The following is a 72,089-nucleotide window of genomic DNA, read 5'->3' as shown; positions in this document are numbered from 1 at the left end:
TAGGCTTCACGAGCTCATATTCTTGGTCCTCATCTTCACCATCCAGCATATTGTTACAAGCTCTACAGTTATTAATTAATGTGGTCTGAGCGGTTGTGTTAGACTCATTGGAAAGAATGCCTCGACCCATGGGATAAGTCTTCCATGTTTTTAAGTTTATTTACCCTTACATATGTATACATGATAAGTTTTCCAATGGGGAACCAACCTTATGTCTCTCATGTAAGGCCTTCCGAGGATCATGGTATATGACTCTCTTCTCTGAAAATCCATCACCATGAATGTGTGGTGGAATCTTAGTCTGAAGGTCATAACTTTTTCATCGTGAAGGATGCACAAAGGTTTAACCTCGTTCCCATCGGCAAGCTTGACCACATGAGGCTTATGCCTACAAGTGATGGGCTTTCCTAGGTCTCCCAACAATCCTTGGTGATTGTGATAACACTAACACCACCATCCAAGATTATGGAGACCATCATGCCTTTATAAACGTGAGTTAACATGATGTTCATTTCATCACATTCGAAGTAGTGTCCCGGCTTGTTCATGAGAACTTTTGGCTATCCTTTTGCCTTGGTATGGGGAGAGCTCTCAATGTGGCACGACTCATCCTCCTCCTCTTCAGGTTCAAGAGTGGGGGCTCTTAAGTTCCTAATCATCCAATTGGAGAGGTCTCTCCAAAGTTGAGAATATCCTTGTAAAAGAGAACTTATTGAGACTCAGACTTCAGAGGATAAGAAGGATGGGCCCATTGTCCCTTGTGCGATATCACACACACTTGGGCTCGTACTCACTCGAAGGGCTTGGACCTACCAATGTGTAGGGTATGTGCATTGATTCTTTCCTAGGAGGCAATTCCTCTGATGAAGGCAAAATGAAGTCATCACCTATCACATTAAAGAAAATATTGTGGTGACTATGATGACCCATGGAAGGCCAGCTTTCACCCCTCACCACCATCCACTATCCTCGTTCACTGCATCTAGCAAGGTTGAATCTGGTTGGATTAGTTCCAAAGGCAAAGGCTCTAGAATGACCTGGATCTTTTTGCGGCTTCTCAAGAATGGTCATGGGTTCGGCTATGGCCTTTGGCACGCTCTGAGGTTCCCTTATTGTTTCTATGATTGACACTGGAATAGAGTCTAGGATACTTTTAGGTGGGGTCAGTGGTTCATACTCAAGGTAAGTGGTTTATACTAGACCACCTACTCAAGTACCTTCTCTAGTTTGAGAAGAATGCGGGGGAGATAATGACCTTGAGCTCCTTGCAAGCAAACACCTTAAGAATGTTCATGGGTTCAGGTATGGCCTTTGGCATGCTCTGAGTTTCCCTTACTGGTTCTATGAGATTGACACTAGAATAGAGTCTGGGATACTTTTAGGTAAGGTTAATGGTTTGTACTCAGGGTCAATGGTTTGTAATGGACTACCTGCTCAAAAGTACCTGCTCTAGTTTGAGAAGAATGTGGGGGAGAAGATGACCTTGAGCTCTTTGCAAGAAAACAAACACACATAAGAGAGATGGATGAATGAATTTTCTTCTATTCTCTTTTCTCTTCTCTTCTCTATCACCATAAACTAAAGAGATAAGAGTAGATACTATAAGGGAAGGTACTCTCCTACTATAACATACAATGGTTGGTCCATAGTGTGAACCCAACTACATGAGTTGGCGCTATAACTATGCCATAACTCTAATACACCAAAGTGGCTGTAAACCAGTGGTGGCATATTCCCATAATATCACCAGCCATGAGGTGGCATAAAACTTGAAAGCTATCACACAACTTGTAAAGCACTGTAGCATATTGCCCATAATCTCACCAACCATGCTATAAACCACTAGTAGCATATTGCTATCGTTAATCTCACCAAAATGCACATGGTTTTGGACCTTTATGTGATAGTTTTTGTTTTTGATTTGGTTTTGAAGCTTCTTATAAAACCATGACATCATTGGTCTTTTGCATGAGTTTGAAGCCCACAAGGCTTTAATCTTGTTGCATCATGAAGCCAAGGAATAGCCTAGCAACCATGACTAGGAGTGGAAATCCACCTCAAGAACATAAGAATTGGGTGTGGATTAGAGTAGAAGAGTTAACTTTTGTTCATGCATTTCATATTTTTTCATGTATTGTTGGAATTGGTAGCTTAGAAGCATGTAAATCAGCCAAAAATATCTAAAAATACATAATCACTTATATAATAACTATTAATTAGGAGTAAGAATGCCAAATCATCTCTCGAGTTGGGAGACGTAAGCCCACAATCCCGTGAAAAAAAGATGTGTCTAGCCATACGTGACCATGGAGATGTGAGTCGTGAGCCTGGACACGTGAGTCGTGAGGTTAGAGGCATGAGTTAATAGATGTGGGTCTAGAGGTAAGTATACTTAATATTGTACCAACCAATAAAAAGTGTCCTAAAGACTTGTAAGAACATATCTATTCATGGCCTTTAAGGATTCTCATGTCATACATGTTAATTCCCAAAGCAATTTTCTTGTCCTTTTTAATTATTGGGTCATAAAGTAATAAAAGGACATAGAGTGTAATTATTTATTTTTCCTTTAGGACATAAATTACAATTATTGTTTAATAATTATACACATGCGTATTTCTTAAAAACCCATAGCCAAGTAGGCGTATTTTATAAAAAACAAATCTATGAGCCTAGTTTATTTTAGTAAAATACCTAATAGGCAGGTCATCAATGTCCACATGAATAGTTGAGCTTGATATCTCAACACTCCCCCTCGAGCTGAACTCCAGACAACACTGAACTCTAAGTAAGCTTCCAAAATTGTAGAGCTTTTCTTTGCCCACCATCACCTTCATGAAGATGTCAAACACTTGATCCTCTGTGTTAACATATACTAGATCCACATCACTTGTTAGAAATCTATCCACATCACTTGTTAGAACTTTATCCCCTCATGTAAAGTGATAATACATCTCAATGTGCTTTGTATTAGCATGATATATTATGTAGCTCATGTTGTCACAATAAATGATAACGATCATATCCATGGGCTCACCCATGCTGCTCAAGTTGTCACAATAAATGATAACGACCCTATCCATGGACTCACCCATTCTACTCAAGTTGTCACAATAAATGATAACAACCCTATCCATGGGCTCACCCATATAGTAGCTTCTAAAAACTGGTACTCTTCCTCTATACTTGATAAGGTAATTGTTTCTTGTTGTTCCAACTCACAATAGCACTCCCAAAAGAAAACGTAAAACCACTAGTAGATCTCCTATCTACTAAGGAGACACTACTAACCCAATTAGTATCTCTCTACCCAGCCTCATAGATCTTCTTATACACCCGCTTACATCCAATTGCCTTATTTTCCTTGGGCAAAGGCACCAATCCCCATGGTTGCATTTGCATTCAATGCTGCTATCTTCTCCATGGCATCTTCCTATTTTTTAATTTCCAAGTGTTTGCTCAAAATAAGTGCGGTCTATCTCCTATATTGCTTTAACCATGTAAGCATAATGATGAGTTGTATATCCATCATATCTCAACATGTTAACTGAGTTGTCTATATCAACCTGTCAATTGGGTATCTAACCCAAGTAGACTTCCATACACCTAGGTCACTACCGTGTATCCTCTCAACAACTTTGGTTCTCCGTGCACAAGGAGTAACCATTGATAGAATGCCAAGCCCCTCATCAAGACTCTGCTTGAAGCCAATAGTGTCAGCATCCACATAAGAGTATCCTGCTGATAGATCAAGCCTATGTTTTCCTGATACATGTGTACCAGTATTGTAGTACCACGAGATGATGGATCTACGTTCCTTCTTGCATTTATCCTCAACTTGCATGACCACTAGATCCACTACTAGAGGACTCTCCAAGTCCACTAAGCACCTCTGTGAGATTACTACTCTATGTGTGGGACAATATCATTGCTTCTTACCTGTGTATCTTTAATTTCCTTCACTGGTGCATACCAACTACTCATCTCATCCAAAGAGAATATCTTTGCGTTACTGGGATCTCATAAGTGGTAGGGTTATAGTATTTATAACTCCAAAGCATAACTAATGAAGATGTATTTCTCTACCTTTGGATCCAACTTGGTTCTCACTTCAACAGAACATGAACATATGCAATACATCCAAACACTTTCAAATGAGAGACATTTATTTCTCTACCTTTGGATCCAACTTGGTTTTCACTTCATCAAGAACATGAACATATTTAATACATCCAAACACTTTCAAATGAGAGACATTTGGTTTTATGCTTGTAAATTTTTATTCACGCAACATGCCATGAAAAGCTGCAAAGTAGGGATCCTAAACCACTCACCATGTCTAGTCATGTGGTTAGAAGTGCTGGAATCCACAAACTAAAATATCTCGTGATCTTGATACATCTCCTATCATGGAATTGAGCATGTGTTATATCACAAATAGCTAATCACTTCTATCACATCACCATCTTTCTTTGATGTTGCATAGTTTTCTTACTGTCTTATCATTTTTTATATCATTTTGTTTTTTATAGTAGTCTTTTGCAATGTGCCCTATTTCACCATAGTAATAGCACTCTATGCTATTTACACTCTGATTTCTTTACCAATCACCTTGACCTATGTGGCTCCCCCTACCTCTAGAGTGAAAATAACAATCTACACTATTCTCGATCTAATTTCTTTACCAACCGCCTCGGCCTCTCTAGCTCCCCCTACCTCTACAGTGGCCTCTTCCACTTGTATGAGATTGATTTTCATGTTGATGCTTGCCTGCTGGTTTTAATTTTCAAACCAACCACCACCTCTTCCTCTAGATTATAAAATACCTCTAACTCTACTTGTGTATCTGAGTGGAAGGCCTATTCATTTGCATTTTTAGAGGATGAACCTCTCCTTATATTTATCTCCTCATACATGAGGAGAGAAATCAGCTCCAAAAATTTAGGAAAGTTCTCTCGAACTCCATTGGAGGTCTAAAGCTTATTATATTTCTTGCCACTTGAAAACCATTCAAGGTAATCATTGTGTCATATCATCGTCATTTACTTGTGAACTAATAGATAACAGGGCATCTGCAACAAAGAGCCCTTTAACCTTCACCGTGTGAGAACTATCAAACATGATTATTTGCAGCAACTTACCAAATAATGCTTACAACTTCTACACTTATAGCAAACTTACAATCACCAATAGAGCGATATACTGCATCAATCACTAACTCTTTATGCTATCAAAACAAGATGCTAAAATGAGATGGACCAAACAATGGAAAGTTTAAGCATGCATAAGAGTCCTTACTTTGTTCACCTCTATGAATTCTACTAGGGTGAACCTCCTTTTGATCGACATGAAGAGAGGATCCACCCTTTGCATTGGTAAAACCCATATGTAATTTTGCTCATTTTTTTGAATGGTAAGAAACTCTTTTCTCCACTCGGACTAGATATGCCAATTTCTTCAATCTTGTGGTTCACATCCTTTGTCTCTATCTTCAAGTAACCTCCCCCATGTATGCACGGATGTTCTTTCTTCCATCTTCTATAGCTATAAGTGATCATGAAGGTGAACCACTCGGATCTTAAACAAATCCTATAACTATGGATTTGCAAGCTCTATACTTAATACTGCTACATTTTTCCACAGAGTGCCTTCCCTTGCCCATTAGCATGAGCTCATCCTATTTTCGCATTGGTGCCCTTATTAGATATGGCATGTATTGGAGTTCAAGGGGAAGATGTACTATAAGCCTCTGGAAACAACCTAGTTGTTAGGTTGAATGATGTAACCTACATCATCACCTTGAAAAAGAGTTTGGATTGTAATATCAGATTTCCCATCTTGATTAAGTCTTCATACTCTTATGGATAGTTGCTCCAAAACATCTTAATTAGATATTCCTATGGTAGATTCCTCTCTAGTAAAGAAGCAAGTGGTGGTGTTACCTCAATGATGCTACTCATGGGTAGGCCTCGGTGTGACAGTAGGGAAATTAGAATGAAGAGAAGAAGATGCTACAGTAGTTATGTCAAGGACAGGTTAATGAGATGGGAGGAGTTTAGTAATGAGAGGTTGAATAATAGGATAAGTATAATGATATAAATTCTCTCCCTCCCCATACTCCTCAGATGTTAGGAGTGGTGGGAACTTAATGCTTTAACTGAACATATCTAGATCAGATTGATCTTCTTAGGTTATTAATGGGGGTACTCAATATGTTCAATAGAAAAATATTATAAAATGGATACTAATATTTATATTTTGTGATAAAGCTTAAGTATTCCATAGGGGTGATAAAGGTTTAATTCCTCTAGACATAAATACTTATGTGTATCATAAGATTAAGTATCCCATAGGGGTGATAAAGTGTGCTTTCCTTTATACATAAATACTTATGTGCATCATAAGCTTCTAACCACCCTTAGGTCTGAAACCATGCACAAGAGTTCATGCAAAAGAGTTAGAAAGGGTTAAAAATTGGCAGGGGTGGAAGGAAGATTAGGGGGCATAAACAATTTAACATCTCTTCTCATTAATCCAAAATGGTGGAGTGCATAAGGACTCTACACCATGATCTAGAAGCAGAGCAGTATGAGATGCAATGCATAAGTCTCCATGGTCGTATAGTCAATAAGATAGATATCATTATGAAAAATTCTCATGACTATATTTGGGTTTGTATCCCTATCTAAATTTTGTTGGATGAGTGCTACGTCCCCCTAGTTAGGTCCTCGGTAACATCTATGCCATATTGTAAAAATCAGAGAGTTAGTGATGAAAAAAATAGAATAAGAGTTTGTGGAGGGGCCCTTGGAGAGTCATCATCAAATCAAGCCAATTATGAGGCATGCTCCACTAACAACTACTTCACATTGGGCTCCTCTATTTGTGGCTTTTGCTGTTAACTCAACAGCAGAAAAATCACAGTTTTAATTTTGTAATCGCATCTTTCTCAGTGATGAGAGTAGAGCTATGATGGTTACTTCTTGGGTCTCACTTGGCATACTGTTAGATATTTACGGTATTACTATAGTGAGTCCATGGGTAGTTTTGTCCCATATTGGGTTTTTCCCCATGGCATGTGAACGGAAAACACCTTAGGGTTAGCTAGTATATCAGCGACCTCATCCATTACTTAGTGTTGCAGCTCATTTATACTTTGTACTTGCAAAGAATTTGAGCTAGCCATTCTCTCTCATACTCTACACCTTTGTGTTCTTGTCATTAAGCAGTATGTGCGGGTGAGTTTAGTTCCATTCTCTCTCATTTGAGCTAACCAGTCTCTCTCACACTCTATACTTTTATGTTCTTATCATTGAGCATTGTGTGTGTGTGAGTTCATCTCCATTGTGAGCTAACAATGGTATCAGCAAACTAGCATCAAGTCTTTGATGTTTTGTAAGATTCCATTAAAGCTTGTATTACGATCTTGAAGCTCTCAACAAGCTCTTGTTGGTGGTTCATTGTTTCCAACAGTAAAGGAGGTGGATTCTGGATTTTCTTCCAACATTGAAGCAATAAGCAGCTTCTTCAATTTCTTCAACAACTTTAAGTTCTAGTCACGTGGCATCTCTTGATGAGCTTGTCTAACTTGTTGCAATCGATGATGTCTCTAATAGTGGGCTTCTTGTAAGCAGGCTGGTGCATTTCCAAAAATATTTTCTAACAATGACTTGCAGTTGGCTCCATCAACAAGGGCTAACAATGACTTATAGTAGGGTTTGCTAACCGACAATCAACTCTATCTCAATGTCTAGCTCCGTCAATCCACACCATCAACCATAGTTTTACATGTAACTTTTGTAGTCACTCACTGACAAGGTTTGGTTCAATCGCCTCTGATCCAACTTTTATAATCACAACTAGGTCTAGTTTGATTAACGATCTAACATTTACAATCGGCTTATTCAATTGCATAAATTATGAAATTTAGCAGATTCAATCGTGTAATTTAGGTTCATGGGGGGTCTATATCCCAACTCACTCTAGGAGATGGGCTAGACCTGCTAGAAATTACATAAGGAAATGTCATAGATCTCTAATTTCTTGGATGGTTTCTCAATATGTGGATCTTCGAGTTCACTAAAGAAATTGTCTCCTATTACTCGTGAAAAGAGTGTCTTGTCCCATAGGCAGTTGTCTAAGCCTTGTTATGTATACTCAACCCTTGTATCTAGAAGAGCTTTGGGTGGGTTCAAGGGGTCCTCAATTGGTAAATCAAGGGCCTCTTATCCAATAATTCATTCTGATGTTAAAAGGTGGATCATGGATCTCCTCAATCTCTTGGGGTATAAGTGGCTCATACCGAGTCACTTGTTCAAGTAAGGGTTCAATTTCTTATTGCAATTGTTTGACCAAATGTTGTGCCTGTTTGATCTGCTCCTTTTCAACAATTGCATTGGGGTATTCCAAGAGTTTTCTTGAAAGGTTGTGTGTCTTTTTTATAGCTACAACTACAAGGTTTTAAATCTTTTGGAATTATTAGCTCATTAATTTCCTCTTGAGAGACAAATAAAGTCATATCTAATCCTCAAACCCACTTTGTATCGAAACAACCTCTTTTTCCTTGCCTATCATTCTAGTAATGTGTTGGCTTTAGTGTTCTTCATGCTAAATGGGAAAGTAGTCTTGTGTGTGTGTGTGTGTGTGTGTGTGTTAGAGAGAGAGAGAGAGAGAGAGAGAGAGAGAGAGAGAGGAGAGAGAGAGAGAGAGAGAGAGAGAGAGAGAGAGAGAGAGAGAGGATTTTTTTTACTTTTTTACTTTTATTGTTATTAAATTTTTTTATTTTAATTATATATATATATATATATATATATATATATATATATATATATATATATATATATAGAGAGAGAGAGAGAGAGAGAGAGAGAGAGAGAGAGGATTTTTTTTACTTTTATTGTTATTAAATTTTTTTTTTATTTTAATTAAGAGAGAGAGAGAGAGAGAGAGAGAGAGAGAGAGAGAGAGAGAGAGAGAGAGAGAGAGAGAGAGAGAGAGAGAGATGCAATGATACCTCGTATCACTTGCTTTGACCATAAATTAATCAAACAACATGTAATGCACCCAATTAACCCATAAAAAACTTAATTTATGTTTCTTTTTTTGTCACTTTCTTCTCACTAGTCACTTTCTAACATTAAAAACATGTTTGCTTAGTGAATTTAGTGAGAATTAAGTGGATTTTATTAGTCTTTTGTGTTTGAATCAAGGTGCCTAAATCTATTCCTACTAACACTCAAAAGCAAGAAAAAACCATTTAAAAGCAAACAAATAAATCAAGGTAACTAAATCTATTCCTAACACTCAAAAACAAAAACAAAAAATCATTTAAAAGAGAACAAATTAAGCAATTTTACCCTGTTTTTATACATTCAAAGAAAGCTAAAGAATCACTTCTTTGCTTTTTAATGCACAAATTCATGAAATTTCTTTAGAATTCCTACATGGATACTAAATGCACACTTATAGACAATCAATTAACTATAAGAATACACAACAACAAAAACTAGATCAACACAATACAAAGCATTGAATGGCAGAAAGAAGTGGAGAGTAAACAATATTACTGCTTGCAAAAAACTTAATTACAAACTGATCGCATCTCCCTGCTTATGTGCTCCGAGAAGTAAGGAGCTTTGATGGTGATCTAGACAGACTGTGGATAGATGATGGCTTGCTTACAAGAGTGCTTAAACATAATTAACTCTATGATTATGGAGTTCCACAAATCCCCCCATATAAAGTACCCCATATGGGGTAGGTTGGTCGTCGAACCCTACCTACAACCACATGTATCTACCGCCAATGTACTATGAACTATGAACTCCGCATAGCCTGAGAATAGTGTGTCCTTGCTTTGATATCTAGTGTCCATATAATGCAATCACTTTGTCTGCACAAGCATGCACCCTACTTATAAAAGTGCTAAGTCTACATAAGCCATCTCCTCACCTAGCCACACTTGGCCACCATACAGTGTCTATTCTAGGAACTACCAAATGCCCGGGTAATGGCAAATAGATCACATTCGTCACACTTATAGAAACATCATGAGGGTGGAGCATTGAGAAAATGCTTTTCTAACACCCCCCCCCAGTGAACTACCTCTTTGGTCACAATGCCAAGTTGATGAAGATGGCACTCCAGTAAATCTCTCCCAAGAGCCTTTGTGAAGATATCCGCATCGTCGGATAGTAGACCAGCTCCACCTCTCCATCCATGATAAGCTCACGTATATAATGATACTGAATCTCAGTGTGCTTCATGCAAGCATGAAATATCGGGTTCTTGGCGATAGCCATACAACTCTGATTGTCGTATAGCAACATTGTTGCTCCTTTCTAAGCAACACATGTCTCCTATTATCCTCCTCAACCAAACTAGTTCACATGAAGCAAAGCATACTACTAGTTCACATAAAGTGATGTTATAGTCTAGTTCTTGCTAATCTAGGATGTAATTCTAGACCCAATAGGAAATAGTGTGCCGATGTAGGCTACTTCTTTTTGCTGATCCAAGATATAATTCTAGACCATCTCCACCTCTCCATCCATGATAAGCTCACATATGTAATGAGACTAAATCTTAATGTGCTTCATGCAAGCATGAAACATCACGTTCTTGGTGATAGCCTTGCAACTCCAATTGTTGCATAGCAACATTGTCGCTCCCTTTCTCAACAACATCCATGTCTCCTAAGATCCTCCTCAACTAGACTACTTCACATGAAGTAAAGCATGCTACTTATACTCAACCTGTGTAGAAGAAAGTGCCACTACTCACTTTCACAATCTCCTACCCAATCTAAGTCATAAAATCTAGTCAAAGAATTGCCCGATTTGTAAGTGATGCCATACCCAATGGTATCTTTGTGTCAACACCCGCATCCTTGCTTCTAATGGTTCTCTCAGGGGCTGATTTGAGAACCTACTTAGGGACACCAACTATAAAGTTGATGTCAATCTATGTATTACATAGGAAGATCAAACTCCCCACCAAATTCCTATGCACCTTTATATCCACCATTGGTGGGGAAAAGCATCCTCAATAAAAAGCTTTGCACCAACCTCCATACACTGACTTGCACTCAACCATGCCAGATGTCTTCAGAATTTCTCCTGCATACTTTTGCTAAGAAATGAAGACTCCATCTAACTCTTGCCATACCTCTATCCCCAAACAAAAATGGAGCCCAAGGTTTATCATATCAAACTCTGAACTCAACATCTATTGTGTCTATCAAATCTTCTCTTCATGGTTTCCCATCATAAAGGAGGTCATCCAGATAGAAGACAATGATCTTGTACCTACCCTGCTTAGAGAAACTATACAAATTTTCATCTACCTGCTGATGTTGCCTCTATTGATGGGCATTTAGAAAGACCGATGATTATGTACCTACCCTGATCAGAGAAAATATACAAATTTGCATATGTTGCTATAGTTGTGTGTTGATGGACATTTAGAAAGACCAATTCTTACAAAGAAAGCATCTATCCACATATAAGATAATGATCATGTACCTACCTTGCTCAGAGAAAAGTCAAACCCTTTGACCTGTGTAAAACCCTTTGCCCATGAGCCTTGCCTTGTACTTATTCAATATACCATCAGACTTGTACTTGGCCTTTCAAACCCACTTGGTACCAATAACCTTTTGTTTTGCAAGATGATCCTCCAGAAGATCCCGAGTGTGGTTTCTTAAAATTGAGGCCAACTCCGAGTCCATGACCCCCCTCCAGCTTAGATTTACTAATCTTTCCTCCAAGATGGCTAGCTCCTATATTTTCTTCAATCATACCATCCATGCAATATTGACAATGTGAATGGAGATCCTTTTCTGCTCCTCTATTTTTTGGATATGGCCCCTTATGAGGTGTTGTAGGCTTCTCTTCTTCATCATCTAAAGAATCCACCTTTTATGGAGTTGGTAGTGTCACTGGTGGTTGTGTTTGCTAGGCTACTTCCTGTCATTGATTCAAGATCATATAATCGATAACCCTTTGACTCCATACAAGAAGATACACTTTCTCCTCTTGGAATCCCACTTGGTTTTGGATGAGTCAAGAACATGCATAAAATAGTCACATCCAAATGTCCTGAAATATGCAAATGAAGGTTTCTTACCTGAATAAGCTTCTTGAGGTGACATGCCCTTCATTGTCTTTGTGTAACTCCTATTAAGGATATGCAACATTGCAGTCTTAACTACCTTGGCACAAAAAGAGTTATGTAATCCTTTGCCTTTGAATATACTATGTGCCATCTCCACCACTATGACTCTAGTATGAGCAACTATCAAATCTCTCTTGATCTTGTGCTCTTTGCAAAAGACATTGAACTCACATTATGTGAATTATTCTCCTTGATTTGTACAAAACTTCTTCTTTCTCTTTTCGATCCTCGTCTCTACCAAGTTATGCCATACTTGAACTTTCCAAAAACTTCAACCTTATCCCAAAAAAAATACACCCATATCTTTCTTGTCTCATTCTCTACCAAGTTATGCCATATTTTGAACTTTCCAAAAGCTTCAACCTTATTTTTAAAAAAATACACCCTCATCTTCCTATTAAAGTCATCAATCTTAGATAGTTAACATTTTACCACAAAGATCTACATGTACAAACTCTAGAGGAGCCTTTGCACGATTCTTACTTTCTTGTGGAAATACATGTCGATATTACTTGCCCATCGTACAAACTTGACACATTTGATATCTCAAAAAATATTGGTAGATGTGCCACAATCCCAAACCTTTGCATCTCTTTCAAGACTACAAAGCTCAAGTGCCCAAACCTCTTATGCCTTAGCTTACTTGTCCCCATATCAACTCAGGCTATAAAAGCTGATAGCTCATATAAGTTATCATGGATTCCTTTCCCAACAACATTACCGATGACATCTTTGATGATTGCACTAGCCTTATTGAAGAGAGAACCTTCAAGTCATGGTTAACTAATTCCTCTTGATGTCTAAAACATAAAGAATATCAGACAAGTTCTTAGTATCACTATTGTAATGAAGTAGATTTCATTACACATGCACAAGGGGAATAGGACCTAGATACTTGGACTTAGGGACATTTACATGTGTACTTTTGAAGGAGCTCAAACTATATTAGGTATAGGGCTCATAGACATTGTACTTTTTTTTATCATTATACTTTCATGACTACTCTTACTCTTTCAAGCTCTAAGCTATAGCAACAAGTTAGGCAACACAAGGAAGTCTTCTAACCTAAATCCTATCTACATGAACAACAGCAGCTAAGGTGCCACTTGCAACCAAACCATGCACTACCTCCACAGTGCATGGTTTTTTGCAAAATTTGCTTGAAAAAGTGTGTTAAGATTAATGCGTGAGAACAAGATCAATTGAATCTTGTTGAAAAAGGTTCAAAACTCTTCAAGGTCAGGCAAATCTTATGGATCTTGATGCCAAAATTGTAAAATCTTGGTAAAATGGTGCAAGACAGCTATTGGATGTATGCTTAATCCTCAGTGGATCCTATTGTGCGTAGGCATCTTACTATACTTGATCCTTGGTGGATCTGTTGGGACAAAGGCAATAAAGTTCTCATCCTTGCTCTATGGCAAGCATAAAGAGGCAGATTGTTCTCGACAAGGGCTAGACAGCAAATATTAATGCTCAACATTAGCGCTGGTTACACAGTCCATAGCAAGAGGTTTAGCGAAAGTTTCCTTAAGAGCCTTTGCATGCATTACATCTAAGGTATGTGTATCTCAAAGCTATGAGGAACCATGTCAGGGTTTATTGGCAGGAAGGGGTGGATGCTTTTGATAGCATTTGGAACAAGGTGTATGATACAGAGAATACAAATCAAACGAAGAAATTTGGTGAAGCAGAGGAGGGGCTTTTCCATTCCGAAAACCGGCACCTTAGGCTGCAGAGGCTTTGGCATCAACTGCTGAGAAGTTGCCATAGCTGCCGCCCCGCAGGCAAAGCTTCATAGCTCAGTGTAAGGCCCTTCTGTTCGAGCTCATCGCCTTTCTCTTGGCTCAGCCAACATCATAGCTTCCGCAAGCTTCAACCAGCACAGTCCGATGAGGCATCGGAGAACAAGATGCTCAGCCTTCGTTGCAGAATCAGAAGAAGAAGAAAAAACGGCACGGCACCGGGGCGGGGGGGACTGCGGGGCGTCACAGCACCGCGTGGGGGGGGGGGGCTGCGGGGCATCACGGCACCGCCCCGAGGGGGGCTACGGGGGCATCACGGCACGGCGCCGGGGGGGGGGGGGCTGCGGGGGCGCCACGGCGCCGTGCCGGGGGGCGGGGGGGCTGCGGGGGCATCACGGCACCGCACGGGGGGGCTGCGAGGCGTCACGGCACGGGGCTGCGGGGGCGTCACGGCACGGCGCCGGGGCGGGGGGGGGGGGGCTGCGAGACGTCACGGCACGGCCTCGGAGGGGGAGGGCTACGGGGGCGTCACGGCACCAGCCCCACAGGCTCAGCATCAGTAGCCGACGTTGAAGGAGGGGCAAGCAGAAAAAAGAAAAAATCTACCTTGTTCACATGCTTTGGCGCCATAAGTACATTTGTGTGACGTTTGCGCACGCATCGAGTTTTCATTGGGTATTGTTCACACGCTTTGAGTTTGTGTAGGTCGTTCGTGTGCCGTGTGGCCAATTTGGTGCATTTTGGGTGTTCACACGCACACTTTTTGCCATTTGGTGTATTTTTTTGGCATTCACACGCGCGTTTTGACCACTTTGATGGTGTTCACTCATGAGCCCTACCTTGTGGATTGATTTTTGCACTATTTTGAATAATTAGTGGTGATTTGCATTCAGTTTTGGCCCTTGTTCACGCGTGAGCGGTCATTTTGAGCATTTTGGTCATTTTTTAACCTGTGTTCATGTGTAGGTGGCCATTTGAGCATATTGGTGCTTTTCCACACGCGGTGTGGCATTCTTGAGCACATTGGACATAGGGATCCATTACTACCTCTACCCCACCTACGATCGTCATGCTACCCACCATCATCGTCATGCTACCCACCATCATCGTCATCGACATCACTACGATTCCATCCCAAACGCCGATTGTGCAGCATCCGCTCGTATCCTATCACTCTGGCTCCATGCCCGTCATCTTGATTTACCATTTCAGGTGTGGAGATGCATACCATTTGCATACCATTTGCCGAGTTCATACATACATTTGGCACATCGCGTCTTTGACCTCTAGATCCTTCTTCACCAACATCATGCTATGATGACACATCATATTCATGTCACATATGGTGTGGAGATGCATACCATTTGCCGAGTTCATACATACATTTGGCACATCGCGTCTTTGACCTCTAGATCCTTCTTCACCAACATCATGCTATGATGACACATCATATTCATGTCACATATGGATGTTTGAGCTTCAAATGTTGTTGCCTAGCCAATTTAGACACTTATTTGATGAGGAGGATGCCTGTGCCCGCCAGATGGTCTAGACGTTCTACACATGGTGATTTTGTTGAGCATCTATGTGGTTATCTTTACATGGATGGTTCGGCATTGCTTGCATGGGATGATGTATGTGGGGATTTGATTGAGTACCCTACACTCATTAAGCAGAGATGACTATATACCTGAGGATGGGTATCATGATGACATGCATTCGTGATGATGTGGATAGTGATTGACGATCATCATGCTGATGATGATATTCATGTTAACACATGTACACATGGTGATGATCATACACACACATGTGATGACATTGATGTATCTCACCCACATACCCGTGATGATGTATTGTGCACGCGTACACATGATGATATTCATGTTAACACATGTACACATGGTGATGATCATACACACATGTGATGACATTGATGTATCTCACACACATACCCATGATGATGTATTGTGCACGCGTACACATGATGATATTGATGTATCGCACATACATACACATGATGATAGTGATACACGTGCACATGATGCCACTGACACATATGCACATGATGATGATGTATGTGATAGTGATAGCGAGGGTGATGTGTGTAAGTTAGATCATGTGGGCATGATCTCGAGGGGCAGAGATGGTAGTGAGCATACCGAACATCGACACGTCTATGCTTATCATCTTTCCTACGGATCATGAGGATAGTATGCATTTGATTAGTGATGTATCCATTAGCACACTTGTTGATAGTGATACTCCGCATACGAGTCATGGAGACACCTATGAGCATAGGCCTGAGTTACTAGTGTTAGATGCATCAGGCTATTCTTTTAGGATTTCTATTTGTAGAGATATCGTTGATAGGACTACTACTCCTAGTATTCATAGCATTCCTGGCACTTTTTGTGTGGATAGAGTTCATATATTTGAGCAGTCAAGGATAGTGCATGAGAGTAGTCCATCGTCAGTGGTTCCTTATCCTCTCCACTTGCACCAGATTATCGTGTAACCATTGCCTTGGATTTTGCATGCCTCAGATTTCCTTTCGATCTAGGAAATTGCATACATACGCTCATCATCGAGACGAGAGGTCACCAAACTATCATATTTAAATCTGGTGTAAACAAGAGGTGGGTTATGCACCTACATGTTTAGTGAGGTCACCAAACTATCATACTTCAAGGGCAACACTTATGCACTTGCATGCCAGCTCCTCGTCTCACTGGTCTTAGTGACCCCCTCACTACCACCATCTGATCTTACAGATTCTTTATCCACCCATGATATGAACTACTCTATAGCTTCTCCATCAAAATTCCTTTCCACTACTATACAAGATTCTCAAGATTTTGAATCGTTGTCTGATTCCTTGTCATGCTTTAGAGACTATGGTAGTATGCCAAATCAGGGTCATCTCACCAAATCAAGGATGTTGGTGATGATGGCACATAGTGTATCTACATTATTCACCTCCATGCCAAAGTGAAAATAGGATCTGGTGGTATGGTCTATAGTGGATCTACTAGATCTAAAGTAGGACGACTCAACTTTGCATCAACACCTGTTGTAGTTCTCCACAACTCATATGAATCAAGAATAGACCTAATCTACTTCTAAAGAGTGTAATATATCCCATCTAACTCCCCATCCCCAACAGGTGGAGGGTAGGCACAAGCACATGGCTACATTATTTGTAGATTGGGCCATCTCTCCAAATCTACCTTCAAATAGCAAACTCCTAAAAACAAGCTTTGCCTAGGGCCTATGCTCTAATACCATGTAAGAATACATATAAGAGTGGAAGCTAGATCAACACAATACAAAGCCATGAATTATAGAAAGAAATGGAGAGTAAACAATATTACTACTTGTTAAAAACTTGATTACAAACTGATGGCATTGTCCACCCACCTATGTGCTCCAGGTAAGGAGCTTTTAGACAAACTTTGGACGTAGGATGTCTTGGTTACAAGAGTGATTGAACACAATGAACTCGATGATTATGGAGTTTCACAAATCCCCCCATATATAGTACCCCATAAGGTAGGAGGTCGGTCATCAAACCCTACCCATGACCACATGTATCTGCCCCACCATCGATGGGATTCACATGTATCACGAAAGGGTAGAACAACCTTTCATAATGCATGATGTTTAAATAGGTCATTCATTTATTAGGGATAGTGGCTCAGAACAAATTTGTTTTACAGGCTACATAAAGCCTTGTATGTCTTAAAACATGCACCTCTAGAGCACGACTAGACAAGATAAGAGAGTATCCTATTGGATTTCATATATCCGCAAGATTTTTTGCTTTATGTGAAAAACACTAATAGTGGCATTGTTCTAATAGTCATTGATGTTGATAACTTGATTATCATAGGGGACGTTGACATTCATAAGGTGAAGATGCTCCTTAAAAGGAAGTTTGAAATGAAGGATTTAGGTGAGCTACGATATTTCATGGGTATAGAGGTGATTAGATCATATGATGGGATTTGGCTTTTATAGAGACAGTGTGCTTTGGACATGCTGTCCAAGTATGGGATTATAGGTTATAAGCCAATATTAGTGCCATTCGAGAAGAACACAAAATTAGCTACAAACAGAGGGGATATTTTGGAGGACCCTACCATGTGTGCAGGTGCATTATCATACTAGAGGGAGTTTAATTTACATGACTATCAACCACTAGGCTAGACTTGAGCTATGTTGCTAAGTTGGTGAGTCAATTTATGTAGGCCGCCCAAGGAAGCCACACTTGGATATGGCTAGGAGGATACTCAGGTATACAATACACTATGGGATTTTCTATAAGGCTGGAGTATAGGTATTGATACATGGATATACATATGTAGATTTGACTGGCAGTGTCTCACACAGGAGATCTACTAGCTTTATGTTTTCTTTTGGAAGAGTTACTGTTAGTTGGAGCAGCAAGAAGCAACCACCAATGTTTACTTTATTGAGTACAAAGGATGAGTACAGGGGTGATGTTGTGGCAGCATGTGAGGTAGCTTGGTTATAGAAGCTATTGGTAGATATGGGCCCATGAATAGGTTGTTGTCATTTACTATGATAACATGAGAAGCATTCACGACGAGTAACCCAATGTATTATACTAGAACAAAGCACATTTAGGTGTGTTATCACTTTGTGAGAGAGAAGGTTAAAGCAGGTGATGTGGATTTTGTATATGTCAACACAGAGGTTTAAGCAACTAATATCTTCACAAAGGAATTGGGTACAAAGAAGCTCCGCATGTTTAATAGGGCTCTGGTTGGCATAATCAAACCTTCCGGGAGGGTAATGTTCGCCGACTCCACCCCTGGTTATGTTGCCCCTTTATGTTCCCCTGGTCAGTTTGGGAGCATTTGTGATCCTAACATAGGGTTGGTCCACGTGGGGGAGCTGCAAGGCATCTCAAATAAGCTCCACGCCGAGCTGCACGCTTAAGGAATGGCCTTCATTGTCCAGTACTTCCCTAGTGTGCATGTTGGCATCATAAGTGACAGATTTGGGCTGATGGAAAAACAAGAACATTAGAAAATCCCACAGCTTGGGATGTCCCAATCGAAAAATCTTTGGTTTGCAATGGGCCAAACAGTAGGCAGCACATAATGCCCGGCTTACACAGCCAAGGGCTTACGGTGTAATAATACATTCTTTGTGTAGGACCAAGAATTTTGATTTGTTAGAGAAGTTAATTGGAAGAAATGAAAGTTGCATCCTTCAAGTACCATTGTGTTTTAGCACTCTTGTTAAGTCTGGCTATCTGGATGAAGAGAGTATACATGGAAATGAGAGATGCTGATGTGTACCCAGATAGCCTCACAATTGGGGCCTTTGCAAAGGAGGTAAGAGGAAAGCCTGGAAGTGTTGATGCTTGGATACTTAATGGTCTAGTAGGGTGCCTATGCAAAGCAAAGAGACCCTATGATGCTTCTAGATTTGTAGAGAATATGAAGGCCTTCAAAATTGCTCTACTGATGTTGTCACATATACTAAGATAATATCTGGCTTTTGCAAGCAGGGAGGGCAATGTGGATGAAGCTGTGGGGCTTATGGACAAGATGTCAAAGGAATCTATAACACCTTCTCTGTGGTGACTTTTAATACATTTCTTGATGGCATGTGCAAGCAGGTGAGGATTGATGAAGCTTGGCTTCTTTTTTAAAGAATCAAGCAGACTTACTATACAAAGAAATGCAAACCAAGGGTTGCCGAACCAGATGCTGTTACATACAATGTTTTGCTTGATGGTGTGTAACAATGTTTTGCTTGATGGTGGGTTTTCTTGTGATGGTAGATTGAAGAAAATCTTTGGGCTTTTGAATGACATGAGAGTTTGAGGGTTTCCTCTTAATGATGTGGCATGGAAGCTTCTCTTCCGGAGCCTCAGCCCCCCCCACCAAGGACACCAAGAGAGTCAACAAGGATATAAAGGAATTATTTGGAATATTCTACACTCCTGAAGCTTCGAAAAGTGAGAAGTCCGTCAAAGTTAAGAGCCTGGTCGCATGGGATTGCGAACCAGTTACGCAGTCGGGTAGGGTGGGCAGGGCAAAAGGTAAGGCTTTCGAAAGTGCTGAAACACAACCTGCAACCTGTTTCTCGAGAAAGCCTGCAACCCATTAAATTTGTAACGTTTTGATTGGCTCTTTCCTTAAAGCAGGGTTCCTGCTCTCTTCACAAGCACCCATTTCACCTTCATCTTAAAGGCAGGAGCCTACCTCGAAAAGCAGGATGGCGGTACAGCATGCGACCTACTGCCTACCTGCCTTTTAACGCCGCTCTCTCCTCTCAAGGTGGTTCGTTGTTCCCATGCGACCAGGCTCGAAGAGGCCTGGTTCTTCTATCGGAAAGGGCTTTTTCAAGCTTTCAAAAGAAAGCAAAACCCAGCGCGAGATGAAGACACCTGGTTTGTCTAGCAAAAAATGCTCGTCCCTCGGATGTCCAAAAAAAAAAAAGTAAGCAGGGCTTAAAAGGAAAGATTTTTTTAAAGACAAGGTAGTGCCCCCTTTTCGGTCATTTCATCAGGATGCAAACCGCCATTTACTTTGTGCACTTTTTATCATGTTCATAGATGATGTTACCATTTTTTAATGAGATATAAACAGATGAGTCACTGATTTGCCGATCCTTGGGATCCATGATGAATCCGGTCACATACTGTGCATACTCATAGCTCTCCATGCACTCGCATGGGAGCCACTACTATCTGAGGACTATTATTGTTAATCTGTTATCCTTGTGAGATTAGGATTTTTGTATACTACCATCTTTTGGTATTAATAAGAAACTTATTCATGAAGGATTGTTTTTTACCTCCTCAAAGATTCGGCTTGTCAAAAGGTTTTGACAAAGAAACAGCACCAGTTGAGTATGTCTCCTTAAAGGACTAATGTTTTTTTCCCAAGGAACCCTGTCACTATGTGCTCTACCTCTTGGCAATTGTTTCTTTCCCAGATGTTAGGAAAGAGGATCTACAGGAAGGAGTATATTGAGGTAACATGACTCCTCAGTGAAAGGAAAGAGGTTACCTTATTCCTTCCCCTCATCATCGAGCGATGTTGTCCTCGTTGTCGCTATTGTTGTCATCATTGTTGTTCACGGTTATTATTGTCATCTTCATCACTAGAATGAGCAGACTTGTGAATCATGATGCCGAGTACTACTCATCAGGAGATTCTTGTATCATGTCATACATATCCACCTTGTATACACCATTGCACAATGTACCAGACATGACAATAGAAGCTACTGGGCATGAACTAGGCAACAATGATTTAAAAAATTAAACTTTAAACCCAGTGTTAGTAAGAGAAGATATAGAAATGAGATTCTTGTGAATTCTAGGAACAGACAATGTGTCATGTAAAGTGAAAATAGTGTCATATATGGGGAGAAATCAATCTCCAAAGTATTATACAAGGAGGTGAACTTTTTGTATTAACTTGATAAGGGCTCATTTAGGGTTGAGGATTACATGGTATATGGTTCAAGCTTCTGAATTCTTTCTTCAAACTTTTGGAGATGAAATAACTCAAAGTTAGTAATGCATGCATGAAGCTCTAAGTTTTTAAAAAAGCCTTTATCACAATTAATTCAATACCTTGACTACTAGAGACAGAAGTTTGACTATAGCCCACTACACATCTAGATTACTTGGAAAGTGATATGATTTAAATTCATAAATTACAAGACTAATCATGCCTTGAGAAACTAAGTTTATAGCATACTAGTTTAATTAATCAATGGGGAAACCCTTGAGGGTATTGCCAATTTTTAGTATATGCTAGCCTAGAAAATATGCACATCCTATACTTTGTGAAACTCCATAAATAACTCAGGTATCTTAAATGTATACGTTTGAAACCCTAAGAGTTCTTGTTTCAAGGGAGAAAAAAATTCATGAAGCTGCATGTTTGTTATGTTTGTAAAGAAGAAGGACACTGCCTACATTGATCTATAAATTACCTAGAAACCTAGTAGAGCTAATTTGAAGAGATTCAGCTCATTTTCTTAATTTGATTGGTGGCCTAAGATGCATTACTTTGAATGACTATTGCTCTTGAAGTTGCACAGTTCAACTACTTAAACTATTGAGTGACCTTGATATTACATGCTCTATATTTTTTATGTTTCTTGAAAGCTCTAAGTTCCTAAAAATGGCGAGATAGAGTTGTCAACGGGCCCAAGTGGCTCAACTCATCCATGACCCACCCTAACCAATAGGTCATGGGTTCAAGCCCTAACACCATAGGGTTGTGTGTGTGAGTGGTGTAGCTTCTAGCTTGGCTACATCCCCTCGAAAGGGAGCTTTCAGGAGAAAAAAAGGCAATTGAGCTACTTAGGAAGTTGTACAAAGCACTGTAAGTTATGCTACTTAATAGTTGATAAGATATATTTGTTCCTTTTGTAGGCTCAATAATTATGTCTCACAACACTCTTAAAATTGGGTGATTAGGGAAAACCAAATGGATAAATAAATTAGATCTATTTTAAAAAAACATATATTGATGCTCATCACAAAAATCTATATATTAATCTCTTAAAAAATAGATACATTGATGCTCATCACAAAAATCTATATATTAATCTCTTTTGTAGTCTTGCTCTAGTGCATCCTTAAAGCCCCCTTCTAGCCAACCTGTAGTTGTGGTTAGCAAGCTTCTTCCTTTTGAAGTGTCACTTCAAATCTTTTTCCTTGCCCAAATAAAAAAGAAACAAGCCCAATTAGAACCTCGTGACAAAAAAGACATACTTATACTTCCAAGATTTACATCAATACAAAAACGCAAGCTCGTGGACATATTGTCTTTTAAGATTTTCATCAATATTCACATTCAAATGTCATGGATCTATTTCTAGGATTCAATGGTGATAATTCACATTACAAATTGAATTCTTGTTTCTTATTTCAGTTGCAAAAGCACTACTTGTATATTTAATACCCTCGGCCCCCCCCAATTTTCACAATAAATCATAGTTAGGTTAGTGTTCTTATTGTGGAAATTTTAATTAACATTAGTGCATCTTCTTGACTTGTCAATTTTATGTCAATACGATGATGACTACTCAAGTTTTTGTCAACTTAGGTTATGATTTTAGACATCTTTGGCAAAGTTTTCTTTGCTTAATTTGCTTTATAGTTCCTACTTCTTGGCTTCATTACATCTTCTCTATGTTTACTTATCCATATCGAGCACTCCCATAGTATTGAACATTAGCATTGTGTTTGTATTTGAAAATTTCTTATATGCTAAGAATCTTTTGAATTAATTATCATACAATCTTGGAGATTGAGAGGCAATCATGAGCCTCTCAAAAAACTCTAACAAAGACTTAACACTTTACATTTCTAATGGTCATGTATTAAAGAAATATTGGTTTCTCATTGAATGAAATGAAATTTGGAAATGTTTTTACGTAGGTAAAGAAATGAGCTCTTTTATCAAACACAATGAGCTCTTTTATCAAACACACATTGTCTCTGTCTCAACACAACCTACATGATATATGCTTGGCTTACAACATTTGCTAAGATGAAAAACTCAACTTGTCACTCTAAAGAATGCTCTAAACTTGCCAACAAACTCTAAGACCTATTGTTTGCAAATAACAATAGGTGTTTGCAAAGCTTTGTGCAAGCTTGCCATGTAAACAAACTTTAAAATCCCAAAAAAATCATTTTCAATTGTAGCATAATCAAGCCACATCCAGTATGGCCGAAAGTGAGGGAACAAAAGGTGTCATATATGGGGAGAAATCAATCTCCAAAGTACTATACAAGGAGCTGAACTTTTGTATTTTGTGTGTGTGTGTGTTTGTGTGTGTGTGTGAGAGAGAGAGAGAGAGAGAGACAAAGGCTCTGTGGCACTCAAAAATATCATTCAACTACCACCATGAAAGTTCAACTATGCATTATATGAGAAATTATATGAAAATCACAATCGTTGCACTCAAGCCTCTAGAATAAATAAATTTCAAGGCAAAATAATCAACCTCAACAATTTATATGAAGGAATCTATGAAAACATTATGCTAGCCAAACATTACTGCATACTAGTTTGATTAATCAATGGGGAAACCCTTGAGGGTATTGCCAATTTTTAGTATATGCGCCCTAGAAACTATGCATATCCTATACTTCCTGAAACTCCATAACTACTACAGCACATAGAGGTTACAAGGAATAAGTATCAAGGGGTACCACTTGGTAAACATGGATGGAGAAAGAGATCATGTAACTCTCAAGAAAGTGCCCATCATTGTTACCTTATATGTTCTTTTCTAACTTACATCTACACGCTTCCTCTCGATGAGTTATGCAATCTAGGAGCATATGATAAATCATGGAATATATAATTTTGGTCACGTGTAAATTCATTTATCATATGTTATGGGTGATGCAAGTACTCCTCTGTTTTGTGCCAATTGTGCACAAATGGAATGAGGAGGTAGGTGATCAAGACTTTGTTCAAGCAACACTACACACACTGATACATACTGGCCCAGAAGACTTGACATTTAGTAAGCATGATTAAGCTTGCAAACATCGTGACATCGAGGGCGCTGGCCTCTTAAAACGCTCTGGTAAGAAACAAATACAGCAATGATGCATATTGTTTGTCAAACTTATATCTCATTATGGTTTTCATTTTTTTTGCAGAGATTATATTTAGTATTGAGTGAAAGACACATGTCCAACAAAATGAGCTACTAGCAAGGTTCAAGTCCCCATCCCAAGAGAGACGGTGACGGTTCTCTCTAATACAAAAGCCATTAAGTTCTCCATGGACATCAAAGTTCATACAGCCACAAAAAATGCTCGGGGTTTAAGTTACAAAAATCAAGGCTAAGGGAAAGTTGTAATAACACTCCTCGTTTCCCAATTACAATGCAAGGACTTGACTCTTGAGAAATACAAGGTAAAGTACAAAAGGCAAGAGCTTTGATAAAAGTCTTCTTTGCCTAAAAGTTCAAAAGATCCCCATTCAAGTTTGAGCCACATGTAACACTCAAGAATAAGATCTTTATAGATTAAAAAACAACGGGCAGAAATGAAATCAGATGGACAAGGAGACTACCCTGCTGACGCCATTGAATAATGTCAAGTAATGTCAGCTCTTTGATGGGTGGGGGTTCTCTATAAAAGCCCTAAGGGAAAAGAGCACTTATTTACTTCTTCAAGAGCCAAGTCTCTCAATGTATGGAGATAAGCTATCGATTGCTACAGGTTCAAGGTTTTTGCAGTGCTTTCTAAGCTGGTCATTTCGAGGTCTGCATTGAGTTAAACTTATATTAAGGCAAAGTCAAAACAGCTAATTTTAGAGTGGTTTCATGGAAAAAAACTCAAGTGATAAGGCAAACTTTGCATGACCAGAATTACCTGCCCTGGCGGATTTCGTCCAACGGACACCTCTCGGGCTCTGTATCCTTTCAGGTTTGACTTTATTTAATTTCTCCTGCAGCAGGCTCGCAACTCTCACAAGCTCTACAAAACATTCAAATTGACAGCATCCAAAAGCTTCTATGAGGCGTCTTCCATCATATCTATAAATGCAATATCATCAAAATGGGGCAGCATATAGGATGAATAGTTTGTACTAGGGTTCTAGTTGTTATGTCACAAAACATGACTATGGACTTGAGGATTGCAATCTCATTGCATACCTTACGATTGCAAGATAGAGAAGCTAAAACAGCATGTACTCTGGAATGGGGCATTTAAAATTTCACGTGCTTAATTGCCATCTTCTTTCAGAGAGTTTTGTGGTGTACAACTGATGGACCCATCATGCTTGAGTTGGAGTGGCCCATCAGTCTAGGTGGAGATGTAGCTGCTTTTCCATTATCCAGAGTTTGGCTACAATGATAAGGTAAAACCCAAGGAGAACCTTCATGACCTCCAAAGCAAGCAGAGGAATTAGCTTTCCCTTTGCAGACTCAAAGGAAAACAGAAACCGGTTCTCATGATGAGGTGGAGTGTGTACCTTTGGTTTATTCAAGGGGCCAGAAGGGGCTACTCATTAAAAATCAATCAAGTGGTGTAAATCAGGCGTTTTGAAGGCATTTGGTCCCAAAAAGCTGACTGAACTTCTGTCAAGAACAAGCTGCCCAGGGATAAAGCGGAGTATTTGCATTATTGAATGAGTAGAATGACAGAATGCTGGCTGTAAAGAGCCAGGACTGAATTGACTTCAACAGCTTCCCTTGGTTGATGTAACTTTCAGACTGAAGATTGCCCCTTGATCTACACTTTCCACCTTGCTTGGCCCCTTCTCGGCTTGTCTTGAGCCCTTGGACTTCGGCACTTGCAGAGATATGAGATGATTTATGCTCTAGGCAGCCCATCACTTATATTCCATATGCTCGTCGGTCTGCCCATAGATCTGTCGGCCTGCTCATGACTGGTCAAATCAGTATTAATTGCATCTCTTTTCCACATGTGTGAGCTTTGGCAGCCTTGCTGCTCGCCGACTGGATCCATGCTGGCCAACAAGGCTTCTTGGAGCCTCATAAGGCTGTCTCAAGTGCTATGGCTGGGCCTAAGGCCTCGGTATGGCCTTGGTGGCCCTTGGACAGCCAATCCATGGCTGTCCATGAGTCAAACTCTTACAGAGTCCATCTCCTGACCTAACCTCATGCCCGTGCATCCGGATCATAAATGCCACGTCTACATCATTCCAAAGGGTGGCAGACGTGCAGGACATGCACTAGCTTCATGTGCGGGACATGCACACCTGACCAGGACCCTCTACAGTGGATGCCTGGCTGACTTGTCCTGGACAAGGGCTCACAAAGGGCCAGTAACCAGTTACCACAACAATACTTGCATGCGCTGTACCAATATGGCCACGTGGCATCCAACTGTGGGATGCACGTGACAGCTTGGAAGCTTGCCGACAAGAGATCCAAGGAAGAACGATGGCACATACAGTGGTAAGTTCTTCCATAGATGAAGCTCAACAAGAGGGAGTGTCCGAGGATGCCAGAAAGGTTTTAAGAGAGGAAGTGGTATCGGTGACAGAACTCCCAAGTAAGGGAAGATTCTGGAGGATGAGCCGAAGGAGCAGACACACTACGAAGCTTGGAAGTGATCCAAACAGATGGAGGGCAACCCATCCAAGATCCGAACGGCTTGTTTGAAGTGGAGACCATGTCACCAGTTGGTCCTGACACCCTAATTCTAACCATTGTCCAAAGAGGCTGGACAACCAAGTGGATAAGTACAAGCTAAGTGACAGGGAGATTGTCCAATTCATTTCATTGTGTGGCATACCTACATGCTTGGAACTCTTTTTACGTGAACAATTCCAAGCATACTTGCTTGCTTGGAACTGTTTTTGCGTGAACAATTTTACTACCTGCAAGATCTGTATGTATTGTTTACGCGTGAATCATGCGTGTGAATCTATATTCTGACCTTACTTGTATAAGTGGTAAGTATGAATGTAAGCTCTTTGTTTATTTATATAAGTGTTGTGGCTTATTTTTTTGTTTTGTAGGTTCACACTTCATTAAAAAGTGGGCGGACAAGTTAGAAGTGAGTTTAAACCGGCCAGGCAATTTAACAAGCGCCCCTTTTTATTGAAGTGTGGGAGAGGGGTTGTCACCATTTGGCCGCCCAAGTGGATTTTCCTTGTTTCGTTAGCTGACAACCTGTACCTTGCTGCCATGCATATGGTGCTGTACCCGACCAGCAGTACCCGACTGCACCTGCAGTGTACCTGCTATACCCCGTACTGTTTCTGATGTGTACTCTGATGTACCCGACTGTACCTGCTGTGTACTCTGTTGTACCCAACTGTACCTACTGTGTTTGCCATGTACTCTACTGTACCTGCTGTGTACTCTGTTGTGCCCGTACTGTACCTGCTGTGTGCTCTGCTGTACCTGACCTGTACCTGCTGTATGTACATAGTACATGCTGCATCTACAGCAACTTGAATACTTGCTTGAGTATTCCTGTGTACCTGTTTAAGTACCCGCTGTCTGTACATAGTACATAATGCATCTACACCTACTTGAATACCTGCTACAACTCCCATGTACCTGTTTGAGTACCTGCATCGACACCTGTGTGCCTGTTGAGTAACAGTTCTTTTCCGAGTGCCTGTTCGTGTTCTTGGTGTTGTATGAGTACATGTTTATGTACCCATACCTCGAAGAATTGTACCACGGTCTCCACAAGTTGAGTCTAGTACGAGCGCCTATTCGTACGTGATCTCAAAACGACAATTACACTTCACTCAGCTCCAGGTGTATGAGGTTGGTGGTCAGATCACCACTTTGACTCTTTTCGACGAGTCCGGCATCGACATTCTACTCCGACACATACTTGTTTGGGTGACATGTACTCATTATTTGCATTGGATGGAATATAGGCTGGAAAGCCGTTGGAACTTTGTAAACAAAATAATACTCCAATAATATACAACAGTATTGAGGGGGGGTTGGCCCGTTCACGGCCTCAATGGTGGTGTACCGTGCAGTCTCTAGCTTTGTAGTGTTATCTTGTGCAGTGTTGTGTACTTTAAGTTATCTATTGCATTGTTCTTGGTTCATATTTAAGTGTTGACAAACTTGTTCATGACACCGTGCCCAGGAACGTTCACAACTAACTGATGTTATTACAGCCTCTACCATCTCTCCCATCCTCTTACAATTAGAGGCAATATCTGTCACTCAACATGGACCACATTCTCAACACCAACATTCACAATGGCTCCGTGAATATGGCTGAAAATGAATTCAGATGCAATGCCCTCACCAACCTTGCCAGCATCAACTGCACGTAAGAAGTAGGTGCCGAGGTAAGAGGATACCAAGATGTTAATGATGTCTCCTCCTCGAGTTACTCCAACCATCTGAACTTATGGTGCAACCGAATTTCTTCCACCCATTCTTGATTGGTTGAAGAGCTACCTCGACCCTCTCCTTTGCCTCCTCTAGCATGGTGGTCTTCATCCTATTGTAATCAAGACTTGTCCACCCTTCTGAAGGTCCCACAACTGCAATCATCATCTTCCATTGATCGGTCCTAGACACACTGAATGAGATATTTCACTCTATGAGTGCGCTCTATCTCAATCTCTGCCATGCGTTGCCTCTCCTTGATCCCTGACTGCAAGTGCAACATGGAGTCTATGGCGCGTTGCTTAGGAGCCTACGAAGTAGGTGCTAGAGAATCTTGTAAACCTACTCCTCATCAATCCTTGCTCTCTTTCTACTAGGTGTTGCATCTGTGGACAAAGGATCGAATAGCACATCATCCTTAGGAGTTTGTTCTTCATGCTCACGTCCTTTGTAAATTCATCGGTATTCTCCTTAATGATAGCATCTGCTATCTCTTGTGATATGCCTAACATCCCCCAATGCCCTTACTCCTACACCTCGACATGTGACGATCACCCGGGTAAAAGAGCTAATGTGCCGTAATGAACAATAGCAACATTATCGTGCCAAATCCAACCAAAGCAACATCATTGAGGATAATGGCATGGGCTGCCCAACAAGGATTTGTGGACTTCGACGTGATGAAAAAACTGAAAATCGATAAAACATGCATTGTGAGGAAAATTGAGAAATTTTGAAAAGCTAAAAAACAATAAAACGGGCTTTGTGAGGAAAATTTTGAAAATATTGTAGAAATTGTAAAAATTGGGAAAATTTTTAAAATAAAAAATTTGAGAAAATGGAAAAAATAAGGCAATCGGGAAACATGGCTAGGGATGGGAACAATTAGGAGAAATTGGAAAAATCAAGGGAAATGGGGCAATTGGGGAAAATTAGGCAATTGGGAAAATTTGGGAGAAGGGGGATTCAAGAGAAATGGGAGAATTGAAAAAAATGGGAAAAGAAATAACTTAGGTAAAATTTGGACAAATTGAAAATTGGAGAAAATTGGGAGAGATGGTGGCATTAATCAATTGGGCAATTAGGGTGGAAATTCACTGGAAATTTTGGGAAATTAGAAAAAAAATTATTAAATTCACTATCTGGAAATTGAGAGAGAGAGCTCAGTGATTGGGGAGGGGGAGAGAGAGAGAGGGAGAGAGAGAGTATTCAACACCTATTGCAGGGGAGGAGGAGAGAGAGAGCTCAGTGATTGGGGAGGGAGAGAGAGAGAGAGTATTCAACACCTATTGCAGGGGAGGAGGAGAGAGAGTGTGTGTTGGCTACTTCACGACTTCTGAAGTAGCCTGACAAACTTGTTGAGTGGCCAAAATTCAATAGAATGGCTCAATTGAAACTAGTGAGAATTATGAATGCTTTGTTGCCAAGTAGAGGCCGCTTATTGTCTTTTCCAAAAATCCGTCAATATTTTCAAGTTCCACGTAGATATGTACAGTTATGGGAGAAGGTGAGGACAAGACTTACACCGTTTGGTGATATTCCTCAATTGGAGGATCAGCAACCTTGGTTAGATTCGGCATTTCGAAAGCCTCAGGACATTGTCCAACGTACAACGAATCAAGCGTACCATGTGATGGTGGAAGATAAGTGTTGGATCACTGAGAAGGCTAATAGAGTATGGAACATCAAGAAAAGTAGGGCCTGGTGGAAGGAAGTAATCTTACAAGATTGGTGGTCTAAGATTCCATATCAAGGGATAGCACATGCTAGTTGGAGGCCTACCATTAGGGAACCAATTGCGAAAGCGACGGATTGCTTCTGGTAATTGTGTGTTTTATACTACATGCTTGGAAACGTGCCCGCATCTTTTCATTTCATGTCTAGTAGCAAAGAAGGTGAGGGATTTCCTTTCTCGCGTATGGATTTCGTTGACAAATAGGCCCGTAAAGGTTAGAGACTGAATTTTTGGCAAGATTCCGAATGGGCCGCATAACCCAGAACATTCAGTTTTCTTTCATTTTTTCAAGTGGACAGGTTTGTGGCATATCTGGTTAACTAGGAATACCTTCATATTTGATGCAAATGTTGGTATTACAACTCACATACGTCGTATAAAAGGGCTACTATTGTAGCAAGTCTCTTCCTTGCGGTTAGCTCATTTCGTGGAAAATGACACGGCTATATATTGAATGAGGGTACTCCGAGCTACACCTATGGTTCGAAGTAATTAGTGAGGGAAAGCTAGTACATCACCTGGCAGCCATGTGGCCATTTGTAAAGTAATTTTCGTAATATATCTTCTATTACGAAGAGAGAGAGAGAGAGAGAGAGAGAGAGAGAGAGAGTATTCAATGCCTATTGGAGGGGAAGGGGGAGGAGAGAGAGAGAGAGGGACCTTTGTTAGCACATTCATCCCCAGTTTCTGCCCATTTCTGGTGTCCTTTTGGTCCCTTTTGCATGGCCCTTCTGACCACCCCTATTTTACATATTTTCCTAGGATTTTTCCCAACCCATATGGTATTTTCCCAGTCGGCCAGCTCTCCCCACCTATAAATAGGTGGGGCCGGCCTCTCACTTTTCATTCAGTCTTGTACATATTTTGCTCCCTCACTTATGAGACTACTTGTGTCTCTTGCTTGGGACTGTTTTGCTTCAGTATATTCAGCATAGTTGCTCCATATCTCTCTCTCTCTCTTGCACTCTCTATTCAACACACTCTAGTGCTCGTTTGCTTCCGCTCTGTGCACTCTTTCATGGTATCATCACTCCCAGTTCAGCGACTCCTCTGCTGCCCCAGATTCAGCCCTATTTGAGCACCCTCTCCTCTGCGTTTATCCTCAGATTTGCAGCCTCTTTGTTGCTGCGCTTTCTGGACAGCATCTGCTGATCACTTCCTCTTCAGATTGGCTTCACCGCTTGCAGCCATCAGGTAATTTTCTGATCAACGTTTCATTCCACATGGAGTTTGGATATAGGCGGCCTGTTTTTTCAGGACAGCAGCCCTTCCTTTGCTGCGTTTTCCTCTCTGGTGGTCATTCCCTAGTGCAGAGGGGGATTGTTGTGGTTCGGGCTTTGGTGGCACCCTTGGTACCTGTGGAGGACACTTCTTCTGAGATTGTGCATATTTCTGAGATTGAGTCCAAGCTTTTGTGATGGCTGCACCAACTTCTCTTCATATGTTCTCTAAGTCTGCAAAGTTGGATGGTTCCAACTACACCTTGTGGAAGGTGAAGGTGAAATCGCCTTGCCTGGCGTGGATCTTTGGGATTGGCTTGTTACACCGGTCAATGCCACCCCTCCCACCCTTGCTTCCGGTGGTGTGACTCAGGCACAGATTGATATTTGGCAGGCGAATGATCGTCGCGTTTTCTCCTTTCTGATGTTGAACTGTCAGGATTCTGTTCTCTCTCATGTGCGTACAGCAGATGCTGCACATGAAGTTAGGAAGGCTTTTGCAGATCTCTACGAGATTAAGTCTCCGGGTCGGATTTTGGCGTTGGAAAAGCAACTTATGAACTTATCAGTTTCTACCTTTCCATCCTTATCTGCTTTCATCTCGAAGATGAAAGATCTCTGGGACGAGCTTGCTGTTTGTGGCAAGGACATCTCTACACAAGACATGGCTATTCGGCTTCTCTCCAAGCTTCCAGAGAGGTTTGATGCATATTTTCAGCCTCTTGTTTCTTCTCCTCGTCCTATTCCAGTTACTTGGGAGGAAGTTCTCCCCTCCGTTATGCAGATTGAGTCTCGCTTTGAGGAGTGGACTGGCACCTCTGGTGGCCCTGATTGAGCTTTGGCAGTGCGAGATAAAGGAAAGAATCAACAAAAGAAAGGGAAAGGGGGTTCTGACAAGAACTCCAAGGATTCCGACAAGGATAAAGACAACAACAAATCTTCTAAGAACAAGGACATTGAATGTCATTATTGTGGCAAGAAGGGTCATAAATCACCCCAATGTCACATGAAGAAGCGTGATGAAGCAGCAAAGAACTCTTCTTGTACAACAGTGTCTCAGACCAAGAAGGATGATGGCATTCTTCTATTAGCAAGTACTTGTCATATACTTGCTCTTGTGACTTCTCAGTCACGGTCGTGGATTGTGGATAACAGTGCTACTGCTCACATGACACCCCATCGAGATTGGTTCCAGGACTTCACTGCCAGGTCAGGCGAGATCACTTTGGGTGATTCTTCTTCCGTGCCAGTGCATGGTCATGGCACCGTCCCCATCTTCCACTCTTCCGAGGACAAGAGGTACTTCTCTGACATTCTGTATATTCCAGATTTGGCTTTTAACCTTCTGTCAATGAGTGCTCTTACAGCTCAGGGTGCGGAGGTGATCTTTTCTCGTTATGAGATTCCATTTGTGATAAGGCGACTGGTACCATACATCATCTTTATGTGCTGCTTCAACATTTTCAGACATGGCATTGACGACATGCCGCATAACAAACAGATGGCCCGTGCTATGCTTGAGCATTCTTCATTACCTCGACGTTTTTGGACTGAGGCGGCTTTCACTGTTGTCTACATTCAGAACAGGTCTCCTACTGCTGCTCTTCAAAATAAAACTCCATATGAGGCTTTCCATGGTGAGAAGTCCTCCGTTGTTCATTTCCGGATATTTGGGTGTGCGGCGTATGTTCATGTGCCTAGGGAGCATCGCTCCAAGTTGGACTCGAAGTCCCAGCACATGACTTTTCTCGGATACAGCACTGTGTCCAAGGCATATCGTCTTTATGATCCTCAGGCCGGCAAAGTTGTTGTGAGCCGTGATGTGGTGTTCGACGAGACTCCTACATCTTCAGAGGGGATTGGTGAGCTTCTTCTTCCTCCACCTCCTCCTCCTCTCCTCCTCCTCCCTCTGCTTCTGTTACACCTCCAGCTGTGGATTCTCAGTCAGATGATGCTGCCTCTACTCCTCCTCCAGCGAGTTCAAGCAGATCTGTGCCTGATGGTACTATCAAACAATTCGTGATTCTGGGTTACATGAGCTTCCTTCTGCTCCTCCGCCTGGTTCTCTCCGACGTTCTTCCAGAGTTACAGGGAAACAAATTCATGAGGGCAACATGTTTGTTAACTATGCTCTTATGTCCTCTATCACATTAATGGTCCTTCTGATCCCAATTCTGTGGACGAGTCTCTTTCACATGAGCCTTGGCGTAGTGCTATGCAGGCCGAGCTGGATGCTATCGAACGGAATGGCACTTGGATTATGGTGCCTAGGCCACTACAGCGCGTAAGGTGATTGGTGTGCGTTGGATCTTCAAATCGAAGTTTCGAGCTGATGGCAGCTTGGACAAGCACAAGGTGAGGTTGGTTGCCAAGGGTTATGCTCAGCGCCTTGGAGTCGACTTCGATGAGACCTTCGCACCGTTCTTGCTCTTGCAGGTCATCATAGATGGCCCGTTTTCTAGATGGACGTCAAGTCGGCTTTCCTAAATGGAGAGCTTACACAGGAGGTTTATGTTGATCACCCCCGGGATTTGTTGTTCCAGGCAAACAGGATCAGGTGTAGCGATTGAAGAAGGCTTTATATGGTCTGAAGCAAGCTCCGCGGGCTTGGTACCAACGGATTGATGAGTTCTTTCAAAAGCTCGGCCTGCATCGTTCTCATGCAGATTCGAACCTTTATATCCTCCTTGAGAGGGGGTTGTTTGTTATCATTGTGGTCTATGTTGATGACCTCATCTTTACCGGTTCTTATTCTGTGAGGATCCGTTCTGTCATGGATGCTTTGGAGACAGAGTTTGAGATGACGGATCTTGGCCTTCTGCATTATTTTCTCCGCTTTGAGATTTGGCAAACCTCGAAGGGCATTTTCTTCTCTCAGCAGAAGTACACACGGGAGATTCTTGACAAATTTCAGTTGACTGGATGCAGACCAGTATCTTCTCCTATGGATACTAGTGAGAAGCTTTCTCTACTTGATGCTTCTCCAAGGATTGATCAGGGACAGTATCGGGTTCTCGTCGATTGTTTGGTTTGGTTGACCTACTCTCGATTGAACATATGTTTCGCAATCAGTTTATTGAGTTCTTTCTCATCCAAACCCTTGTTGGCTGGTCTGATTCAGATTGGGTTGGAGATCCAGATACTCGACATTCGACCACTGGTTGTGTTTTTACACTTGGATTTGGAGCCATTTCATGGAGCAGTAAAAAGCAGCCTACTGTGGCGCTTTCCTCTACAGAGGCGGAGTACCATGCGGTTTGTTATGCTGCATGTGAGGCGATTTGGTTGCGGAGATTATTGGAGGTGCTCGGCTATCCTCCTACCAGATCTACTCTTCTTTGGTGTGACAATCAGAGAAGCATTGCCATCGCCAAGAACCCTGTGCTTCATGCTCGTACGAAACACATTGAGATACAGTATCACTATGTTCGTGAACGGGTTCTTCCTGGAGATTTGCGTTTGGAGTATTGTCCTTCAGCGGAGACTGCTGCAGATTTGTTCACCAAGCCAGTTTCTCAGGCTTCCTTGGCTCCTCATCTTCGGCTTCTCGGAGTTTGTTCAACATCTGGTGCTGAGAGGGGGTGTTAGCACATTCATCCCCAGTTTCTGCCCATTTCTAGTGTCCTTTTGGTCCCTTTTGCATGGCCCTTGATTGTAGGCTGGCCACCCCTATTTTACATATTTTTTTGGGATTTTTCCCCATCCCATATGGTATTTTCCCAGTCGGCCAGGTACTCTGCTCCAGTCGGCCAGCTTATTCAGCTCCAATCGCCCAGCTCTCCCCACCTATAAATAGGTGGGGCTACCTCTCACTTTTCATTCAATCTTGTACATATTTTGTTTCCTCACTTATGAGACTACTTGTGTCTCTTGCTTGGGAGAGTTTTGCTTCAGTATATTCAGCATAGTTGCTCCATATCTCTCTCTCTCTCTTGCACTCTCTATTCAACACACTCTAGTGCTCCTTTGCTTTTGCTCTATGCACTCTTTCAACCTTGTGGGAGCAACTATATGGAGAAGGCGACCAGCTACCAACAACCCGCTATCACAATTCAATGCACAAGTACGTGTCCAAGGAGGCAGGTGAAATGCGAATAGAGAGGTACATGCATTTTGGTAAACGGATAAGGCGTTTTTAACATTTTTTGCATGAAAAAAAAACAAAAAAAAAACACTCCCTTTTTGGTCTATTCTATACTCATATGGAACGTGTGCAATCAAGTACCATACACGTACCTAATGCAACCTTGCACCTGGTTTGACACCCAATTCCAATGCAACAGTTTCCAATGCATCATTCACAAAAGGTGAGTGCCTTGGTGCATCCAAAATCTATCTTACATCTAGATCTTCATGAAAACTCTTTAGATAGACATTTTATCACGAATTTATCTCTTGAGATTTTCCATCTCAACATGCATCTCCCTAATCAATGTCTCGCACTTTCTCCTTACAACGTGATGATTGTCCTATTTGTATATAGTCACCAAGGTCTTGTCCTTTGCTATGGGATGGTTGTTCCTCATGAGCATAACCACCATGAAATACATTAGATACGTTTTTAGCTTGGTATCTATCATTTACATGGGTTCCACGGTTCACATCATCAATGACATGTTCTCCACTCTTCACTCCCCAATCCCTTGTAACTTGTCACAAGTAACTATTCTCCACCGACATCCATACACATACATGTGTGCCAAGACGTCAATGACCAAGTATGTGGATGTAGAGCACGAAAAATGAACCAATAGAAGCTCTTACCTATAACAACGATCAAATTTGCAGGTTTAAATCAACAAATACCTAGAGTGTCGGCAACAAAATGCACTAAAGCGCTCTCAATAAAATTAGGGTTTTTGGAAAATTAGGGTTTCAATTTTTAAAAATTAGGGGGTTTTGCAAATTAGGGTTTTTGAATTAAGATTTTAGTTGAATTAGAGTTTTTTGTAAATTAGGATTTTTGCAAATGAGGACTTTTGCACATTAGGGTTTTTGCAAAAATAAGGATTTCTGCAAATTAGGGTTTCAGTTGGACGACATGTACCGGTGGCAACAATGGCAATGATACAACAAGAAGAAAATGTTTTGCTCTGATCTCTCGTACATATGGTTCTTTCGTCCTTTTGCCCTCACAGATGGTGTCCAATTGGGCCACACCTCATAAGAGGCCACCTCTCTAAACAGTTGTCCTCAACTGAAAAGCCTCCAAATATGCTTGAAGAAGGGTAATCTCATTCATCAACCCATTTCACGTCCATAGGCAAGTAGTTCTTGAACTTCACAAGATATCGCCTGGAAAGCTTACCACCAGCTACCTTTCTCTCATTGTGAAACACAATCTACTTTGGTTGAAGAACTTCCTCTAGCTCATCAACCTCTAGTGGCTCTTCTGTGGGGCAGGCTCTTTTGGCTCTGGCCCCACATACTTTTGCAATAGACTCACATGAAAAGCATTATGAATCTTCCAACTTCACAAGATATTGCCTAGAAAGCTTACCACCATGTAGCTTTCTCTCCTTGTGAAACACAATCTGCTCAGAAGAACTTCCTCTAGCTAATCAACCTCTCGTGGCTCTTCCGTGACAAGCTCTTCTGGCTCTCGCCCCACATACTTCTGCAATAGACTCACATAAAAAGCATTCTTGATTCTCCAAATGCTCAAGCAATGCAAGCCGAAAATGAACCTCATTGATCTGCTTGATCACCTTGAAAGGTCTGTAATACTTGGTAGAGAGCTTATGGCATGCTCCCTCCTTTCCTGGCCTCTTACAAAGTCTTGCTTTCTCAAATTTCAACAATACCCAATCATTCTCTTTTATGTCCACCTCTCTTCTATGCTTGTCAGTAGCCCTCTTATGATTATCCTCTGAACGAGCAATGGTTGTCCGCACTTGTGCAAAGGCAACATAAAGATCTCTAACACTGTCGCGTCGCGACCCGAGGTGTGCAAAACACCTCTTAATTGGTGGGAGACTTATGGATATAAGCACCCAGAGCTAACAATTCTTGCACTTCGACCCAAGTGGGTTAGATTAATACAGGTCTTGCACATCTTTGAACACAGTAATTAGGTACTAGGTAGTACGCATAGAATACGTACTACTTTTCTTGTCTATGAAAGGATTGTTCATCTGACACGTGAGAGAAATTGCAGTGCATACTCTCTCATTCATACGAAGATCTGGAACCGTTTGAGCGTGACTCAACTAGCAAGGTTGGTCTACTGTAGAGACAACCTCCGTCTTATTTATAATCTCAAAAACATGGACAAACCAAAGGAGGTAAAAAGTTAATGCCCACCACAATTATTTTCTATTAACTTTTGAGTAATAATCTTGATTCCAAAACCTAAAAGCAAAATTGAAATTCTAATGACATACACGTTGATCCAGATTTGCTCACGCAGGAAAGCAGCTTCAGGTTGAGTCTGACAAGGTTTGAGATGTGTACAAATAGCGCCATAGAGAGTTGGAGTGTTGATAGGCAAGTGTAACATGCAGACGCTTCAAATGCTCAGAAATCAGCACACTTTTCACGAAATTAACGCACAAAACTGAATGAAGATGTGCAGAAAATAGAGAGAGAGGAGAGGACACAGTATTGGGTCCCAAATACCCTCTATAGGGCCCCCACCATGAATGGAGTATTTGCTTTATTAGAATGATGTAAATCTAAAAAGAAAATACAGGAAAACTTGACATTTCTTGGCTGAGATAACTCTGCCCTTGACCTGCAATCCTTCACCCCTTTGCATTAGCAACTTCTTGGTTGTCCTGGCCCTTGTTTGCCTTGGCTCATGGTGAATTATGAGATAACACAATGGATTGTGGGCTTTGGTATTTATACTACTCCATAAAGGCAGTCGGCCAGCTCTAAACCATGCGGCTGTCTTTAATTCTACCCACAACTAGAAAATAGCAATAAATATGCTATTAAATGCTGAAAATATCTGCGCATCACTCCCTTGATGGCTGGGTACTAGGCGCCTATGCAAGATAGGGTTGACAATGCACACCTGACCTCGGACGACCGGGATGGATCCCTGGCTAACTCGTCCCGGACTGGGCTCACATGGGACCAGTTTAACATCCCAGGTCCTGCACGTTCTGTACAGATATGTCTATGTGGCTGTCTTTAATTCTACCCACAACTAGAAAATAGCAATAAATATGCTATTAAATGCTGAAAATATCTGCGCATCACTCCCTTGATGGCTGGGTACTAGGCGCCTATGCAAGATAGGGTTGACAATGCACACCTGACCTCGGACGACCGGGATGGATCCCTGGCTAACTCGTCCCGGACTGGGCTCACATGGGACCAGTTTAACATCCCAGGTCCTGCACGTTCTGTACAGATATGTCTATGTGGCATCCAAGTGCGGGATGCACGTGACATCCCCTTCTGCTTAACTTAACGAAAGCTGCATAGCCTCCAAATAATCCGTCAATAACGCCGGATAGTCATCGAAAAACTCTTTGTCAAGCCATACCACTTCGTGGGTCCCTCAATCCTGAAACTTCGTGAGGAATTATCTGTCTTCGGCCTGAGCCATGCTTGAAACGATGCAAAAGGATCTGTTCTGCAACCATAACTTCTGCTTCATCCACAATATCTGGTTCCGTCTCGTCTTTAACTTTTGAAGGGATCGGACTTGCATATGGCTTTAACTAACTGACATGAAACACATCGTGCATAGTCCAACTCGAAGGTAGCTTTAACTGCATGGAAACCTCATTGTTTTTTTTCTGGATGGGAAAGGGTCCGAAGCTCCTGAAAGACAACTTTGGGCATCGCTTGCCCACCTGCTTCAACCTTTGCTTCATAATCCGAAGATAAATCCAATCCCCTTTTGAAAACTTCATATCCCTTCTGTCTTTATTGGCCTGTCGAGTGTAGGCCTCTTGCGCTTTAGCCAATCTATCTTTTATTGACTCTAAAATCTCCTGGCAAGACTCCGTTACTCTGTTCGCTTCAGGTACTGAAGACGAGGTCCTGGTCAACAATGACTGGAAAGGTCTTCCAAATGCTGCCTCATATGGAGTCTTGCCAATAGCTAAAGAAAAAGAATCATTCAAAACATCTTGAACTAAGGGCAAAAATGATTCCCACTTACCTTGCTGATCGTGGACATAACACTTTAGCACATCAAAGGCCAACTGGTTGTATATCTCTGTCTGGTCGTCCGTCTGTGGGTGGAATGCACTGGAAAAATTCAACTTAGTACCAAAGTTATCAAACAATGCCCTCCAAAAATGACTGGTAATCTTGGCATCTCGATCTGACACTATGGTCCTAGGAATCCCACCAATCGGGTACCAATGCCGAATGAACAATTGGGCAACATCCTCGGCGGTCACATTGGCCCTGCAAGGAATAAGCATAACAAATTTGCTAAATCTATCAACAATAGTTAAGTACTGCGTATTACGTTTACTCGGACTGGGAGGCAGATTCGTGACAAAGTCCATCAAAATGTCTTGGAAAGGACCCTCAGGAATTGGCAAGGGTTGTAACAACCCTATCTTCTTTCCACGAGGAGCTTTCACCTTTTGACAAATTTCACAGCGTTGTACACATGTAAACACATCTCGCCTCATCTTTGGCCAATAATATTGCCGTTCTAATTTCTCCAGAGTCGAATTCATACCTCTATGACCACCTGTAATGGCGTCATGGGCATCATGGAGAAGAGCTACCCTGAACGACTTCATGACACATAGTCGGCCTTTGTGAAAAAGCCAACCATCGCGTATCAGAAAGTAGCATGGTCATGTGGCATCCAATGGCTGTTCCCACTATGTACCGAATTCCTTGAAATCCGCATACGAGCGCTTCATGTCATCTAGTCCTGTACCAACAAGGTCGAGTCTAGTGGTCTGAATCGAAGTTACTTGTCCCTTCTTGCTCAAAGCATCAGCCACTGGATTGGCCTTTCCTGGAAGATACTCAATCATACTACCGAATTGTTGGAATATATGGCTCCAGCGGTGTTGTCGGTCACTCCACTGTGCACTTGGCATTGTCTGAATCTAGCGTAATGCCTGATGGTAAGTGCGAACCTCAAAGTCACGGCCATAAAGAAAATGTTTCTAATGTTTCAAGGCCTGTGTAATTGCTAGGAGTTTACGATCGTATAGACTGAAAAATTTTTCTCTGCGGGCAGTAACTTACGAGACATGTAAGCTACTGGATGACCATTCAGTTGTAACACACCGCCAATTGCAATATTACTCGCATCGGTGATCACCTGGAATGGCTCGTCCCACAAGGCAAGTGCTAAACAAGGCGCTTCTGACAAAGCCACCTTGAGGTTCTTGAATGCCTCCAATGCTCGTGGAGCCATTCAAATCCGTTGCCTTCTTGTCTTCACACCCTTTAGCAGATCGATGAGATCCGCCAAGCAGTCAGAAAACTTGTCTATGTGGATGGAGTATGCCTGGCATATATCCACAAAGGATCTGATGTCATATGCTATCTGAAGTACTTCCCAATTGACAATCTCGGCCACTTTAGCCGAATCAAATCGAATGTCTGCTGCACTAATTATTTGCACTAATTATGTATCCCAATTAATGCACCTGGAACAAATAAAATTCCGACTTCTTTTCATTGACGTAGAGCTTGTTACTTTCCAACAGCCTAAGGACTTTCTCCACATCAATGTAATGCTACTCAACCGTAGCTGAAAATACCAGTATGTCGTCTAGAAATATGAACACACACTTTCCAATCAAATCCTAGAAAACACGCATCATCATGCGGTTGAAAGTAGCTGGGGCGTTCGTCAAGCCAAATGGCATGACCACAAATTCATAGTGGGCCCGTTCCGTACGGAAGGCTGTCTTGGGGATGTCCCCCTCCACAATCCTCACCTGGTGGTACCCACTCTTTAAATCAAGTTTCGAGAACACCTTTGCTCCATTCAGCCTCTTGAGAATATAATCAATTCGAGGCATCGAGAATCTACTCTTGATAGTCAGCTTATTGAGTGCACGATAATCAACACACAATCGAGAAGACCCATCTTTCTTCTTGACAAATAAGATCGGTGCTGCAAATGGCGACACGCTGGGGCGGATGAAGCCAGATTGCAACAATTCTTGGAGTTGGCGGTCCAACTCCGATTCCATTGCCTTGGGAAAGGCGATACAGAAACTTGCTCGAGGGTTTCGAGCCTGGAAAAAGGTCAATCTTGTGGTCCTCCGGACTGGACAAGGGGAGCTAGGGAGGGAGACTGTCCCGAAGATAAATCTTCTAGAACTTTTCATGGAGAGCCGAGTACTTCTCAGAAGCACTGGCCACCGTCTAGGCTGTCTGGATGTATATCATTGCACAATGTGCCCCTTTCCTCACTGCTCGCTTAGCCTGCAACAACAAGTGGCTAATGAGCGAAAAGTTCGGAATTCCTGGCTCACACTTAATGGTCACTGGGGCGTTTGACACATTCTGATTAATCTGGAACGTGTGCTTGTCCCACTTGACATCGGGAAGAAACTTGTGAAACCACTGAATGCCCAAAATTATGTCTGCTCCTACAAGAGGGACAACCATAAAATCACGCACAAATTCTATGCCCTGAATAACTAATATAGCACCTAGAGCTTCATACTTGAAGCTCGTTGTCATGCCTGTGCTAAAGCCCTAAACCTGTTTGTCCACCGAAGTTGGGACGAAACGGGCACGCCTAGCGGCCTGTTCCGTGACCACATCCTCCGTGCTGCCACTGTCAAACAAGACAACTACTCTCTGGCCACCTATGTAGCCAAAGGACTTGAGCAATTCGTTGCGCTCATACTCCTGGTCATGAGCGCCCTTCTGCTTATCTTCGAGCTCCTGGCTAATAATTGCTCCAACTGAAGCACCGGGATTTGAAGAACTGGGGGCAGCCACGACTGGGGTCTATGTGGAAGCTGGGCTCACCACGAAAGCTGTGGAGGCAGCGGCAGCAGACTTTGGAGGCTTCTTAGAACACTCCCGAGAAGTATGTCCTTTTGTATGACAAAAGAAACATCTACCCTCCTCCTTGTACTGAGAAAGCTCCTCAGCACTCAACTTGCCACCTGTCTTGCTTACCTCTGCTTTCTGGTCTGGAGTAAGCTTAGACGCATTGTTCGAGTTCTTGGAGCCAGAGGCTCCCATACTCTGTCCTGGGGAAGACCCTGTCTCATTCTGGCCTTTCCCCCCTGAGACGGTAGCCTTGGGAGTAGCCGGTTGGGAAGTCTTGGGCTTGCCACCATTATGCTTCATTTCTGCACTCTGCGCAAGCGAGAGTGCGTCTTCAAAGGTGGCTGGCCTAAACATACGCACCTCCCACTGGATTTGCGTGTCAAGGCCATACAAAAATTGTCCTTTCTTGTCCGAATCAGATAAGCCTAGTTGCAAACATAAAGTCGAAATTCTATTGGCAAACTGAAGGACTCGTTGCGCGTTCTGACGCGCTCCCCTGAACTCGTCTTCGAGTCGCTCAAGGTAGTCGGGCGGTAGAAACCGTTGCTTGACTGTGGACTGTAGATAAGCCAAACGCAAGATCTCGGAGGATCGGAGATTGGCTGATCTGTACACGGCTGTAGAAACACCTCGATGACCTGATCTCGAGCCTATGCACTCTTCCCAAGGGCATGAGGAAGGGCTGCACACCTAAGGCTGAGAAAAGAAGATAGTGGACTGTTCTACGCTATGTTAGAATGCTGAAAATGCTTATGAATGCTGTGTTACCTTCACCAGATGACTGCTGCATGTATGGATGATGCACAGAAGGCTGCAGACTGATGTAAACTGCGGATTCAAGGCTGAGAACTGCTGTAGACAAACTCGTCCCACATAAGCTGCCATACCTAATCTGGTGTGGGCATGAGCCCACTGAGTCCACCAAGGAATGGCCTCACCTTCCAAGTACCAACTAGCTAAGATCACTCTGTCAGTATCTGTCTTTCTAACTGCGGCAAAGTAAGCTTCAAACTGATGCAACCATGAAAAGAGAGTTGTGGAGTCGAGTTTACCATTATACTTACTGAAGTTCATTTTCTCGAGAAAATGATTCGAGGGCACCGCCTGTGTCAATCTAGCGTCCAAAGCTACTAGGTAACGCTCGTGTTCCACGCGTCGCATGGCTTTGTCTTCACGTTGTTAGATCTCCAATGCACGCATCTGCAACTCAAGCAAAGAGCTCTGTTGCGGTCGTGACCCTGCGAGAGGGTCCCTGTGTCGAGGATTTGGAATCTGGGATACGGAAGGAGAGAGAGAAGATGGAAAACGCTACGCTAGAGAACGGGTACGCTCTTCTAGAGCCAAGATCTGTGCCTTCTGCTCTTCCAACTTGGTTGTATGGTCTGCAATTGCTCGCATCATCTACTGGAACATATCTGTAACACTCAAGCTTGGTGCCCTAGCTGGGCTGCCCGATGCACTCTGGTCCCAAGGTTCTTGGTCTCTCTCGTCGTCGAAGCTCGCCATAGCAGGAAAACACACTTCCTTTCCGGAGTGCAATCTCACCATCCACTATGTGTGGGAGATGTCCGGAGGCTTCCAAAGGCTGAAAACCAACCATCCTTCGAGGGACAGGAGTCACTCCAAAAGGGGTAGTCCACCGGCGTCTGAAAACCAACCACACGAGCGAGAAAAAAATTCTGGTTTCTTTGCTGAATCTTTGCACTTGAAGTAGGCTCTGATACCACTGTAACATGCGGAAGCTTCGGGGCAGATCGGTAACTTCAATGCTCATAAATCAGCACACTTTTCGCGACGGAATTAACACACAAAACTGAATGAAGACGTGCAGAAAATAGAGAGAGAGAGAGAGAGAGAGAGAAAAGAAAGAAAGAAAGATATATTAACGTCTACGAGAGGCCAAAGTCGGCTTATGAGACAAAAAATAATACAACTGTGTTCTTCCGGTCATCGGAAGAAAAGAAACAAAAGAAAAAGTGTGCATGTGTCTGGATACAACTGTGAATCATCATGGAACGGTGGAGCCCATATACAAACAATATAAGGGGGGTGGGGATGTGGATGGAGTGCTAAGGCAAGATGCATCTCTATATGCTGAAGGGGTAGTACAAGCATGCTATGCAGATCTATGTCTAACTCCATCCAGTGCCATAAGAGGGATATAAGATATCATACATCGCCGATGCTGAGGCTGTGAATGGCATGAACATGTACCCTGAGTCTGAATGAAAGCGAGCTAGCCTCTCCTATGTCACCATCTGGTGTCTCATTCGGATAGTTGCTATCTCTCGGTGTGACGGAGTCGGGGTGCTCTATGTCCAGTCTGTCTAGGTCTCCTCCTGGCTCTCAATTCCTTTGCTCTCTGTGCGGTCACCCCACGTGGTACATCAACTGGCACTGGCATAGCTCTCTGGAAGAAATCTGTGAGCTGGGACTGTCTCCCACCCCTAGTGGGAGCGGGTGTCTGGAGGAGTCTCTCTCGAGAACTATGAAGCTCTAGTAGTAGTCTGCCAAGCTGTCGCTGGTTCGAGGCCTCCATCAACTGATATAGTGAAGAGTGCTCCTCAAACAATCCTGCATATCTATCTCTGACCCCCTGGTGGGCTCTACATCTACATACAAAGTGATCCTCAGTCTCCACCTCCTCGCGGCACAATCTGCATATCCGCTCAGCTCTGGGAACCCGTGCCGCTCTCCCAGCCTCTATCTCTAGCTGATGTGATGAGACTCATAGCTGTCCAATAGCAACGCAAGAGCTGTGTGGCATGTATACATCCATGTACCGCGGTCGATGTATAAACCCATCCCCTGAGATGCTCATAAAGTGGTCTCTGTAATACAGCATCTTCGGTGGTAGTGGGCTCTCTGGTGCTGTCCATGTCTCCTGTATGTAGTGCTGCCATATGTCCTGTCTCATCACTCTGTTCCTCTCATTGAGAGAGAGGTAACCCCGTGGAGCAGACTGAAAAGGTGGCAACCGCTCAATGTCTATCCCATGATGTGAGAACCACCGTAGCATGATGTTTTCCGACCTTGCTCGCTGAAGCTCCCGCCCCTCTCTGCTCGCGCTACCTGCACACCTGCGCCCCCCGCCTACCTACCTGCTCGTCCCCTCGCGCCCCCCTCGTTCCTCGCGCCTCCCCTTGCCCCCCCCGCCTGCCTTCGCTATTGCGCCCCCCTCCCTCGCTGCACTGCCCGCCGCCCCCTCCTACTGCCCCCCCGTCTGCCTTCGCTGCTGCGCCCCCCTCCCTCGCTGCACTGCCCGCCGCCCCTCCTCGCCTTCGCGCCCCCCCCCTTCTTTCGCGCCCATCTCCCCTCTGCAGCGCCCCGACCCCCCCTCCGCCAGCTCTTTCTCCACCCCACCCCTCTTGCGCGCAGCCCCCCCCCCCCCTAGGGCTTCTCCTTCGCCGCTTCACCCCCCCCCTCCCTTTTCTTGCTGACTTCCGCCGCCAGGGGGGTTTTTTCCTTTTTTCTCCGGCCTTCGTCTTCCGCCTCTCTGTGTGCAGCTCGGTTCTTGCAGGATCTCCGCTTTCGCCTCGCCTTCGCCATAGCTTCAGACTCTGATGGAGGCTCCTCCCGCCCCGCCTTCAGAGGGACTCATCCGCAGCCCCCTCCCCTGAGGACACCCCCATCAGGCTCTCTCTTTCGCCAGAAGAGGAAGCGAGCCTCACCGCAGAGGTGGAACGCCTCCAGGCTCATTCCACCATCTGCCGTATAGTCGGCACTCGCCCCAACAGAGGGGAGATCCGGGATCTTCTCCAGGCCCGCCTTCTTGCAGATGTGGGCAAGATCATGGACGTACAGCTACTGGGCCGTGGACATTACCAGATCGTCCAGAGCATGGCCAAGGTCCTTGCCATGAGTCCCCTTGACATCAGGGGTGCTCGGGCTTTCTTCAGACCTTGGCAGCATGGCTTTGACCCAGCAGCGGCGGCTGAGCAGGGAGAGCGCCTTTTCCATGTTACAGTTTGCTTCCCTGGACTCCGCCGGGAGTATCTTCCGCTCCTCTCTAGGCTAGGAGCATTGGTGGGCTCGGTACTAGAGACTGGCTCCACAACAGCTTCAGTGGTGGCCAGAGCAACTGGGCTACCTTCGGTCAGAGTTTTGGTGTCTGACATCTCCTCCCTCCCTAAGGTCATTCAGCTACCTAGGATAGGGGGGGGGATGGATTGATCAGAGAGTGGAGTTCTCCGGGCTCCCGAACCAGTGCTTCATTTGCAGGCAGGTCGGTCATTTGGCCAAGGCCTGCCCTCGCAGGAGACCCCGACCCTCTCCACAGCAGGCAGGCCCCTGATGGCCCGCCCACAGATGCGGCTCGGCAGGCTGCCTCCGGGAAACCTGCTCAGGCCACAGAGACCTCGGAGTGGCAGCCTGGACAGGGGCGCCGCCGAGGGAGACAGCCACAACAGCACGCCCAGAGACCGCTGCAGCAGCAGCCAGAGTCCCAGCCTCACTGGGTTCCCGTGAGGAACAGCTTTGCTCCCCTCCAGGAGGAGACCCTTGCGGCGACGACTGAGGACCAGGAGATGCTAGCACCCCCTCCTTCACCCCCCCCACCCCCGTCCCCTCCCACCGCCTCGCTTCCACCTTCGCCTCCTCCCGTCCCCGCTCCGGTTTCGGCAGCGGCTCCCTCGCCCCCCCCTCCTCCCCCCTGCCCGCCTCACCTTCCCGGGAGGCCCTGGCAGTCCCCTGGCGTTCACCTGCAGTCCAGAGGGCGCTGAGCACGGACCTCGCTCGAGCACCACAGAGGAGACCTACCATGCCGATTCGGGCTTCACGGATATCATCTATCCGCAGTCGGCTGAGTCGCCTCGGCATTAGACAGCGCTAGGAGGCTTTTGATTACGCCTTCACACGGCTTTTTGGAGCAGAGGGCCCCCATGAGCCAGCACCCATCCGAGTTCATGTAGTGATACCTCCGGCCCGCGGGGAGGAGGCACTTGATTCAGCGGTGGCCTTCTCGTTCCCTCTATGTGGCCCTTGCGACCGGGAGTGGACTCTAGAGCTCGCTCTTAGCACTTTGAAGACTCACGCAGTTGAGTTTTCTCATCATGTGAGCGATCTGGAGGTGACAGATGTGATAGGCCGACTATGGGAGTTGGCTCATTTTTTCTTGGATCTCGGGAGTGTGGATGCCTCAGGGATTCGTCGTTTGGTCGTTCGCATAGTGGCAGACTTAGCATGCGACCCTGGATATGTATGTATACACGAGGTTGCTCTGTCAGAGCGGGAGGCAGTCGCCATGGGCCACAGCCACCACTGGCGCCTGATCCGTGATTCTTGCAGTACACCGGGTGGGCAGATTCGCAGCCGCTCGGATGGGGACTACTCTCCATCCAAGCCGCTTGCGAAGGCCCGCCGTACGACTGAGACAACATCCACATGTTTTGGACACTGGGGTGATGCCACAGAGCTTCTCAGAGGTCTTGATCTTTCTTATCCCCAAGGGGGAGGGAGTATCAGATGATATTCGGCATTGGAGGCCTATTACGATCCTCAATACTGTCTACAAGGTCTTAGCAAAGGCCTTGAGTTTGAGGATCCAGCCCTTCCTGGGGGAGTTGATTCATGCTACCCAAACAGGATTCGTCAAGGAGCGCAGTATCCTTGACAACATCTTTACTTTCTGGGAGGCGACGGCCCGAGCTAGATTTCTTGGCGAGGACTTGGTCGTGATGCTTCTCGATTTTGAGAAGGCATACGATAGAGTTGATTGGGGTTTCTTAGAGGGCACTATGCTTCGCCTAGGCTTTGAGCCAGGATGGATCAGAGGGGTGGCGGCTCTGTATTCCACAGCTCGTAGCCAGGTGTTGATTGCAGGAGGACGGGGGCCGAGTTTTGAGCTGACCAGATCAGTCCGTCAGGGGTGTCCCCTCGCCCCTTTTCTTTTTCTCTTCTTTGCGGAGGCTATGAGCATGTATTTGACGGCAGAGGAGGTTGGTTTGAGAGGACTCCAGCTCCCAGTCCAGGGGGAGGACCTGCTCGATGCTGAGTTTGCAGACGACACGGGCTTATTTTTGCATGGCCAAGAGGCCAATCTTCTTCGGGCAGAGTAGTCGCTCCAGGTTTTTAGTGCAGCTTCGGGAGCATTGATCAATTGGTGCAAGACAGTGGCCTTTTGGATCAGTAGTGCTCCCACTCCGGCATGGAGCCCGGACCCCGGTTTTAGATGGATTCCTCCTGGCACAGCAGTGCGGTATTTGGGATGCCAGATTGGACTAGATTTGTCACCTGAGCAGCAGATTGCCCCGCTTCTTCTGAGCATTCGGAAGAAGCTTTTGTATTGGAGTACAGCTCGACTATCCTTGGCTCGGAGGGTGGTGGTGGCAAATCAGGTGCTGTTAGCGACCATGTGGTACATTACGTCTTGCTGGATCTTCTCGAGCTCTTGCATCAGCCAAGTACAGAGGCTGATCAGGAACTTTCTTTGGTTTGGGCGGGACGGTCAGCCAGCCCGGGCAAAGGTTGCATGGGCAGTTATTACACTTCCGCTGGCTCAGGGAGGCTTGGGCATTATAGATCCAGTCGAATCAGAGTAGAGCCTTATTGGGGAAGCTTATTGTTCGGGGGCTGCTTCTATGCGCTGAGCCTTGGAAAGCGCTTCTCTTGCAGCGGCTGCAGGCTCGGGCTCCCCCAGCAGGGGGCACTTGAGCACCAGAGATTCGCTGGATCTTCATAGAGATGAGGAGGACAGGCCTCAGTAGAGGATGGGAGGACAGATTTGCTTTGAGCATCCTGAGAGCTTGGGAGCTGCTGAGACCGGGGCTCTCTCAGCGACCTCCTTCTTGTGTTGAGGAGCGGGCCAGACAGCCGCTCATCTGGAGCCCAACGGTCCACACAGAGCAGGGTCATATGCTGGGTTCTCGGCCTCGTCTAGCCTGGGGACCTTTAGCGGCAGGCCCAGCACGTAGTTTTGGAGACTGGCAGGCCTTTTGCAATCTCCCAGAGGAGATCCAGGTGGAGAGGCTGAGTCACTTCAGAGGGGGGTTGATTATTAGGGATGATATTCAGGAGGCACTCACAGAGGAGTGGTTCACGCCTTTCGAGCTAGTGGCCCCACCGTGGATGGGAGCCTTTACACAGTTGGAGATCCTGATTGCTGTCAAAGCTTGCACTGAGGATGGCAGATGCCTCTACTATGAGATTCAGGATGAGGGCACACTTCAGAGAGTGGAGGTGGAGTCGCCTTTGGTTGCAGAGTGCACCTTTCAGAGGATACGGGTAGTGGCCGCCGCTTCTCGGAAGTGGCATATTGACCCCGACCCTGCTGATGTGCTCCCGGATTGGCGCATATGGGCATATGCAGCGCGCCCCTTGGCCCGGCTACAGTGGGACCTTGGGGAGTTCGAGTGGCATGATCCTTATGCATCCCTTGAGGCCATAGAGATCACCTTTTTCCAGTATACTGTACGGCTGGGGCGGCATATTTTGACGGCGAGGAGGATGGTCTCTCCAACTGCAGCGGGGCATTGGTGGCTACAGGGACTCTCACAGGAGTTCCTGGAGGATTTTTGGGCTCGGCTCTGGGCTAGTCGACAGGCCCGCAGGATCTCGACTTTCCAGTGGCTGGTCGCCCACAGGGGCTCAGCAATTGGCACCTGGCTTGTTTACAACGGTCTTCCGGCGGCCTACGTCCGATGCGGCCACCCTATGGAGACACAGAGACATTGCCTTTGGGATTGCCCTCAGGCGCAGCAGATTTGGCTGCGGATGCTGCGTATTCTGGCCCCCCTCTCTCCAGAGGGTATGTTTACGTGGGGTGCCGCTGCTTGGTCGACTTCGTCAGGGCCTGCTATGGGCTATGAGATGGAGCAGGACAGTCAGGTCATCAGATTCATTAGGGGCCAGCCTCGCCTGGTTCCGGCACCGGATTTCTCGTCCGCCAGCTGGACACAGGAGAGGGATTTACGATGGGAGCTCCTCAGCAACCTCACCATCTGGTTCACCTGGAGGGCCCGGTGTTTCACGGCCTTTGAGGGGAGACTGGAGCCACCAGCAGAGACTGTACGGGGGATTTGGCAGGAGTTGATCCACACCCTGCGAGGACAGTATGACCGCATCCGGGGCGGATGAGGCGATCTTGGGGCGCCAAGCCTTTCACACCACCTGGCGCAGCGGCCCCTTCTACACCTTACACACGGGATCCCCCCGTTGGCATTACAGGCCACCTGTTTGGCTTTCCCCCCCCCTATTGTATGATTTAGCCCCTCAGTCCTTTGTACTGATGCTTGTATTTTGCAACACCTAGGGAGAGTCTCCCGGGCTACCTTGCTGTATTCACTGCTCCGTTTCTCTTATGAGCAGGAGAGATCTTTTGTAGCCCTACGGGCGTTTTTACATAACTAATGAAAGGATCTTTTCTCGGAAAAAAAAAAAAAAAGAACCACTGTAGCATCTGTGCATACCAAGATCCAGTGTGTCCAGCCTCGGCCAGCTGTCTGGATGCCTCAAAAGCTCGGCGGGATAATCTCTCCGTGGGCATCTCCCTCATCCTGTATATAAAGGAGATCGTCTGGAACAATGCCTCCACTGCCATAGGTGGTGCAGCAAACTCAGCTCGAACAATGTCGTGCGGGACGGATGGTTTGCTGCGTATCATCCTCGAGAGCATCAAGATCTGTGGTCTCTCCAGCTGTACCCATGTGGAGGCTGCAAGCCCTGGTGCCCAAACCGCTGCTGCATACATCAAGGCTGGTGTCACTAATGTATCAAAGAGCCACCCCTTCGTGCGGGGTTCCTGAAAATGTGCCTGATGACACTGATGCTCAAGGCCAGCAAGAGCTGCATACCCCCGGGTCACTCTGTCTCGGACTACCTGAGCCATGGAGAAGCGTCCAGCTGAGCTAGTAAATGTGATGCCAAGGTAAACATAAGAGCTCACCACCTCGACCCGCCCTCCTGCTAATGTGAGAGTAGTGTGGCTCCTGACTGCGGGTGAAGTGTGGAAGATCATAACCTTGGTTTTCCCAAGGTTCACTGTGAGCCCCTGCTGTGCGCAGAAGTCATCAAGAGCCACAAGGTGTCTTTGAAGCCCAACCTGCGTGTCGGATACCAAGACGATGTCATCAGCATAAAGCATAACATGGACAGTAATACCTGATAGCTCAACCCCAGAGCCTCCTCCCTGTGTGATGTAATCGACCACCTCATCAATATAGAGCCCAAAGAGCTGCTTCACACCAATGGTGCTAGCAACTGTGTCGGACAAGCCTCCTGGGCATCGGACTCTCCCAAAGACCTGCTCATATAGCCTGTATATGCCCCACATCATGTCTGAAGGTATGCCTAGTGTCTGTAGTTGCCGAAAGAGGCACTCTCTGGGCACAGTATCAAATGCCTTGCGGAAATCCACAAAGCAACAATAGAGCCGTTGCCTCCGTGCCTTGGCTTGATCAATCAGGCACCTCAATGTAAAAATGTGGTCGATGGTCGAGAAGGCTTGACGGAAGCCTGCCTAGCCTGCTGCTCTCAATCCCCCAACCTCTGCATGAGTGCTCAGCTCTGCCTCCAAAACTGCCCCGTATAGTTTGGCCAATCATGATGGTCTTGTAGTTCCCAGGGTCTAGTACATCTCCCGCTTTATGGATCGGCACAATAGTGTGCATCGTCCACTCAGCCGGAAACCCCTCTGACAGAGCTCTGTTGAAGAGATGAGCAAGAAATGGTGCCAATGTATCAATAGCATAGATGAGATGCTCTCCCTGTAATCCTGTATGATCTGTCGCCCGTCCATGTTGGAGTCGGCATATGGCCCTCCTAACCATAGGTGGGGTGAAGGTGGAGACTGTGGAGCATGGCTCTGTGGGCTCTGGTATAGGGGGCTGTGCAGGCACATCATAAAGTCTCTCTGCATATGTCTGCCAGGTCTGAGGATCGGCAATAGGTGTGGGAGGACGGGGCTCTCTGAGTCTCCTCCAAGCAGCAGCAGCATCTCTGCTCATGAGCATGTGATATGTGTCCCAGTACTGAGCCTCCTCATAAGCTCGCCGCTTACGGCGGGTGAGAGTATGCATCCTCCTGCCTGCCTGCCTCTGGGTGATCTCCCCGTGAGCCCTCTGCACTCGGAGACTGCGGTAAAGGTTTCTGCACTCATCATCATACCATCGGTTCTAGGGCATGCTCCCAGATGTAGGTGGCCGTCCTGTTTGTATGTGGTATGGGAAACTCCTCGCGGCTGCGGAGTGCAGTACATGTGAGAGCTGGGAGGTGAGCATGGCCATGGGTGCCGATGGATCTAAGGCAAATAGCTGATCATGAACATGATAGTCGTACACCTCGGCTAGGTCCTGAGTGAAGTGAAAAATAGTGCGTGGTGGTTGTATGATGGGTGGGTGGGTCTCCAATAAGCTCCTGAAAGTAAGGGATAGGTATGTATGATCCGCCCCAATGGGGCATGGTGGTACGGTGAAGTGAGACACCATATCTGCTGCCTTCCGAGATCCTATCACATAATCCACTGTACTACTGCCGCCTCCCACTAGAAAGCAAGTCAACCCGAGAAGGGAAAGCTCGCCATGCAGGAGGAAATCAATCTTTTGAAGGGCGAAGTGGCATACTTACGCGATCGTCCACGGGAGGAAGGAGAGACTCTTGAGGTGGACAAAGAGGCAATCAAAGAAGAGATCACCAAAACCCTCACCCACACAATCGAGGGGAAAATGGAGGCGGCCCTCGAAGGATGGGTAGAAGTGATGAAGAAGAACATCAAAAAGGAGGTGCAAGAAGATGTACAAGTGATGAAGAAGAACATCAAAAAGGAGGTACAAGAAGATGTACACATGATGCAGTCTACTCTTGATGAAGAGAAGATGCGACGGATCCGGCGCCTCAACATCCGAGTCACAGGGATACCAGAGAGCACTACCTCCACGTCCGAGATTGACGGGCGGAACCTATGTACCAAGCTAGGACTAAAGGAGGATGAGCCGCTCCCATTCACTAGAGTATGGAGGACAACCCCAAAGGACTCCACCAAAGGCATGGCCTTAGTGCTACAGTTCCCAGACGAGGAGAGTAGGATGAGCTTTATGAGAAGACGGGCTATCTTGAGGAGCTTGCCAGAGGACCCCATCTACTTCGATGATGATCTCACATGGATGCAACTGGAGCACAGAAGATTATGCATGCCGAAGATCAAGGCGGCACGCAAAGGGAAGAAGGCACATTATAGGGATGGTCACATCTACATTGATGGGAAGAGGGTCGAATAGCGCCATTTGGCCTATGAGACACGGAGGAAACAACATGAAGACAAAGAGATACACATAGCGATCTGGAACTGTAATGGAGTCTTATGGACACATCCAGGGAGACTTGAGGAGGTGATGGAGGGCCGGGATATCATCTTGATGACAGAGATACATGAATCTGAAAAGAAAATACAGGAAAACTTGACCTTTCTTGGCTGAGATAACTCTGCCCTTGACCTGCAATCCTTCACCCCTTTGCGTTAGCAACTTCTTGGCTGTCCTGGCCCTTGTTTGCCTTGGCTCTTGGTGAATTATGAGATAACACAATGGATTGTGGGCTTTGGTATTTATACTACTCCATAAGGGCAGTCGGCTAGCTCTAAACCATGCGGCTGTCTTTAATTCTACCCATGACTGGAAAATAGCAATAAATATGCTATTAAATGCTAAAAATATCTGCGCATCACTCCCTTGATGGCTGGGTACTAGGTGCCTGTGCAAGATAGGGCTGGGCACTGTTTACATGCTGTTTGGGGACTGGGCAGCCTGTATGGGCTGCCCCATACTTGCCCTTATAGCCATAAATAGGCTGTACAGCCTGTATGCTTCCCCTGGCCTGTCCCTAGGGCTGTTCCTACAGCCCTTCATGACCTATTCATGGCTGGTGGGTACTGCCAGGGCCTTCCTGGCCCTCATGGGGGTGGTTTACCTTGTCCCCATGCCCACACAAGGACTTGGGGTAGCCCTATGGGCTGGCCCCTTTCCTATAAGCAAACCCTAACTATCTACACAATGATCTGGCATCCAGTACCATACCAGATACACAGAATCACTGACATCATTCCAGAGGGAGACTCACAGCGCGGACTGGCACTGTTTCATGTGCAGGACAATGCACACCTGACCTTGGACTCCTGTGCAAGACAATGCACACCTGACCTCGGACGACTAGGATGGATCCCTAGCTAACTCGTCCCAGACTGGGCTCACATGGGACCAGTTTACCATCCCAAGTCCTGCACCTTCCGTACAGATATGTCTACGTGGCATCCAAGTGCAGGATGCACGTGACAACAAGTCACAAGAGCTCGCTCTCATGCCTACACAATCACTCCTTTGACACCACAAGATTGCTCTTTGAGTTCGAGGAATCACCATAGAGGTGGGAGAGAGAAGACACAAACCCGTGCTAGAGGACCAAGCGGCAGTGGGAGGCGTGAGGACCAACCTCACGAAGAGACTATTATACAAGAGGAACCAGAACCCTCTTCTCCTCTACAACCAGATTTGGGTGCTGCTGCGGATGTACCTCTTGGTGTGGTGGAGCCAAAGTAGGATAGTGATGGGAATGTTCACAAATGACGACTTTTCATCATCCTCATCTTCAAGACTGGATGAATCTAGAGTCATGGTGTTCATTGTTTAGTGATCATTGATCGTGATGTCACTAATGGATTTATTGCTGAGTGCCCATCTATTAGCAAGTTGTTGACTCTTCAGTCATGACTCTTTGACATTGATTGTTGATGATTATCATCTATTATTTCATATAGATTCTGTAGTATTCTCTTTGTATGTCATTTTATGTTAACTACAAAGCATACTACATAGGCTTGCTCCTTTCTCTTAATGTGGGTCATGAATTGACAAACCTGCCAATGTTTTATTTTTCTTATATTTTTTTTAAGGAAAAACATGAATGATCCCACTCCTCTCCCATGATCTACTATGCAAGATACGGCATTGACATAGCATATCAAAGTCACAAAGGACATGCAAGATATGCTCCCTTGGGATGTGATACAAAAGCTTGTGGAATTATCTAGAAGGATCCAAAGCTATGGAAAATTCAAGCCAGCAACTCCAACAATATTTCTTGCTTTGGGTTTATTGTTGCTATTGATATGCTAGTGCATTCATTTACACTTTAAAAGTCTTTCTACCAAACATCTTCCATACAAAGCTTCCACAATGTGAACAACAACACTTCATGAAAACTCAAAAGAAAGCCAATAAAACTCCTTAAAGGTCTCGATAAGTTATGGGAGCAAGGTACTTGAATACTTTAGGTATGTTACATGTATGGAACGAGTACCCAACGTACGCATCAAGAGAAGTACTTTAAGTACATTCACTTTTTTTCAAAAAAGAGTACGTTCACTTTTTAAAATATATATATTGTTAAAAATATAAAACAAACAAGAAAATGGAAAAAATATAACTAATTTGAGAATTGGGATAGATTGAAAGACTTGGAAAAATTAAAAAGAATCAATGAAATTTGAGAAGAAATGCACAAACTTCAAAAAAGAGTACGTTCACTTTTTAAAATATATATATTGTTAAAAATATAAAACAAACAAGAAAATGGAAAAAATATAACTAATTTGAGAATTGGGATAGATTGAAAGACTTGGAAAAATTAAAAAGAATCAATGAAACTTGAGAAGAAATGCACAGACTTGGAGAAATCCGAGGAGATTGTGAGCATTGGGAGAAATTAGAAGACTCGAGTAAAATTGGGAAACTAAGAGGTATTGAAGGAAATTAGGAGAATTGGGAGAAATTGGAGGTATTTACGACTCCAAAATTTGGGATAAATTATGAAAAATGGAAGAAATTTGAGAAATTTATAATTAAAAAATTGAGAGAAGTTTGGAGAGCAAAAAAATAGGGGATATTGAAAGAATTAGGGGAATTTGGAGGGCCTTTGAGAAAATTGGAGGAAATTGGGGAAATTGGAAAATTTTACAAAAATTGGGGAAAAAAATAGGAGGGAGAAATTCAAAAAATTGGAGAGGAAAAGCTAAGCTAAAGGTTTCTAGAACATAAGGGAGTCTTTTAAAATTTTTGAAAACAAACACTTAATTTTTACGTACCACGTACATAGGGTATAGTACAGTACGTACTGGACGGATTGTATGAATCCGTACAAGTATGGAATGCCACTATATATGGGAGAGAAAGAAACCTTCAAGCATGTCATGGTGCTCTTCGCCTTTGAGCTGTATCACTGCATCCTGCAAAGCCCCCTCATGCCGTTTCTTCACGGTCAACAACCTTTCCAAGTTGCGGAGCTCTCTTCGTATTCTAGCTGACTCTTTCCCAGCCTACATGTCATAGTGGTAATATTATTTTTCCCCTAAGCAGAAAAATATAAGACAACCCACCCCCATAAGAAAAACAAAGATGGATGTGTCAGCAATAATAGTAGACACCCGGCCCATAAAGAGTATGAAGCATCTTACAGCATGAAGCTGGCCCCTCACAGATTCCAACTCAGCATCCAATTGTTCCTCTTGTGTTTGAAGAGAAGGGTCGGCACCCAAATGATCATCATCCTATGTGTCACAAAAAGGATGTAAAACCAGTCAACTTAATCATATGCGTCACTAACTTCCAACTTGCTCTACGTGATTCAAATGGATGCATTGACTGAAATGGCCTGTTGGATTTGTGCAATGGGTTTGCAATGCCTTGTCAGCCTTTACCCAAAAAGAGTGAAACCCGTGCTTCATGAATCATAGCAAGAAAACTGTTGCAAACCTCTTGATATTTTGGAGCTTCTTTTAAGTTGGTGAAGCAGTTAGCACGACAATAGGCCTCCCATCGATTCAGATTTTTCTCCAACTTTTCTTGGATGGTGTTGAACACCGCATCAAAACCCTTTGCAGCATATCAGGACCACATGTAGTAACACTTAGCAAGATGTTTGAAGAAATCAAGAAAATTGATTGATGTGTGTGAATACATACATACATGCATGCATATATACATACATATGTACATACATATATATGCATACACACACACACATATATATGTACATACATATATATGCATACACACACACATTTCTCCACAGATGCATACAAACATATGTACACACACACACACACACACACACACACATCTCCACAGATGCATACATACATACATATGTATGTATGTACGTATATATCTATAGATAGATAGTGAAAGAAAGATGCACACACAGATGCATACGTACATACATATGTACGTACATATGTATGTATGTACGTATATATCTATAGATAGATAGTGAAAGAAAGATGCACACACATATATCTACATATATACATACATGTATTTGTACACGCGTGTGTATAATATATATGTGTGTATAGACACACATACCATATACATATTATACATACATACATGCATTCGTACACGCGTGTGTATAGAGAGAGACACACACACACACACACATACCATATACATATTATATTTGTACGTTTATACATAAATGCATATACACATGCACGTGCACACATACCATATACAAAGCACACTTGCTTGCATGCACACACCATATGATGGGATGCAATGTTCCGACATCATGCACGGACAAAAAAATTACAGAAAACCAAGAATTCTGAGTGCCTGCCATGTGTGGCATTGAAACACAAAGCTTCCAAATAAAGACACAAATACTGAAATGAGAGAGGAGGCGGGTAGAGATGTGTTGGTACACTAACCGTGGTAGTAGCTTTCATAATCTCTTCGGTAGGGTTACCCAAAAGCAGAGGGACATTTCTGCCCACATAAAAAGGGGAAAAAAAACACACATACACACAAAATAACCCATTTGAATGTGCCCAAAATCAAATAATGAGCTAAAATACACCTTTTCTAAAAATCTAAATGCCCATCAAACGATGCAACAAAAATGCTCCCATATCTCTAAACCCTAAACCACCTGAGCTACAATGCACCCTTTTTAGCCCCCCAAAAAAAAGGAAAAAGGGAGAAAATTAATTTGGGTGCCTACTCTTCAAGCGTGTCAAAGGAGTCCTCAAATATGTCGTAGGCCTGCGGGGGTAGAAAAAAACAGGATTAAGGGCTAATGATTGAAATAAGGGCGTAATCTCTTCTTCTAAGCGTGGGGTTTTGCAGTTTGAGAAACGGGGAGATTACCGCGTTGTAGACATGATCGCAAAAGAGATCAACGTCGAAGCTGGGCGCCTGACCTGCAGAGCCCTGCTCCTCTTCTGGCTCCATCCAGTGGTGAATCGCCCACTCAAAGAAGGGGTTCCCGCTGCAGGCTAATTTTCGAAATACGAGACCTGCTACCAACTGCGTTCAGACGGAGGTGCCCACAACAAGCACCATATCCGGCCGGTTGTAGGGCCGAGGACACTTACCATCAGAACCTAAATGTGTGTAATTTTCTATGGCATACCACTCAATAACCTTGGTGATTCCTATGCGAATGATGACACCAATGCCATACTTCCAATTGTATAGTGATGACACCAATTGTATAGTGATTACTATGTGAATTCTGACACCAATGTCATACTTCCAACGGTATAGTGATCCCAAATGGTGGTGCCCGTGTTACATTTGTAACCAAGCTTTGTTGGAAAAAATGGAACAAAATTGCCTTTGGAACGTATAAACTCATTGTCAAAATGGTAAGAGCACACCACGAGGCCAATCTGAATTCTCTATGACTTAAAGGTCAAAATCTTTGTGTATTCCTATCGTCACTCTTGTGTGGTGAGATGAACATTCTTAAGCAATCACATTCTTATGATACTATATTAGGCTGGCCCTTCATGAGGAAATTCAAACTTGTCCACAATTGGTCCACTGATCATGTGTACTTAGAAACAGAAGGCCTGATTTTGAAGGTTGACCTTAAGACTTGGAAAACTCACCCCATGGGGCGGGAACTATTTGAAGACGACAATATGAATTGATTCAGCCCAAACATATCACAAGAAAAGAAAGTTGTAGACCATGGTATTACTTACAAGTTGCTTCCAAATTTGACTTTTGTGAGAACAAGATGAAATTATTGACAATGACCAACATGATGCTTCCAAAATTCGACTTTTGTGAGAACTAGATACACTTATTAACAACTACCAATGTGATGCCCAAGGTAGGCATAAAGCATCTTGATATCGAGAAACCAAGAATGTGCCTATTACTTCACTTGACATGGTTAGTGCCATGATTATTTACATTGAGAATGAATCATACACTTATAGTAGCAAGACACTTATAGTAACACTTCAAAAAGTGAGTTCTTTGATTCATTATCAAAGGGCTCAAAAAGATTGAGATGTTGGAGGAAGTGCAAGTGCTACTAAGCTTACCAAAACAACCTTTTAAGGAGTGCATACATGGGTCATGTTATGTTGAAATTGTGTGGCCCAAGTGTGAAACCCATTCCTAGTGAACTTCTCAACTTGACTCATCGTGTGTATAATGCCATTTAAGAAGATCTTACCCAAGTTTTGCACTTAGGTAGTGTCTAGTCGCTTACAATGTGGCGGTGCAAAATACAGCTAGGATGCTTCTCAATAACACCCCCAAAAAAAAACTAGATACTGGATTTGATGCTATAACGCAAGAAAGATAAAGTTATTCCGTAATGCATGTGAAAGTCCTCTTATAAAAGTATATATGTGAAGACTTTAGCTCAGGATTTAAAAAAAGCAAAGCATTATCTTGTGATGTGAATTTTGACTGGCCGTGTGGAACCCGATGACAGCTCTATAGAAGTGTGGAGGTGTGCAGTTCTTTAGTCTCTATTGTGGAGTGAAGGAGCACGTTAAGGTGCAGAGTTTGTTGCTATTGATAAAGAGCAATGGGTACCTTACAAGGAGATGATGATGCATGTAGCCATCAATAGTGGCTATGGCCTAAGCACCTGTGAGGTAAGCTGTCGCTATTATAGGTAGCAACTGAGGCTTTCTGTAAATCAAACGGCATAGCCAGCAATTCAGTTGGGCATGTCTATCAAAAGGGCATTCTCCTTCCATTCTTCTATCTTCTCCTTGTTGGATGAGATTCGCCAATTTCTACAGTGATCAAAGATCCCAAAGCCCTCCTCTCTCTCTCTAGATTGAAGCTAATCAAATACCTGAAATTAAAGTAGATCAACTAGTAAAGGGCATTCTCCTTCCATTCTTCTATCCTCTCCTTGTTGGATGAGATTCGCCAATTGCTACAGTGATCAAAGATCCCAAAGCCCTCCTCTCTCTCTCTAGATTGAAGCTAATCAAATACCTGAAATTAAAGTAGATCAACTAGTAAAGATACAGAGGCAAACTCTGTAATCAAATACCTAGATTGAAGAGATCTCCTCTCTAATCAAATACTTACATAATCCTCTCTAATCAAGTACCTCAACTTAAAGTAGATCAACTAGCAAAGACACAAACAAACTCTAAACAAGTTTTTAATCACTTATTAATGACCAATCCTAAAGCTAAACCCTAGGCTCTGCTACCATGTTAAAAGACATGAGTACCTCAAGCAAAATGGCTATGGTGTGAGCTATGGTGATTGAGACAATGCTAAGGTGGGGTGAAACCTCATGTGGCAACATGCTAAGTTGACACTCACTCCTTACTAGGACCTCTGCTCCATGGCACCATTTTTCTAAATAGAATTGCAAAGGGCACTTGCTAGTACACCCATCCTCAAGCACCCAATTGGAACCTCATTTTCCAGATTCATCAAATTTTGCCATTGGATGTGCATTACCATAACCTGGAGAATACAAATTAGAATATCCAATGTGCTTTGTAAGCAAATATGCAAATTACATTAGAAGAAGCATAAATTGGAATATCCAGTGTGCTTTGTAAAAGCAATTATACGAAGGACATTAGAAGAAGCACGTTCAGGAGTGGCCATATAGAATCTTGCACCCAATTGGAACCTCATTTTCCATGTGTATATAGATTCATCAAAATTTGCCATTGGATGTGCATTACCATAACCTGGAGAATACAAAGTAGAATATCCAATGTGCTTTGTAAGCAAATTTGCAAATTACATTAGAAGAAGCATAAATCGGAATATCCAATGTGCTTTGTAAAAGCAATTATACGAAGGACATTAGAAGAAGCACGTTCAGGAGTGGCCATATAGAATCTTGCATTGTTAACAGTATGACATGGAAAATCTTGTAAGCAAGACTAGGGTGGCCAACCCTGTTTAGTGATGTCTCTAAGTTTGTGAAGGGATGTCATGAGAGTGTTAATGGTTTACAGTAGCTCAGAAAAGGATATAATTTTTTTGGGTATGTTCAAGTCAATAGCTTATCTTATCCTTATCGAATCATGTGCCATTGGGTCTTGCCTTTAGGTCACAGTACAACCGCCGATGGGGATGTGCTAGCTCGTATGTCACATCCTCATGATCTATGATGGGCAAGGCTGATTGGGGCTATCATATCATGTTAAAGTAGGGGTTTCTTTCAGTTGTCATATTGCATTATAGCAAGGGTTTCTTTGGGATGTTAGATGAAGTTGGGTGATGCTACCTAGAACCGGATGATCTGGGCTAAGTGGGGCCAACTTTGGCCATTAGTAGATGAAGTACTCGGTGAGGTTGCTTTGGGCCCAATTGGATCTATGCCAGTGTGTGTGTGTGTGCACGCGCGCGCACCAGTATGTGTGCTCGTGTGGTGTGTGTGTAAATTTGTATTTTCGATTGTTCTTTTCTTGTTTTGTTTTGGTTTTTAGGTTTTTTTTTATCAATTCCCCTAGATGTGGCCATATAATTACAATGGAGGTTTAAGGTTTTGGCTTACCATGTGTCTCAAATTGAGTGCAGGCGGGGAACTGCTTGCCTATCCACAATGACAACTTGGATGTTACTGGCATCAGTTGTTGCTGGTGTGCTTGATTGAGCTTTGTCTTTCCAATTCTAGCTAGGGAGCTAGTGGTGCGGTGGCGTGCATATGGGTGTTGTAGCATCATTTGGTGATCATTATGAGCATTCGAGTTGTCGACGATACCTCAAAAGTGTGTGTGCAACTCTCTTTAGGGCTTAGCACCTTGGGTGACTCTAATGTAATGGGAGAGGGTTAGGTAAGGCCATTCCACATAGGCAAGCAACTATCTCTTGTTGCTTTTTTACTTCTGTGAATGTGGTGTTAGCACCACATGAGTCAAGGTGCAAGCCACTATTCTCCATTCCTTAAGCTTTAGGGTTAGCATCAAAGGCATGGCTTTTGGTCTCCACTACATCCTTGGTCTCGTGTTTAATGGTGTAGTTATAGAGGCTTGTAGTGCGGGTTTTCTTGACTTCGGAGCCCAAATATAGGGGTTCCCTTCATATAATCCTTATGCTTATAATAGATTGGTTGGGACCCACCAAAATGTTGGCTATTGGGCTCAAATTGGGGTTCTAGGTTGCCTCCTAAATCTCTTTAATATTAAAGATCAAGGTGTAGATTAGTTATGGGTAAAAATCTACTGCTTGGGGATCCCGCTTGGGTAGATCTCTGCTCATGGGTAGGCTTGTGGTTAGCTAGGGTACTCTTGTTGGTAGTAGTCACTCCTTCTTGGACCTCCCTGATTGTTGAGGATGACATTCAGGGGGTGCTCTTCATCGTCCCCGGAAATTTTTAGGGGGTGGTCCTCGTCACTCATCACTGTTGGAATTAGGGTTGCAGGAATGCACACACAACTTCAAGAAGATGAGGAGGCTTGAGCACAACACAGTAGTGTATTATGAGTGCCAAAAATGAAAGATGACAAGCCCTAGAAGATAATGGGCGTATATACAATGCACGGGGGAAAAAACCTCCTAGTGAGGGAAAAAGTGCCCCGGCGGTCCTAAGTGTGTTCACACACATCACTACTATAATATGGTAACAAATCCCCCCTGGAGTGATGCGGTGAACAAGAGCTAGCACTCATGTATAGGGAAGTGTCTAGCTATGTGGACGAATCCACAAAAGGGAGTAAGCCCAAAGCTTTGCGAAAAGCTTCGAACTTCTCACGAGGCAGAGCCTTTGTGAAAAGGTCTGCAAGGTTATCCTGTGTTGGCACATAAGCCAAACTGATCTCTCCTGCAGAGAGTCTCTCCCTGACATAATGGTAGTGCACCTCAATGTGCTTCGTACGAGCATGGAACACTGGGTTCCGCGCAACTGCCAATGCGCTCTGACTGTCAGTGAAGATGGTGGTGGCAGATGGCTGCCCAACACCCAAATCAGCCATAAGGCGTCTGAGCCACACACACTCAACCGTAGCTGTGAAAGCTGCCCTGTACTCAGCTTCACAACTAGAAGTGGCCACAGTAGGCTGCTTCTTGCTCAACCATGATATGCATGAGCTTCCAAGCATGAAGCAAAAACCACTCGTGGACACGCGTGTGTCATAACAACCAGCCCAGTCAGAATCTGAAAAAACATGTAAATCTGGCGGCAATGATCCCCCCTTGGGATAAAACAACCCAAGATGCCGAGTACCACTCAAATAGCGAAAGATACGCTTCACTGCCTGCCAATGCTTAATGCCTGGGCTATGCATAAATCTGCTCACCTGTGAGACTGCAAACTGAATGTCTGGCCTCGTAATGCATACATAAATGAGGCAACCAACAGCTGTCTGATAGAGTGTGACATCAAAGTGATCTCCAGCATCATGAAGACTCAACTTCAAACCTGTCTCCATTGGAGTAGCAATAGGCTTGCAGTCTTCAAGGCCAAATCTCCGCAACAATGTTTCAATATACTTTGTCTGACACAAAGCAATACCTCCATCACACTGCTTAAATTGTATCCCCAAATAATGATGCAAATGCCCCAAATCTGACATCTCAAAAGAGGCATTCAAATCAGCCTTAAAATCAGCAATATGACTCTCATTTGGTCCTGTGAGCAGCATGTCATCGACATAGAGAGCAATGATTAGATGTACACCATCCACACGTTTAACATACAAAGTGCTTTCTGTTGGACTATTCTGAAACCCATGTGCAGTCAAATATGCATGTATTTTTTCATACCAAGCTCGTGGAGCTTGCTTTAAACCATATAAAGCCTTTTTTAACCTGCACACTTTGTTTTCCTGCCCTCTTTGAACAAAACCACGAGGCTGCGATACATACACCTCCTCATGCAAATCTCCATTTAAGAACGCAGTCTTTATGTCCAGCTGATGTACATTCCAACCATTATGAGCTGCTAATGCACAGATGCTACGAACAGTGGTCATACGACATGTGGGAGCAAAAGTCTCATCAAAATCAATGCCCTTCTCTTGAGCATAACCTTTTGCAACAAGCCTAGCCTTATGGCGATCCACTGTGCCATCAGGCTTACGCTTCAATTTGTATACCCACTTAGTGCCAATGGCCTTCTTGCCAGGGGGCAAGTCACATAAAGACCATGTACTATTCTTCATAATAGCATCGTATTCTGCTTGCATAGCAGCCATCCAATTTTCTGAACTTTGTGCCTCATCAAATGAAACAGGCTCACTTTCATCGCACATACTAGAAACAGCCAATGCATAACAATCTGACGCATAAGAGGCACCATGAGAGCCAGAACGAGTGCGACTAGACAAAGGGGCATCCAACTTGCTGTCACGCAAAGTCTGCACCAGCCATCTAGGCATGTTTCTAGAGCCCTCAATCTCTTGTCTCTCATCCTCAAGTGCATCATGCACATCTGCATCAGATATAGGCTGATCTGTGCCATCATTTAAAACCTGCATAGGCTGAAAAACTGCCTCATGAGGTATTGCACTTGACTGTGCACCACTGAAAAGAGGCAACAATGTATCATAGACATCACGTGAGCTGATATCTGTCTCCTTAGTACATGAAACCAAGGGCTGAACTGCATCTTCCACAAATACAACATCACGGCTAACTAAAATGCGCTTTGTCTGTGGATGATACAAACGATAGCCTTTGCTCTCAGCACTATATCCAACAAAAATACATTTGACAGCTTTGTCATCCAATTTTCTGCGATGTTGCACAGGCACTAATGCATATGCCAGGCAACCAAAAACACGTAAATGGCCAACAGATGGCTTGCGGCTATGCCAAGCCTCATATGGAGTGACAACCTGTAATGCTTTGGTGGGACACCTGTTTAGTACATAAGTGGCACACATGACAGCCTCAAGCCAAAAACCATGTGGTAGACTTTGACTCTTAACCATACATCTTGCCATTTCCATGAGAGACCTGTTTTTTCTCTCAGCCACACCATTTTGCTGTGGTGTATACGGCACTGTACATTGGTGTTTTATCCCACGCTCAGCCAGAAATGCATTAAATTCTGAAGACATATACTCCCCCCCTCGATCTGAACGGAGGGTGCCCATCTTACTTTCTGACACATTTTCAGCCATAACCAAAAACCGTTTGAAGCACAAAAACACTTCGGACTTTGCCTTCAAAGGATATACCCATGCATGCCTGGTAAAATCATCAATGAAAGTCACGAAGTAAAGGTAGTTTCCAAATGATGGAGTTTGCATGGGACCACAAACATCACTGTGAACAAGCTGCAATCTGCGTTCAGCTCTCACTGATCCATCTTTGGGAAAGGAAGCACGCTGCATTTTACCCAATATGCAGCCCTCACAAACATGCTTGACTGGTGCCTCAAGCTTAGGCAAAGAAGACACCATTTCAGATTTCTGCAGGCGCAGCAAACTTGCAAAATTCAGATGACCAAAACGTGCATGCCACAGTTTTGCATTTGAAATAGCCTGCGTATCCATAATAGCACATGCTGAATCCTCTACACATTTGCCATCCATATTGAGCTTATACAGCCCTCGACATAGTGAACCAGATGCTACAATGATGTCACCACAAGAGAGATCATGAACAGTACATCTGTCATCCACAAATTTTACAACCAAACCTGTTTTGGCAAATGCGGAGACTGACAGCAGATTCTTTTTGATCCCTGGCACATACAATGCATCAAAAAGTGTAAAGGTGTTGCCATTTGCAACATTCAGCACAATCTGTCCAACTCCTTCAACGGGATAAGAGGAGTTATTGGCACAAGTGACAGTATTCCCTGTGGGAGCAGACTCAAGGAAAGTGAATAAACTGCGCTGCGAGGTGATATGCTTAGTGGCACCACTGTCAAAGTACCATACATCTGAATCTACTGCAGACATACATGTGTCATGCAAAGATGGGTCATAACTGCACTGCGCATTGAATGCCCATTCTGTATCTAGCACAACATTAGCAGATTCATTGTTAGAAGGAGAGGCATCTGCAACAGCCATACCAGCCTCTTTCTTCTTAGCCTCTTTCGCAGCCAGCTTAGGACACGCTTTGATGACATGATCATTTCCCTTACAGTACTTGCAAAATGTCTTCTGTTTGTCACCCTTCTTCTCATCTTTGTCTTCCTTCTTTGGTTGCGCAGCATTTGCAGATTTCTGCTTACTAGAAGAAAAGCCAGCTTTACCTTTCCCGCTTCTCTGACTAGCAACGAAAGCTTGATCTGCGACACGCATAATATTCCTGTTTTGCCTTGACTGGTCTTCTTGCAGCAAAACAGAAACTAACTCCTCAAATGATAAGGCATTGGGATTGCCTTTCATCATCAAGCGAAGAGTGGAAGCAAAACCCTGATAAGAATCTGGTAGACCATTCAAAACAGTCTGCACAAGTGAACTGTCTGACAGGATTTCATCTGCAGAAATGAGCTGCTCTTTGAAATCCTTGATCTTTGTCAAAAAGCTATCCATAGAATCACCTTCGTTCATATGCTCACTCTCCAACTGTTTTCGGAGATAAGCAACACGAGCCTCATTTCTTGCCTGATACAATGTGGCAAGTACATCCCAAGCATCCTTAGAAGTCCTGCAGGAGCGAATATGTGGGATAATGGTACGTTTGACAGACAGCGCAATCAAGGCATGAGCCTGCGCATCTCTACCATCCCAACGAATCTGCTCTGCTGAAAGTGGTGGTTCTCGAACAGCTGCTACAGCACTTGTGCCTGCACCATCATCAACAGTACCTGTTTCTGATGTGTTTGCAGCATTCCCAGCCACAATAGGACGTGCATCAATACCCTGCACAATGTTCCATAACCCCTTTGCTACCAATACATGTCGCATCATATATGCCCACAATGGATAGTTGGTGCCATCCAACTTATCCTCAGCAGCCAACATGCGGAATACATCATTGTTGTCAGCCATGGCCAATGACTGTACTACTAGATGTAAATGCTGTCTGTAAGAGGTAAACCTGTATAAAATCGACCTGTGCTATGTAGCACAGCCCAAAACAGACGAATGGGCACCTGTCCTGCAGATTTTAATCTTGACAGAAAATCTGCACAGTAGGACGATTTTGCCTGCGCAGTATTTGGAATGCAAAAACGGAGGGCGAAATGACCTCAGATCAAAATTCTGAAATGACCGAGCCCTACGGGCTTCCCCACGGCATATACTAACCTGCAGTCGCTCGTGAAACCTCGTCGCAATCGGAGGAGATGAAGCGGCAGGTGCCGGTGATGCTGCCCGGGAGGAGGAAGCCTGCTCTGATACCAATTGTTGGAATTAGGGTTGCAGGAATGCACACACAACTTCAAGAAGATGAGGAGGCTTGAGCACAACACAGTAGTGTATTATGAGTGCCAAAAATGAAAGATGACAAGCCCTAGAAGATAATGGGCGTATATACAATGCACGGGGGAAAAAACCTCCTAGTGAGGGAAAAAGTGCCCCGGCGGTCCTAAGTGTGTTCACACACATCACTACTATAATATGGTAACAATCACCAACAAGCTTTTGGATCTCCATAATGGGTTGAGGGCATGGTCAATGAGAGAGGAGTGTTAGGTATTAGGGATTACCTGAGGCGATGACCTCAATTTAAAATACATGGCTTGGGATGTTGGTAGGTTCGGGGTATTCTCATCATCCATCGAGGGTATGATAACCATCACATGGGAAAGCTTAGTGGTAGCAGTTCATCCCCTCTTGAGGATGATGCTATCTTTCAGTATACCTATGGGGGTCGCATAAAACTTACAAGATGTAGTTTCCTATGTAAAAGTCTACTTCAAAACAATCAACGGTTATGGATTGTGAGTTGTTTATCATAGAAATGGTTACTATGGCTATGGATTGTGAGTTGTTTACTACGGTAATGGTCACTAAGGATATGGATTGTGAGTTTTACCATAGTAATGGTCACTATAAATATGGTGTGAAGGGTGGGTGGCCTAATGAGGTCCACATCTCCCAAGACAAAATTTCATTAGGCTAGCCCCCCATGTCAACCAAGGGATGAGTCTTCCATGCTTTCAGATCTATTTTTAAGGACTAATTACCCTTGCATATATAAATGTGATTGGTTTCCCAATCATGAACCAGCCTTGCTTTTCTCATGTAAGGCCTTCTAAGGATCACGGTGTATGATGACCCTTTTCTTTGAAAATCCATCACCACAAATGTGTGGTGGAAATTTAGCCTAAAGCTCTTAATCTTTGCAGCTTGAAGTATCACAATGGTGGTTTTCCTTCAGAGCAAGCTTGGACCACGAGGTTGGTGTCTACAATACACGATTGTTTCATTGCCAATAAAATACTTGTGAGCTCCCCTTCTTCTCTATTTTTGCTTGCTTATATGTTATTGGATCTTGCTTGTGTCTTCTTTATTCTTGCTTGCTTGCTTGTATGCTATCCAAACTTACTTGATGGATGCATGCTAGATAAGATTGTTTATAGGTTTCCCTCTTGCTTGCTTGCTTGCTAGATAAGATTGTTTATAGGTTTCCCTCTTGCTTGCTTCCCTCTTGCTTGCTTCTTCTTTATTCTTTCTTGCTTGTATGCTATCCAAACTTACTTGATGGATGCATGCTAGATAAGATTGTTTATAGGTTTCCCTCTTATATTCCCTCTTGCATTAGCTTCTTCTTCCCCCACCTTTTGTGAGAGAGAACCAACATGATGAAGATGGATCTTGATTTGCCTCTATCTAGGTGAAGAGAGCTCTCTCTTCACCCCATCAAGAAGGAGCATTCCGGTGTGACAACGGAGAGAGGACCTGAGGGACGAGCTAATGCACCCACATCGGGAAGTTGCTTTTGTGGCTCTAAGGTAAGACACAATGACAGTTGCTTTGGTAAGGCTAAGGTAAGATCTTGACTTGAACATATTTGGCGCTTAAAGTTGATAAAACAAAGCCAATCCACATCTCAAGGATGATAAGAAAATTTGATAGAACTAGAGATCCCATTTAGTATCTAGAGAAGTTTGATCAAGATTTTAAAGGCATGGGATCCCATCAATATCTATTCATTCGGTACTTTGACATAGCAGGACACTAGTTTAGGTCTCTGAAAAGGCTAGCTTCTACCAACTCTTGAGACACACATTCATTATGGGCATTCTCAGCAAGTGGAGCTTGATGGAGCCCCATCGCACAAATCTATAACCTCGAGCAAGAGGAGGGTGAAACAATGCAAGGCTACATTGCTAGAACCAAGCATGTCTATATGAGATGTAGCCATTGCAAAGAGACTAGATGACTCATCACTCTCATTGATCGATTTATGAATGGTCTCAAGAGCAAGAGGATTTATAACCATCTATAAGTCTAGAAACTATATCTTTGATGAGTGTTTCCACTGCAAGGCAATAGACCTAGTAGATAATCTACAAGATAAGGTTGTAGAAGTCATTCATCCAAACCAAGAGATAGGGGACACGTCATCTAAAGCTTTACAGCTAAGGGTGCCTAACTAGGCACCATCTAGAGTCCTAGTCAAGGATATGAACATGGATGAGTTTGTAAAAAATCTACTCAACCATTCTAGGCTAGTAGTGGTGGGTAGGGCTAGCCCCAAGGACAACCTTAAGGCCAAAGGAAAAAAATTCACTCAACCATTTTAGGCCAGCAGTGGTAGGGGGCTAGAATTTTTCAAGTTAGCCACCCCCACTTACTTTCGCTAAGAGATATAGTGTGATATACAATTTGCCACCAAAATCAAACAAGTACAAAGTGTCCGTGGGGATGAGACCTAGACAACAACACTATTGTTCTCATTTCCAACACCATGGGAACCACCATACAACCCATTGTTGGTATTGGGGAATCTCGAAACCATAACCTATGCTCTCGGCACCAAAAAATGACTAGCCGTATTGCCCCATACCAAATGCTTATGAATCGGCACATAATCCACAATGCCCATTTATCAAAATCCTTTACTGAGAGGTATGTACAAACCGCCACCACTGATGCCATACCCAACCACCTGTAGTATTACCGCCCCAACCAGATCCTCCATGAACTGCACCATAGGACTTGATGACATTATCAGCGAACTTTGAGAGTTCAGAATAGAAGAGCTACGAGTCATATAAGTAATACAATTCATATGGATCTAGAGCAACCATGATCCATTGACTATGCCTCGTTGTTTGAAGCTATACTGTAATAAGATGTCACGCACGTCACCTCTTCAATGTTTCCATTATAAGGGCTTGCATCATGTTGCTAAGTGTCATCATAGATTCGTTACACAAAGTACCTCAGCTCCATCCTTGAATTTAGTGCCGAATCCCACTGTCATATAGAGACACTTGTTTCTATGTGTGGATTTAAACATGCTTTCATGGGATTTCATGGATTTTCCCAATAGAGTGACAATCACCCTAGTGGTAGGAGCATCAACCACTTTGACAAGCCTTAATTTGTTAAGTGTACTTGTAACCAATGTGTGGATTTGCACATGCTTTCATGGGATTTCATGGATTGTCCACAGAGTGACTATTACCCTAGTGGCAGGAGCATCAGCCACTTTGACGAGCCTTAATTTTTTAAGTGTACAAGGTGGACTTATTCATATAGTCCCTCTTCATTCTCCCCCCTAATGCCATCATAAGGCTCTAGACCAAGATGAGGGTAGTTGCTAAGGAAACATCCAAGGTAGGGCAACTAAGAAGTAGAAAGCTCACACTTTAACATCAGATCTCTTATCGTGTGGCTGTATTTACCTTTTCCAAGCTAACACACACATGGATCTTATCATTCTCCTTGGGCACAATGATAATTGGTGATACACAATCTATGTGCTCAATCTTGTAAATGAACTTTGCATTAATAAGTCTATCAATTTCATCTTTGATAGCTTTGGTATAGGTTTCATTATCCATGTATGGTCTTTGTTTGACTAGCCTAGTACCATCCACTAAAAGAATTGTGTGCTGGCAAACTTCTAGAGGGACTCCTTTCAAATCAGCATAACTCCATGCAAATATATCTTTGTATTCCTTGAGAATTACTACAAGCTCCATCTCCTCCTTTTGAGTCATTGTGGCTATCCACACCAATCTAGGGCTCCTCTCAAGGCAATGCTAAATCCACCTGCTTTGCATTCTTTAGTCCATCATAGGACACTCCTAGTTCCC

The 72,089-nt window shown here is 43.6% G+C and overlaps 1 protein-coding gene across 1 annotated transcript; it reads right to left on the bottom strand.

Moving 5' to 3' along the window:
• Positions 1 to 24,785: 24,785 nt before the first annotated feature.
• On the bottom strand, positions 24,786 to 59,056 carry MIS12 (minichromosome instability 12 (mis12)-like protein). Its single transcript, XM_086789257.1, has 8 exons — positions 58,832 to 59,056; positions 58,686 to 58,726; positions 58,393 to 58,450; positions 57,437 to 57,556; positions 57,139 to 57,231; positions 56,862 to 57,000; positions 25,324 to 25,428; positions 24,786 to 25,214 (listed from the first exon to the last, which is right to left on the bottom strand). The coding sequence occupies exons 1-8, from the start codon at positions 58,913 to 58,915 to the stop codon at positions 25,165 to 25,167; spliced, it is 690 nt and encodes a 229-aa protein (XP_086645383.1). The 5' UTR covers positions 58,916 to 59,056; the 3' UTR covers positions 24,786 to 25,164.
• Between the last annotated feature and the right edge of the window lie 13,033 nt (positions 59,057 to 72,089).

This window comes from Cibotium barometz, chromosome 53, assembly GCF_041138505.1.
Source record: "Cibotium barometz isolate CiBa-2024 chromosome 53, ASM4113850v1, whole genome shotgun sequence".
In the NCBI taxonomy this organism is placed as follows: domain Eukaryota; kingdom Viridiplantae; phylum Streptophyta; class Polypodiopsida; order Cyatheales; family Cibotiaceae; genus Cibotium; species Cibotium barometz.
The sequence above is the reverse complement of the archived record's forward strand: the minus strand, read 5'-3'. Positions and strand labels throughout refer to the sequence as shown.

Excerpts from the sequence above, each read along its gene's own strand:
- MIS12 (XM_086789257.1), bottom strand. The coding sequence starts at position 58,915 with ATGGAGCCAGAAGAGGAGCAGGGCTCTGCAGGTCAGGCGCCCAGCTTC. Across the intron at positions 58,451-58,685 it reads TCCTTTGACACGCTTGAAGA|AAATGTCCCTCTGCTTTTGG; the intron begins GTAGGCACCCAA and ends TTATGTGGGCAG. Across the intron at positions 57,557-58,392 it reads TTATGAAAGCTACTACCACG|GGTTTTGATGCGGTGTTCAA; the intron begins GTTAGTGTACCA and ends TATGCTGCAAAG.